Genomic DNA, 72089 nt, shown 5'->3' with positions numbered 1-72089 from the left:
ATACCAACATGTTACAGTCACTAACAGTTAACCCTGTGTTGATACCAACATGTTACAGTCACTAACAGTTAACCCTGTGTTGATACCAACATGTTACAGTCACTAACAGTTAACCCTGTGTTGATACCAACATGTTACAGTCACTAACAGTTAACCCTGTGTTGATACCAACATGTTACAGTCACTAACCATTAATCCTGTGTTTCTACCAACATGGTACAGTCACTAACAGTTAACCCTGTGTTGATACCAACATGTTACAGTCACTAACAGTTAACCCTGTGTTGATACCAACATGTTACAGTCACTAACAGTTAACCCTGTGTTGATACCAACATGTTACAGTCACTAACAGTTAACCCTGTGTTGATACCAACATGTTACAGTCACTAACAGTTAACCCTGTGTTGATACCAACATGTTACAGTCACTAACAGTTAACCCTGTGTTGATACCAACATGTTACAGTCACTAACAGTTAACCCTGTGTTGATACCAACATGTTACAGTCACTAACAGTTAACCCTGTGTTGATACCAACATGTTACAGTCACTAACAGTTAACCCTGTGTTGATACCAACATGTTACAGTCACTAACAGTTAACCCTGTGTTGATACCAACATGTTACAGTCACTAACAGTTAACCCTGTGTTGATACCAACATGTTACAGTCACTAACCATTAATCCTGTGTTGCTACCAACATGTTACAGTCACTAACAGTTAACCCTGTGTTGATACCAACATGTTACAGTCACTAACAGTTAACCCTGTGTTTCTACCAACATGTTACAGTCACTAACCATTAACCCTGTGTTGATACCAACATGCTAGTCAGTAACCCTGTGTTGCTACCAACATGCTAGTCAGTAAACCTGTGTTTCTACCAACATGCTAGTCAGTAAACCTGTGTTGCTACCAACATGCTACAGTCACTAACCATTAACCCTGTGTTTCTACCAACATGTTACAGTCACTAACCATTAACCCTGTGTTGATAGCAACATGCTAGTCAGTAACCCTGTGTTGCTACCAACATGCTAGTCAGTAAACCTGTGTTTCTACCAACATGCTAGTCAGTAAACCTGTGTTGCTACCAACATGCTAAAGTCACTAACCATTAACCTTCTGTTGCTACCAACATGCTACAGTCACTAACCATTAACCTTGTGTTGCTACCAACATGCTAGTCAGTAACACTGTGTTGCTACCAACATGCTAGTCAGTAACCCTGTGTTGCTACCAACATGCTTGTCAGTAACCCTGTGTTGCTACCAACATGCTAGTCAGTAAACCTGTGTTGCTACCAACATGCTAGTCACTAACCATTAACCCTGTGTTGCTACCAACATGCTCGTCACTAACCATTAACCCTGTGTTGCTACCAACATGCTAGTCAGGAACCATTAACCCTGTGTTGCTACCAACATGCTAGTCAGGAATCATTAACCCTGTGTTGATACCAACATGTTACAGTCACTAACCATTAACCCTGTGTTGATACCAACATGTTAGTCACTAAACATTAACCCTGTGTTGATACCAACATGCTAGTCAGTAACCCTGTGTTGATACCAACATGCTAGTCAGTAACCCTGTGTTTCTACCAACATGCTAGTCAGCAAACCTGTGTTGCTACCAACATGCTACAGTCACTAACCATTAACCTTCTGTTGCTACCAAAATGCTACAGTCACTAACCATTAACCTTGTGTTGCTACCAACATGCTAGTCAGTAACCCTGTGTTGATACCAACATGCTAGTCAGTATCCCTGTGTTGATACCAACATGCTAGTCAGTAACCCTGTGTTGCTATGTTACGTTAATAGTGTGTAAGAGGGTAAAGACTCCTTTAAAGGTGTTCTGTTTTCATACAGGAGTCATTTTTTATATTTATCTTGGCAAGTCAACTGAGAGCAAATTCTTATTTACAATGACAGCCTGCCCCAGACAACACTAGGCCAATTGTGCGTCGCCCTATGGGACTGCCAATAACGGCCAGATGTGATGCAGCCTGGATGTGAACCAGGGACTGTAGTGACCCGTCTTACACTGAAATGCAGAGCCTTTGACAACTGTGCCACTTGGAAGCCCAGATGACTTATGTACCCCCTTTAAAAAAGATATATATATATGTTATTAACCTTTATTTAACTAGGCAAGTTGGTTCAGAACAAATTCTTATTTTCAATGACGGCCTAGGAACAGTAGGTTAACTGCCTGTTCAGGGGCAGAACGACAGATTGTACCTTGTCAGCTCAGGGATTTGAATTTGCAACCTTCCAGTTACTAGTCCAACACTGTAACCACTAGGCTTCCTGCTATCCCAAATGAATGACTTATGACTGACTAATGTACACCCTTCAAGTAAATAGTTAACGAATCAACCTGGCATGTTGGCCATGGAGAAAGATAACACACAAAATATTATCTTCTGAATGTTAAATAAAGCAGACGTCACACATTTTGACCAGATTCTGTATTTTTTGTCCAGCTCTCATCTCCCTCATCATCAACTTGTCTTTCAGAAGCTGGACTCCTGCTACCAGTTTCTCTATAGAACAATGTGTGAGATGATTAATGAAGTCCGGTGTGGTGCTTGGTTGGAACTATACCCTGCAATACCTATTCACTCCAGGACAAGAGTTAAAAGTCCCTGAACGGACAGAATGTGTTCTTATATAACAATATAGAGTCTGTAGACAGTCTGTAGACTCACAATCAACCATATAAATATAGTTAGGAGAACATGAATAGTTTTAAGGACTATAAATTACACAGCTACATGTGTGTTGAGATCTCCTTCGGTTATTGTCATGTCATTGTCACGACTTCAGCCAAAGTCGGTACCTTCTACTTGTTTGGGCGACGTTCGTCGGTCGACGTCACCAGTCTTCTAGCCATCGCCGATCCACCTTTCATTTTCCATTTGTTTTGTCTTGTTTTCCCACACACCCGGTGAACATTTCCCTCATTACTCGTTGTGTACTTAACCTTCTGCCCCCCCCCATGTTTGTGTGTGAAATTGTTTATTGTTTCGTGCATGCGCACGTTAGTCTGGTTGCTCTGGGTTATGTCAACCCGTATTGTGTTTAGTGTTCTTAGTGCCGTGCGTTTTGTTCGCCTAAATAAAGGGCTCCGTTTGCTACCCAAATTCTGCTCTCCTGCGCCTGACTCCCTTACAGCCAGTTACGCTAACAGTCATAACGCATTGGGGAAGTTAGTGTGTTGATATCTCCTTTGGTTATTGTCATCATGTCATAACGCATCGCAGAAGTTAGCGTAGCAGTGATCAAGTGGATTACCCCTGCGCATGACGCAGAAGTATGTTGATAGAATTTAAGTAGTCTTGTTCTCACATTTGCTTTGTTAAAATCCCCAACTACAATAAATGCAGCCTCAGGATATATGGTTTCCAGTTTACATAGAGTCCAGTGAAGTTCCTTAACTTGTTTGGGATAGGGGGCATTTTCACTTTTGGATGAATTGCGTAGCCAAACTGAACTGCCTCCTACTCTGTCCCAGAGTAGCCGTCTTGGTGTCTGCTCGAGAGGAAATGGACACCGCTGAGAGGATGACTGACCAGAACTCTTGGGAAAACCTAGTGCATGTTCATTAGGGTGTGTGTTTGTTTATGTTAAGGACTACATAATACACACCTCCATGTGTGTTGAAATCTCTTATTGTCATAATGTCATGTGTTTGTATCTGTGGGTCCAAATCTTAACTCTATCAGTCTCACCACATTTCAAGTGTTTTCAACAACATTTACAAGACTGTTTATAGTCCTCTACGTTCAACCTTTTTGTTCTCAGAAGATGCAGGGAAACAGGAAGGACATGGTCTTTCTGTCATGCAGTGTTTATGTCACTGTAATAAAACCTAAGACAGAAATACAAACAGTAAAGATGGAGACAGTAGTGTTGCTGCTATGATGAACTTTAATGAACTGTGTAGAGAGAGAAGAAGACAGAGAGGGGGGATGGACAGAGAGAGAGATGGACAGAGAGAGAGGGACAGAGAGAGAGAGAGGGGATGGACAGAGAGAGAGGGGGATGGACAGAGAGAGAGAGGGATGGACACAGAGAGAGAGGGGATGGACACAGAGAGAGAGGGGATGGACACAGAGAGAGAGGGGATGGACACAGAGAGAGAGGGGATGGACACAGAGAGAGGGGATGGACAGAGAGAGAGAGGGGATGGACAGAGCGAGAGAGGGGATGGACAGAGGGAAAGAAAGAAAATATACATTTCTATATTTCCACCATTGAGACAGTGTACACTAGTAGGATCCATACAGACAGTGTACACTATTAGTATCCATACAGACAGTGTACACTATTAGTATCCATACAGACAGTCATTGGTCTCAGGATTTGTGTTGGCAGTGACACAACGGTAACATGCGTTTTGTCCCTGGAATCTGACACAACGATATAAAGGGAGGTATCTTTCTATTCTCCTGAAGGAGTCCAGCACCAGCTGCTTAGTGGGTTTGGTCACTCCTGTATGGTGCCTTGTGGGGTCCCAAACCGAGGAGAAGACAAAGGCCATCTGGTTGGCGTTCCTACCATTGAAGACGGTCATGAAGGGGAGAATGCTGGTTGCTCCATTAGGGAAGTTGCATCTCTCCAGGCAGGGAGAGTAGTTGGAGAAGAAGACAATGCAGTCATTAGGCTTTGCTGCTGTTAACAGAGTCTGCATTTTGCTGGGGTTGGTTTTATCATGCCCCAAGAGAAGGTACTCAGAATGGTAGGTGTCAGGTATGGCTGCGATGAGCCGGTCTCCTGTGTAGACACTATACTCCTGTAGTATCTTCTGGACAACCTGAGGTTGCACGCCCACATCAAAGATTGCTCCATTTTGGGTGCACTGCTGTTGGGTGAGTAAGACAGCCATGGCATACTGGCGGTTCTCCAGGCCGAACCTGAACAACAACAGGAGACAGAAGAGACACAACACACAGGATCAGAAACATTATAAACAGACAGGAGACAGAACACAGAGGATCAGAAACATTACAAACAGACAGGAGACAGAACACAGAGGATCAGAAACATTACAAACAGACAGGAGACAGAAGAGACAGAACACAGAGGATCAGAAACATTATAAACAGACAGGAGACAGAAGAGACAGAACACAGAGGATCAGAAACATTACAAACAGACAGGAGACAGAAGAGACAGAACACAGAGGATCAGAAACATTACAAACAGACAGGAGACAGAAGAGACAGAACACAGAGGATCAGAAACATTACAAACAGACAGGAGACGGAACACACAGGATCAGAAACATTATAAACAGACAGGAGACAGAACACACAGGATCAGAAACATTATAAACAGACAGGAGACAGAACACAGAGGATCGGAAACATTATAAACAGACAGGAGACAGAACACAGAGGATCAGAAACATTATAAACAGACAGGACGAAGGCACTCCCGTCTATTTGACCAAAACAAAAGTTTAGAACGCTTCAACTTGCCATTTCATGCAGTGAATATGTGCACTGTTACTTTTGCATAAATTATCACCTCCATCTCATGGACAAAGTTACCCTCATAGTCAGTCATTGTATCATTTCAAATCCAAAGTTCTGGAGTACAGAGCCAAAACAACAAACAATGTGTCACTGTCCCAATAATTATGGAGGGAACTATCTCAGACCTCTCTTAAAGTAGTCAAATATTTAGTATTTGGTCCCATGTTCCTAGCACTCAATGACTACATCAAGCTTGTGACTTTTTATTAAACTTGTTGGATGCATATTCTGTTTATTTAGGTTGTGCTTCAGATTATTTTGTGCCCAATAGAAATCATTTTGGAGTCACTTTAATTGTATAAAAGTTGAGAATATTTCTCTAAACACTTCTACATCCATGTGGATGATTCCATGATTACGGATAATCCTGAATTAATCGTGAATAATGATGAGTGGGAAGGTTACTCATCCTTATTCATAACCCCCCCCCCCATGCTAACCTCTCACCATTACAATAACAGGGGAGGTTAGCGTTTCATATCATACCCCCAAGACATGCTAACCTCTCACCATTACAATAACAGGGGAGGTTAGCGTTTCATATCATACCCCCAAGACATGCTAACCTCTCACCATTACAATAACAGGAGAGGTTAGCATTTCATATCATACACCCAAGTCATGCTAACCTCTCACCATTACAATAACAGGGGAGGTTAGCATTTCATATCATACCCCCAAGATATGCTAACCTCTCACCATTACAATAACAGGAGAGGTTAGCATTTCATATCATACCCCCAAGACATGCTAACCTCTCACCACTACAATAACAGGGGAGGTTAGCATTTCATATCATACCCCCAAGACATGCTAACCTCTCACCATTACAATAACAGGGGAGGTTAGCATTTCATTTCATATCATACACCCAAGACATATTCTATTGTATTCTTATTTACAATAAAAGTGACTCCATAATAATTACAGAGGGCAATAAAGTCTATATTAGCATTATAGTCTAGACCCGCAATACGGTCTAGACCCGCAATACGGTCTAGACCCGCAATACAGTCTAGACCCGCAATACAGTCTAGACCCGCAATACAGTCTAGACCCGCAATACAGTCTAGACCCGCAATACAGTCTAGACCCGCAATACAGTCTAGACCCGCAATACAGTCTAGACCCGCAATAGTCTAGACCCGCAATAGTCTAGACCCGCAATAGTCTAGACTCGCAATACAGTCTAGACTCGCAATACAGTCTAGACTCGCAATACAGTCTAGACTCGCAATACAGTCTATACTAGCAATACAGTCTATACTAGCAATACAGTCTATACTAGCAATACAGTCTATACTAGCAATACAGTCTATACTAGCAATACAGTCTACACTAGCAATACAGTCTACACTAGCAATACAGTCTACACTAGCAATACAGTCTACACTAGCAATACAGTCTACATTAGCAATACAGTCTACATTAGCAATACAGTCTATACTAGCAATACAGTCTATACTAGCAATACAGTCTATACTAGCAATATAGTCTATACTAGCAATACAGTCTACATTAGCAATACAGTCTACATTAGCAATACAGTCTACATTAGCAATACAGTCTACATTAGCAATACAGTCTATATTAGCAATACAGTCTATATTAGCAATACAGTTATCCTGTGTGTGTGTGTATCCTGTGTGTGTGTTTCTTTTCTCTCCTTCTCCCCTCACAGGTGAAAATCATCACTCCCCAATCAGTCAACAATCAATCATCAATCAGAAGACACACCTCCTCCTATTTCCTAACCTATCACAGTTCCTTCCCCATGGTTTAAAAACCCCATCATTTGTTTGTTCTAAAGCTCAGCTCAATCTCTCTGTAAATGTCATGTCTGTAGGTCTCTGTGTTTCACTCTCGCTTTGTGTCTTAACCTCTCTTTTGTTTAAGCACCTCATAGCCCTTTGTCATCACCTGTGAGTAGTGTTTTTGGTTATGGTATTTGTGTTCGATTGCTGGTCGGAAAAGGGGGAAACCAAAACAAGTCGCCCATGGGCATACACTACCCGTAGGTGAACTTTGTTAAATACACTAGTTAGAACTGGGCGGACCACCCACTGTATTTTTGGTTAGTTAGTTAGCTGTTATTAAAGTAGGCTAGTCTAGCTTAGGGGTGTTTTTGTATACTTATTGTTTCTTTCCTTGGGTCCAGCTCAGCCCCTTTCCCTGCTCCCCCCATTACCGTGTGTTTATAAATAAACCTAGAGTTTGACGGTAGATTTCTGTTGTCGTGGTTATTTCGTTCACACTTTTCCTTTGTCACAATAATAATTTGCATGAGTTATGTTACGGGTCTCATTACCATCCCCCCTAGACTGTCGGGCCAAAAGGGATTCGTATACTAGCAATACAGTCTATACTCTCAATACAGTCTATACTCGCAATACAGTCTATACTCGCAATACAGTCTATACTCGCAATACAGTCTATATTAGCAATACAGTCTATATTAGCAATACAGTCTATACTAGCAATACGGTCTATACCAGCATCTTATCTTGTATGCAGTCCAGGGGCTTCATTGAGGCTTAGCGTTTGTCTCGGGTACACGGTTTGAACCAGTGTTTTTAACGGTCGATCAAATAGTCAGGACAGAATAAAAATATCGAACAAATGTTAAGAGGAATATAAACTTCAAATGTTCCCCAAAAAATGTGTTATTTCTTATAATTGCTAATAATTATGTCTAAAAGTATTTTAGGAGTTCATAGATTATGAATGAACAGAGAAACACCCACCTTCTCATCTCTTGTACCACATTAGCCAAGACCTCTGCATTGATAGCATCCACGTTGCCTCCAGGCCAGAGAGACAGCAGAAAGAGAAGGACAATTCCCCTCATAGCTACACACACAGCTGAAACACACAGGAACACACATATATAATATACACACAGCTGAAACACACAGGAACACACATATATAATATACACACACGCATCTGAAACACACAGGAACACACATATATATACACACAGCTGAAACACACTATATATAAACACAGCTGAAACACACAGGAACACATATATATATACACACAGCTGAAACACACTATATATAAACACAGCTGAAACACACAGGAACACACTATATATACACACACACACAGGAACACACTTTATATACACACACACACACACACACACACACACACACACACACACACACAGGAACACACTGTATATACACACAGCTGAAACACACAGGAACTGTTACGGTTTTCTGTAGGCGAAGGAGAGTCGGACCAAAATGCAGCGTGTAGATTGCGATCCATGTTTAATGAAAAAACGTAAAAAACGAATCAATACAACTATACAAAAACAAAAAGAACGTAACGAAAACCGTAACAGCCTATACTAGTGTTACACTAACATAGCGATAGTAACAAAGGACAATCACCCACGAAACACACGAAGAATATGGCTGCCTAAATATGGTTCCCAATCAGAGACAACGATAATCACCTCACTCTGATTGAGAACCGCCTCAGGAAGCCATAGACTAATGCTAGACATCCCACAAAACCCCAAGACAAAAACACACCACAATAACCCATGTCACACCCTGGCCTGACCGAATAAATGAAGAATAAACATAATATATTTCGACCAGGGCGTGACAGGAACACACTATATACACACACATCTGAAACACACTATATACACACAGCTGAAACACATTAATACACACATATATATATATATATACACATATATATATACATATATATATATATATACATATATATACATATATATATACACACACAATGAGTGGACAAAAAAATATGACCACTTTCATAATAGTCTGTTATGCTCTTTCAAGGACATAGATTGACTGACCAGGTGAAAGTCATGATCCCTTATTGATAATACATCTGCTTCAATCAGTGTAGATGAAGGGGAGGAGACAGGTTAAAGAAGGATTTATAAGCCTTGATACATGGGTTGTGTATGTGTTCCATTCAGAGGGTGAAAGGGCCAAGACAAATTATTTAAGTGCCTTTGAGCGGGGTATGGTTATAGGTGCCAGGCGCACGGTTTGCGCCAAGAACTGCAACGCTGCTGGGTTTTTAACGCTCAACAGTTTGCCATGTGTATCAAGAATGGTCCACCACCCAAAGGACACCCAGCCAACTTGCCACAACTGTGGGAAGCATTGGAGTCAACATGGGCCAGCATCCCTGTGGAATGCTTTGGACACCTTGTAGAGTCAACATGGACCAGCATCCCTGTGGAATGCTTTGGACACCTTGTAGAGTCAACATGGGCCAGCATCCCTGTGGAATGCTTTGGACACCTTGTAGAGTCAACATGGGCCAGCATCCCTGTGGAATGCTTTGGACACCTTGTAGAGTCAACATGGGCCAGCATCCCTGTGGAATGCTTTGGACACCTTGTAGAGTCAACATGGGCCAACATCCCTGTGGAATGCTTTCGACACCTTGTAGAGTCAACATGGACCAGCATCCCTGTGGAACGCTTTCGACACCTTGTAGAGTCAACATGGACCAGCATCCCTGTGGAACGCTTTCGACACCTTGTAGAGTCAACATGGGCCAGCATCCCTGTGGAACGCTTTGGACACCTTGTAGAGTCAACATGGACCAGCATCCCTGTGGAACGCTTTGGACACCTTGTAGAGTCAACATGGACCAGCATCCCTGTGGAATGCTTTGGACACCTTGTAGAGTCAACATGGACCAGCATCCCTGTGGAATGCTTTGGACACCTTGTAGAGTCAACATGGGCCAGCATCCCTGTGGAATGCTTTCAACACCTTGTAGAGTCAACATGGGCCAGCATCCCTGTGGAATGCTTTGGACACCTTGTAGAGTCAACATGGGCCAGCATCCCTGTGGAACGCTTTGGACACCTTGTAGAGTCAACATGGACCAGCATCCCTGTGGAAGGCTTTCGACACCTTGTAGAGTCAACATGGACCAGCATCCCTGTGGAATGCTTTGGACACCTTGTAGAGTCAACATGGACCAGCATCCCTGTGGAATGCTTTCGACACCTTGTAGAGTCAACATGGACCAGCATCCCTGTGGAACGCTTTGGACACCTTGTAGAGTCCACATGGACCAGCATCCCTGTGGAATGCTTTGGACACCTTGTAGAGTCAACATGGGCCAGCATCCCTGTGGAATGCTTTCGACACCTTGTAGAGTCAACATGGGCCAGCATCCCTGTGGAATGCTTTGGACACCTTGTAGAGTCAACATGGACCAGCATCCCTGTGGAATGCTTTCGACACCTTGTAGAGTCAACATGGACCAGCATCCCTGTGGAATGCTTTGGACACCTTGTAGAGTCCACATGGACCAGCATCCCTGTGGAACGCTTTGGACACCTTGTAGAGTCAACATGGACCAGCATCCCTGTGGAACGCTTTGGACACCTTGTAGAGTCAACATGGACCAGCATCCCTGTGGAATGCTTTGGACACCTTGTAGAGTCAACAAGGACCAGCATCCCTGTGGAATGCTTTGGACACCTTGTAGAGTCAACATGGACCAGCATCCCTGTGGAACGCTTTGGACACCTTGTAGAGTCAACATGGGCCAGCATCCCTGTGGAATGCTTTGGACACCTTGTAGAGTCAACATGGGCCAGCATCCCTGTGGAATGCTTTGGACACCTTGTAGAGTCCATGACCTGAAGAACTGAGGTTGTTCTGAGAGAAACATGGGTAACTCAGTATTAAGAAGATCTTAATGTTTTGTATACTCAGTGTTGACTTATTCTGTTCAAGGAGCTCATGGAGAGTTACAAAGGTCCTGATTATATCAAATCAACCACGTTGATAAGCAGTAAAGATAGCATTAGATATGTCAAGTAGAATACACTTACAGAGAATGTGGATGGCAGGTTATTGTCCTGTAGATTGTAGATGGCTGGCTGATGTCCTCTAGATTGTGGATGGCTGACTGATGTCCTCAAGATTGTAGATGGCTGACTGATGTCCTCTATCCAAGACAAAAAAGATGAAGGTTTACTAAAGTTATGGAAAACTTACTTAGACATTTTCTTTATTAAAAACAGCGGAACAACAGTTATCACATTTAGTTCAGAGAGAAGGTACTAATTCACCCAGGTACCTGTTGAAGGGATGTTGCTGTGTCCATGTGAGCAACGCTTTATAGTGGTTTTATGCGTCAATATTTATCCAGAGAAGGGAGGGCAGAGGGAGGGGCAGAGACTGCTGGTATTATTACCATATTTATCCAGGGGAGGGGAGGGCAGAGGGAGAGACAGAGACTGCTGGCATCATTACCATATTTATCCAGGGGAGGGGAGGGCAGAGGGAGAGGCAGAGACTGCTGGTATCATTACCATATTTATCCAGGGAGGGCAGAGGGAGGGGCAGAGACTGCTGGCATCGTTACCATATTTATCCAGGAAGGGCAGAGGGAGGGGCATAGGCTGCTGGCATCGTTACCATATTTATCCAGGGAGGGCAGAGGGAGAGACAGGTGATGCAATAACTTTACTGGAAATAAGCAGGTATTATTGACCCTGGTTCAATTCCAAGCTCTATCACAATCGGCCGTGATTGGGAGTCCCATAGGGCGGCGCACAATTGGCCCAGCATCGTCCTGGTTTGGGCCGTCATTGTAAATAATAATTTGTTCTTAACTGACTTGTCTAGTTCAATAAAGGGTAAATAAATCAAATAAATGAATTAACCATGTCACATCGTTGCTGTTAATATCTTGCTAATTTCTTTTGATTTATGTTTTGTTCATATATTATCTCGTTCATACATCTGCAAAACATGTTGAATGTAAAGCCTTTTGTCTCTGTCAATCGCAGTAGTTTTATGTTTAATGACATTTTTAATATAAACATGACTGCTTTATGTACCTCCAAATAAAATGCAATTTAGAGAAAAAGAATATACTGTACCAGTCAAAAGTTTGGACACTCCTACTCATTCAAGGGTTTTTCTTCATTTTTACTATTTTCTACATTGTAACGACCCTCGTCCACCTCTTCTGAGGAGGAGTAGCGAGAAGGATCGGAGGACCAAAACGCAGCGTGGTAAGTGACCATAATGTTTATTTTAATACATTAACTGAACACTACGAAATACAAAAACAATAAACGTGAAATGAACGAAACAGTCCCGTGTGGCGACAAACACTGACACAAAGACAAAACCCTAAACAGGAAATAAACACCCACCAAACCCATGTGGAAAAAGGCTGCCTAAGTATCATTCTCAATCAGAGACAACTAACGACACCTGCCTCTGATTGAGAACCATACTAGGCCGAACACAAACCCCAACATAGAAAAACAAACAGACTGCCCACCCCAACTCACGCCCTGACCATACTAAATAAAGACAAAACAAAGGATCTAAGGTCAGAACGTGACAGTATAGAAATCGTGAAGACATCACAACTATGAAATAACACATATGGAATCATGTAATAAATCTTGTTAGGCTCAACAACATCCGCAGAAAAGGCAGAGCGCGAAATTCAAAAATGTGTTTTAGAAATATTTAACTTTCAAACATTCACAAGTGCAATACACCAAATTAAAGCTTGACTTCAAAAATGCTTTACAGCAAAAGCACACCATATGATTATGTTAGGTCTAGCCTAGTCACAAAAACCCATACAGCCATTTTCCAGCCAAAGAGAGTCGTCACAAAAACGCAGAAATAGAGATAAAATTAATCACTAACCATTGATGATCTTCGTCAGATGACACTCATAGGACTTCATGTTACACAATAGATGTATGTTTTGTTCGATAAATTTCATATTTATATCCAAAAATCTCAGTTTACATTGACGCTTTATGGTCTGTAATGTTGTGCCTCGAAAACATCCGGCGAATTTTCAGAGAGCCACATCAATTTACAGAAATACTCATAATAAACATTGATAAGAGATACAAGTATTATGCACAGAATTATGGATATACTTCTCCTTAATGCAACCGCTGTGTCAGATTTCAAGAAAACTTTACGGAAACAGCACACCATGCAATAATCTGAGTACAGTGCTCAGACAACAAGACAAGCCAAACAGATATCCGCCATGTTGTGGAGTCAACAGAAGTCAGAAATAGCGTTATAAATATTCACTTACCTTTGATGATCTTCATCAGAATGCACTCCCAGGAATCCCAGTTCCACAATAAATGTTTAATTTGTTCAACAAAGTCCATAATTTATGTCCAAATACCTCCTTTTTGTTTGCGCATTTAGTACACAATCCAAACTCACGACGCGCGGGCAAGTCCAGGCGAAGGTTCGGGCGAAAAGTCATATTACAGTTTGTAGAAAAATGTTAAACGAAGCATAGAATCAATCTTTTGGATGTTTTCATCATAAATCTTCAATAACGTTTCAACCGGATAATTCCTTTGTCTGTAGAAATGCGATGGAACGCAGGTTGCTGTCACGTGAGCGCGCGTGACCAGCTCATGTCACTCTGGCAGACCTCTGACTCATTCAGCTCCCATTCCCCCCTCCTTCACAGTAAAAGCATCAAACAAGGTTCGAAAGACGGTTGACATCTAGTGGAAGCCTTAGGAAGTGCAATATGACCCCATAGACACTGTGTATTCGAGTTGAAAAAAATACAAATCTCAGATTTCCCACTTCCTGGTTGGATTTACATTTACATTTACATTTAAGTCATTTAGCAGACGCTCTTATCCAGAGCGACTTACAAATTGGTGAATTCACCTTCTGACATCATTTCTCAGGTTTTCGCTGCCATATGAGTTCTGTTATACTCACAGACATCATTCAAACAGTTGTAGAAACGTCAGAGTGTTTTCTATCCAATACTAATAATAATATGCATATATTAGCATCTGGGCATGAGTCGCAGGCAGTTTACTCTGGGCATGCTTTTCATCCGAACGTGAAAATGCTGCCCCCTATCCCAAACAGGATAACCAAAAAAGTGATTTTATATTTGAGATTCTTCAAAGTAGCCACCCTTAGACTTGGTGACAGCTTTGCACACTCTTGGCATTCTCTCAACCAGCTTCACCTGGAATGCTTTTCCAACAGCCTTGAAGGAGGTGCAGTTAACTCTAATGAACTTATCGTCTGCAGCAGAGGTAACTCTGGGTGTCTCACCCTGATCTGTTTCACCTGTCCTTGTGATTGTCTCCACCCCCTCCAGGTGTCACTTATTTTCCCCAGTGTATTTATCCCTGTGTTTCCTGTCTCTCTGTGCCAGTGTATTTATCCCTGTGTTTCCTGTCTCTCTGTGCCATTTTGTCTTATATGTTTCCAAGTCAAACAGTGATTTTCCTGTTCTCCTGCTTTATGCATTCTCCCTTTCTAGTCCTCACAGTTTGGACCCTTGCCTGTTTCTGGACTCTGTACCCGCCTGCCTGACCATTCTGCCTGCCTTGACCACGAGCCTGTCTGCCACTCTGTACCTCCTGGACTCTGATCTGTTTTTTTTTTTTACTTTTTTGCCTGTCCATGAACATTCTCTTACCTACCCCTTTGGATTAATAAACATTGCAAGACATCAACCATCTGCCTCCTGTGTCTACATTTGGATCCCGCCTTGTGGCTTAACACTGGGTCTTCCTTTCCTATTGTGGTCCTCATGAGAGTCAGTTTCATCATAGCACTTGATGGTTTTTGCGACTGCACTTTGAAAGTTCTTGACATTTTCTATTTTGACTGACCTTCATATCTTAAAGTAATGATGGACTGTCATTTCTCTTTGCTTATTTGAGCTGTTCTTGCCATAATATGGACTTTTACCAAATAGGGCTATCTTCTGTATACCACCACTACCTTGTTACAACACAACTGATTGGCTCAAACGCATTAAGAAGGAAAGAAATTACATTTACATTACATTTAAGTCATTTAGCAGACGCTCTTATCCAGAGCGACTTACAAATTGGTGAATTCACCTTCTGACATCAGTGGAACAGCCACTTTACAATAGTGCATCTAAATCATTTAAGGGGGGTGAGAAGGATTGCTTTATCCTATCCTAGGTATTCCTTGAAGAGGTGGGGTTTCAGGTGTCTCCGGAAGGTGGTGATTGACTCCGCTGTCCTGGCGTCGTGAGGGAGTTTGTTCCACCATTGGGGGGCCAGAGCAGCGAACAGTTTTGACTGGGCTGAGCGGGAACTGTACTTCCTCAGTGGTAGGGAGGCGAGCAGGCCAGAGGTGGATGAACGCAGTGCCCTTGTTTGGGTGTAGGGCCTGATCAGAGCCTGGAGGTACTGCGGTGCCGTTCCCCTCACAGCTCCGTAGGCAAGCACCATGGTCTTGTAGCGGATGCGAGCTTCAACTGGAAGCCAGTGGAGAGAGCGGAGGAGCGGGGTGACGTGAGAGAACTTGGGAAGGTTGAACACCAGACGGGCTGCGGCGTTCTGGATGAGTTGTAGGGGTTTAATGGCACAGGCAGGGAGCCCAGCCAACAGCGAGTTGCAGTAATCCAGACGGGAGATGACAAGTGCCTGGATTAGGACCTGCGCCGCTTCCTGTGTGAGGCAGGGGCGTACTCTGCGGATGTTGTAGAGCATGAACCTACAGGAACGGGCCACCGCCTTGATGTTAGTTGAGAACGACAGGGTGTTGTCCAGGATCACGCCAAGGTTCTTAGCGCTCTGGGAGGAGGAAACAATGGAGTTGTCAACCGTGATGGCGAGATCATGGAACGGGCAGTCCTTCCCCGGGAGGAAGAGCAGCTCCGTCTTGCCGAGGTTCAGCTTGAGGTGGTGATCCGTCATCCACACTGATATGTCTGCCAGACATGCAGAGATGCGATTCGCCACCTGGTCATCAGAAGGGGGAAAGGAGAAGATTAGACATTAACTTTTAACAAGGCACACCTGTTAATTGTATTCCAGGTGACTACTTCATGAAGCTGGTTAAGAGAATGCCAAGTGTGTGCAAAGCTGTCATCAAGGCAAAAGGTATTTTGAAGAAACTCAAATATAAAATATATTTTGATTTGTTTCACACTTTTTTGTTTACTACATGATTCCAAATGTGTTATTTCATAGTTTTGATGTCATCACTATTATTCTACAATGTATAAAATGGTTAAAAAAAATAAAGAAACCCCCTGTAATGAAGAAACCCCCTGTAATGAGTAGGTGTGTCCAAACTTTTGACTGGTGCTGTATTTTACCTGATAATCGCTGGAGACAAATGTGAAACTAGAAACGTCTGCGGATGCTGTCCATTACGCCAGTGAGTGAGGCAGATAACAAAACTCTTCTGCGGTAGGATACACTTGTGCTTGATCGCCCAAAGGAGGCTATCGAGGAGGGGAGGACTGTCTTCTTTTTGCCTACTAACGAATTGACGACCACAGACTTTTTCCCAAATGAGAAAATGCCTCGTCTCTGGTCTGAGTTGACAGACTGTGCGTATGGTCTTGAACTCTCACTGCAAATGTATTTGCAATGGTGAAAAGTGATTATATTAGTTTTGGAACCAGGCTGCCTCCCAGGAGTGTAAAGTTATTTTTGGACTTTACAATATATTTCTGTTTTCATTTAAAGGTGCAAAATGTAAAAATTGGTCCACTATTTTCTGGTAAATGAAATTCTAATAGTTTAACAAATGTAGTCGGGAGAAGGAGAAGAGGACCAACGTGCAGCGTGGTATTCATAATGTGTTTAATAAAGAACACTTGAACAAAAAAACAACAAACGAACAGTTCTGCAAGGTGCAAATACACTAAAACAGAAAACAGCTACCCACAAAACACACGTGGGCAAGAGCTACCTAAATATGGTTCTCAATCAGAGACAACGATGGACAGCTGTCCCTGATTGAGAACCATAACTGGTCAAAAACAACGAGATACAATAACATAGAAAGAATAACATAGAATGCCCACCCTAGTCACACCCTGGCCTAACCAAAATAGAGAATAAAAAGCCTCTCTATGGCCAGGGCATGACAAATAGTTTGACTACGTTCAGTTTATGCGACAAAACAAGCAGTCATAGTGTAGAGAATCATTGTGCCATGTAAACCACTGTGTATTATATGTTCCAGAACCAACGATATTGTATTTTCTACTGTTTGAAGCTCACATGGAACAAATCTACCACATCTTAGACTAGTTTTCAATGAGAATGACAGATCTATAACGCACATTCTATGTGAATTTGGTTGGTAGCCCAAAAAGTTACATATTAAATAAAGCATTACATTTTTTTTTATGTTTACAATTCTTTTAGAATCAAATGCGATGCAATAGCAGAAGCATAGACGGAGAGTTAGGCTGAAGTTACTTGAGGGGCATCCACTGATAAGGACTGTTTTGCGAGACTAGAATATGTTCCATGATTCATCCAAACTGTGGAGTAAACCATCTCAGTCACCGTCTTCATCAATAAATGCATCGATGACGTCGTCTCCACAGTGACCGTACGTACATATCCCAACCAGAAGCCATGGGTTACAGGCAACATTCGCACAGAGCTAAAGGTTCGAGCTTCCGCATTCAAGGAGCGGGACACTAATCTGGACACTCTAAGAAATCCTGCTATGCCCTCAGACTAACCATCAAACAGGCAAAGTGTCAATACAGGACTAAGATTGAATTCTACGATGCTCATCGTATGTGTCAGGGCTTGCAAACTATTACGGAATACAAAGGGAAACCCAGCCGCGAGCTGCCCAGTGACGCGAGCCTACCAGATTAGCTATGCCTATTATGTTCATTTTGAGAGCATTTGCTGTTCCGGACGACTGTGTGATCACGCTCTCAGTAGCCAATGTGAGCAAGACCTTTAAACAGGTCAACATTCACAAGGCCGCTGTGCCTGATATGGATTACCAGGGTGTGTACTCAGAGCATGGGCAGACCAACTGGCAAGTGTCTTCACTGACATTTTCAACCTCTCCCTGACCGAGTCTGTAATACCTACATGTTTCAAGCAGTCCCTGTGCCCAAGAATGCCAAGGCAACATGTCTAAATGACTACCGCCCCGTAGCACTCATGTCAGTAGCCATGAAGTGCTTTGAAAGGCTGGTTATGGCTCACATCAACACCATCATCCCGGAAACCCTAGACCCATTCCAATTCACATACCGCCCCAACAGATCCAAAGATCACGCAATCCCAATCGCACTCCACACTGCCCATTCCCACCCGGACAAAAGGAACACCTACAGTGCCTTCGGAAGGTATTCAGACCCCTTGACTTTTTCCCACATTTTGTTAGGTTAAATCCTTATTCTAAAATGTACTAAGTACATAAAAAACGTCAGCAATCTACACACGATACCCCAGAATGACAAAGCGAAAAAAGGTTATTAAAAATGTTTGCAAAAGTATTAAAAATAAAAAAACAGAAATACCTAACGTAAGTATTCAGACCCTTTGCTATGAGACTCGAAATTGAGCTCAGGTGCATCTCATCCTTGATGTTTCTACAAATTGATTGGAGTTCACCTGTGTTAATTCAATTGATTGGACATAATTTGGAAAGGCACACACATGTCTATATAAGGTCCCACAGTTGACAGTGCATGTCAGAGGAAAAACCAAGCTATGGGGTGGAAGGAATTGTCCGTAGTGCTCCGAGACAGGATTGTGTCGAGGCACAGATCTGGGGAAGGATACCAAAACATTTCTGCAGCATTGAAGGTCCCCAAGAACACAGTGGCCTCCATCATTCTTAAATGGAAGAAGTTTGGAACCACCAAGACTCTTCCAAGAGCTGGCAGCCCGGCCAAACTGAGCAATCGGGGGTGAAGGGCATTGGTCAGGGAGGTGAACAAGAAACCAATGGTCACTCTGACAGAGTTCTAGAGTTCCTCTGTGGAGATGAGAGAACCTTCCAGGATAACCATCTCTGCAGCACTCCACCAATCAAGCCTTTATGGTAGAGGGGCCAGACGGAAGCCACTCCTCAGTAAAAGGCACATGACAGCCCGCTTGGTTTGCCAAAAGGCATCTAAAGACTCTCAGGCCATGAGAAAAAATATTCTCTGGTCTGATGAAACCAAGATTGAGATCTTTGGCCAAAATGCCAAGCGCCACTACGGTGAAGCATGGTGGTGGCAGCACCATGCAGTGGGGATGTTTTTCAGTGCAGGGACTGGGAGACTAGTCATGATTGAGGGAAAGATGAATGGAGCCAAGTACAGAGAGAAGAAGGGGAGAAAGTACCCAAATACAGGTGTGCCAAGCTTGTAGCGTCATACCCAACAAGACTCGAGGCTGTAATCGCTGCCAAATGTGCTTCAACAAAGTACTGAGTAAAGGGTCTGAGTACTTTGTAAATGTGATATTTGAGTTATTTATTTTTTATAAATGAGCAAAAAGTTGTAAAAACCTGTTTTTGCCTTGTATATATGGGGTACTGTGTGTAGATTAATGAGGGAAAAAAACAATGAAATACATTTTTGAATAAGGCTGTAACGTAACAAAATATGGAAAAAGTCAAGATGTGTGAACACTTTCAGAAGGTACTGTATGAAAATTCATTGACTACAGTTCAGAGTTCAACACCATAGTGCCCTCTAAGCTCATCACTAAGCTTATGACCCTGGGACTAAACACCTCCCTCTGCAACTGGATGCTGGACTTCCTGATGGTTACAACACATCTGCAACGCTAATCCTCAACACAGGGGCCCATCAGGTTTGCGTGCTTAGTTCCCTCCTGTACTCCCTGTTCACCCACGACTGCGTAGCCAAGCACGACTCCAACACCATCATTAAGTTTGCTGATGACACAACAGTGGTAGGCCTGATGACCGACAACAATGAGACGGCCTATAGGGAGGAGGTCAGAGAACTAGCAGTGTGGTGCCAGGGCAACAACCTCTCCCTCAATGTGAGCAAGACAAAGGAGATGATCGTGGACTACAGGAAAAGAAGGGCCTGTTCGGCCCCCTTTAACATCAACGAGGGCTGTAATGGAGCTGGTCGAAAGTTTCACATCTATTGAGGATCTACCCCCAATCCATAAGACCACTGACCATCTAATCAAATGGCCAGCGGACTATTACATTGTTTTTAACACTGCTACAACTCGCTGTTTATTATCTATGCATAGTCACTTTATGCCTACTGACATGTACAATTTACCTCGACTAACCAGTACCCCACACATTGACTCGGTACCGGTACCTCCACGTATTCAGCCTCGTTATTGTTATGTAATTTTATTGTGTTACTTTTAATTACATTTTTTACTTTAGTTTATTTAGTAAATATTTTCTTAACTCTATTTCTTGAACTGCATTGTTGGTTAAGGGCTTGTCAGTAAGCATTTCACGGTAATACCTGTTGTAATTTGGCATATGTGACAAAAATTATTTGATTGGCTTTGTATAAACGCGTAATTGGATTAGGAGGAGCAGCGCATATGTTGCATAGGCAGTCAAAGGAAAACAACTTCATCTCCTGTGATTCTTAAAAACGGTTTCCATGCTGCTCCTCTATCAGTAACCTATAACATTATATTACGAATATCCGAATTTCCAGTCCTAGTTGCTCTCATCTATCAGGAGCAACAACAAAAATACTCCTGACCAGTGATGCCCCTTGTGGTCAAACATAGTATCAGGTAAATACAGATATGTATTTTTTTATTTTTTATTTTTTACAAATGATGCCACTGAATGATCTCTGTAACCGGCAGAGGATAGGATATATACTGTATTAGGACTTATTTGTGCGCACAATTAGCTTAAACTTTAAATTAGTATTACAAAGAGGCTAATGAAAAAAAATACATTTTATTTTTTCTTTTAAAAAAAGTCAACGTTTGTTGGCCCCTGTAGTGTGTGGATGTGATAATTGCAACAGTACAAAGTTAGCTGACTACATTTTAAAAACTACAAGCCCCAAGATCCGGAAGTAGTTTAGAATGACTCTGACGTCACGCTCCAGGAAATTGCTGTATGTACACAATGGACCTTCGAGGAAGTTAGTAAGAGGTTGTAGTTGTTTTTCTAAACGACAACTTAAGTTGATACTTATGTAGCCTTTGCATTTCATCAAACGTATTGACGTAATTTACTATTTGTTTTCTCCTAAATACTGAACGCTAGATAGTTGAGCTATATGTAACGTTAGCTAGCTAGGTAACGTTAGAGGATTAGCTTCCATCTGCCCAATGTCTCTCCTATAGCTCAATGTGTTTTAATAGAGTTACCTAGCTGATGATGTTCTCGGTTTGACTAACGATTTAGAATGGCAAACTAAGCCAGCCAGTTCCCCGCACATATTTAGCTAGCTAACTCGTGTGTTTGATCGATGGCACTGATACTTCTGCTTTTGTCCGTTGGAGGAAGAGGAAGATGACAGAGTAAGGGGATTGACGTGCTGACTGAGACACCAGACCAGACCACAGCGGGAACAGCGACTGGCTGACGGACAGGACAGCGAGGCAGACAAAGAAGAGGAAGAATGCCGAGGAGAAAACAGTCGAACCCACAGCCCGTGAAATGTAAGTCAAGTGTAGTAGCCTAGCTAGCTACTAGTCATACTATCGACTGGGGAGTGAAGGAGTTATCCCAAAGCTAACTAGCTGGATGTCCTTTGAGTCTTGGTTACATCTTTCAATGCCAGAGATATGTTGCTATGTGTACATACTACAGGACTGATCCCTGGCTCATGGATGGTAACTAGATCAACTGTAACCTTAATAAATCAAATCTGTCTTTCGTACTATTTGAAGTCTTGGGTTTGGATAGTAACATTATATTTATATCTAACTTTGATACAGGATTAGGTCATTTAGTGAGCGAGTTGAGGTGTACACAGTTGCTAAAACCAGTTTACACAACTGAGCAGACTTATTTTTTTGTTGCTCTCCTGTGTGTGTCATGTGTGTGTGTCATGTGTGTGTGTCATGCGTGTGTGTCATGCGTGTGTGTCATGCTCGTGTGTCATGCGTGTGTGTCATGCGTGTGTGTGATTTATATGTTGGGTCACCCGGTGTCGTCATCCTCTTTCCTCTCACGGATGTGTGTTTCTCATCCTGTTTTTCTGTGTTTCATCTCATCCTGGACTTCCTCTCTTCCTTCTCAAATACTTCTTGTCTCCACTTCCTCTACAGGCTCACCCCTACCTGACCTCCTTTCCCTCTCTGTCACTCTCTCCCTCCACTCCCAATCCCTCCCCCTCCACTCCCAATCCCTCCCCCTCCACTCCCAATCCCTCCCCCGCCTCCTTTCCTCCCTCCTCTGTCTCCCTCTTCACTCTCCTGCTGTCCTTCCCTACCTCTCTCTCTCCATCTCTTTCTCCTCCCCCTCTGTCCTCTCCTGTGTGTGTGTGTATTGCAGTGGACAGTGTAGTGTAACTAGTGGTGTTACGGACTGTAGTTGTTCCGTGATCCATATGGATCACCCCCCACGGTTCGGCACGCATGTGAACCGCTGACCAATTGCAAAGTTTAACCATTATAGTTTCACTGGCGCTGTTACTTTTTAAAGTCATAATTGCAGAGTTGCAGTGATATGATAAAGACGATACAAACGTGTGCTCTATTTTACTCTGAAGCCTGAAGGTTGATTTGATGTATTTTTTTAAAACAGTTGTTTGTACTGTTCACGTGAACGGGGCATGTTGAATCCCAACTAATCAATCCTGGAGGCTCACGTTGCAAAGAAGAAAAATAGCAGTGACAGACATGGCTAGTGGGAGGAGCTGAAGACCTGGAAAAGCCTCCCTCTTCATTTAATTATTATTATTACCTTTATTTAACCAGGCAAGTCAGTTAAGAACAGATTCTTATTTTCAATGACGGCCTGGGAACAATGGGTTAACTGCCTGTTCAGGGGCAGAACGACAGATTTGTACCTTGTCAGCTCGGGGGTTTGAACTCGCAACCTTCCGGTTACTAGTCCAACGCTCTAACCACTAGGCTACCCTGCTCATGTATGGGAGCATTTTGGTTTCCCTGTCAAATATGATGATGGAAGAAGGGTGGTGGACAACACCATTTACGGCATGTCGGTGCCACTAGAAAGCCGTATGATCATGGAAATACATGGAACATGGCCACACATTTTAAAGCGCCATCACCCTGGTGTGTCGGTGGCGGGAGCCAACTCAGCCAAGAGACAACAACTTCTCACCGCGGCATTTAAGCAGCCCTTTGCTGCAGAATCAGACTGGGCTAAAGCCATCACCAAATCTATTGGGATGTTTTAACGCTGCAGACATGAGGCCATACTCTGTGGTGGAAAACAAAGGGTTTAAAAATATGGTGAAAGTGCTTGAGTCGTGCTACGAAATCCCCTGGCGCATCCACTTCAGTATGAAGACCGTGCCAGGTCTTTATGAACAGGAAAAATATCCAAATTGTCAACGAATTATCCAAGGCATCCTCTGTTGCCCTCACCTCAGACGGGTGGACCTCCAGGGTAACAGAAAGCTATGTGACTGATCACTACACCACAGAGGAGTGGACCTCCAGGGTAACAGAAAGCTATGTGACTGATCACTACACCACAGAGGAGTGGACCTCCAGGGTAACAGAAAGCGACTTGACTGTGACTGATCACTACACCACAGAAGAGTGGACCTCCAGGGTAACAGAAAGATATGTGACTGATCACTACACCACAGAGGAGTGGACCTCCAGGGTAACAGAAAGCTACGTGACTGATCACTACACCACAGAGGAGTGGACCTCCAGGGTAACAGAAAGCTACGTGACTGTGACTGATCACTACACCACAGAGGAGTGGACCTCCAGGGTAACAGAAAGCTACGTGACTGATCACTACACCACAGAGGAGTGGACCTCCAGGGTAACAGAAAGCTACGTGACTGTTCACTACACCACAGAGGAGTGGACCTCCAGGGTAACAGAAAGCTATGTGACTGATCACTACACCACAGAGGAGTGGACCTCCAGGGTAACAGAAAGCTACGTGACTGATCACTACACCACAGAGGAGTGGACCTCCAGGGTAACAGAAAGCTACGTGACTGATCACTACACCACAGCGGAGTGGACCTCCAGGGTAACAGAAAGCTACGTGACTGATCACTACACCACAGAGGAGTGGACCTCCAGGGTAACAGAAAGCTACGTGACTGATCACTACACCACAGAGGAGTGGACCTCCAGGGTAACAGAAAGCTACGTGACTGTGACTGTTCACTAAACCACAGAGGAGTGGACCTCCAGGGTAACAGAAAGCTACGTGACTGTTCACTACACCACAGAGGAGTGGACCTCCAGGGTAACAGAAAGCTACGTGACTGTTCACTACACCACAGAGGAGTGGACCTCCAGGGTAACAGAAAGCTACGTGACTGATCACTACACCACAGAGGAGTGGACCTCCAGGGTAACAGAAAGCGACGTGACTGATCACTACACCACAGAGGAGTGGACCTCCAGGGTAACAGAAAGCGACTTGACTGTGACTGATCACTACACCACATAGTGAGAGATGTGAAGTCCGGTGCTACAGACACGCCCCCTCTATGAGAGTCACATGGGCACAACTCTGGCGCAGGTACTGCTTGGAGCAGTAGCAGAGTGGAAGCTAGAGAAGCCCAATAGAAAATCACCACAGATAATACCAAGAACCAAGTAAATGCAGTGATAGAGGCTGGACTGGGGCCACAGATAGCTTGCTTTTGCACATGTAATCAATTTAGGATCCCAAAGGGGAATCTCAGGTAACCAGATGGACCGCCTCGTTGTGAGGGTCATGAAGGTGGTTTCCTTTTTCCATCGAAGAACAACAGCCGCTCATGTGCTTAAGACCAAGCAGGAAATGTTCCAGCTACCGACCCACAAGCTCATACACTGTGTCACAACAACATGGAACTCCACTAATGACATGTTGGAGCTCTATCTTGAGCAGCAGACAGCTGTATACTCTGCACTGACAGACAAGACCCTGGAAAAATATAAAGACATCGTCACCTTGTCTGAAGATGACGTGAAAGTGGCAGAGGAGGTCCTCCAGGTGTTCAAACCCCTCAAAACAGTTACAAACCTACTGAGCACTGAAACTGCACCGTTTGTGTCCATGATCCTACCTCTGAAAACAAGGTTTCTGCAATCCATGGCCCCAAGTGAGGAGGACAGCACCATCATTAGAGATGTCACGGCTGCCATGAGAGAGGAACTGAACCCCAGATACCCCCCTAATGTACAGGACTACCTGCACTGGATCCAAGGTTCAAGTCCCTGTCTCACCTAGAGCCTGCCTTACACCCGGAGGGCATACAGTGATCTCACCACTGAGATTGTGGCCACTGAAGAGGTAAACATTTTTAAAATAAGAGTGAATGACTTACATAATAAATATACTGCAGTCTAATCTTAGTCTATTGCTATTAGAATAATACTTTTTGGATTTGGATTAATAATGGCTTATCAAATGTTATTGCCACATTTATAGTATAATAAATAATTAGTTAGTTTAATAGATCAAGTCATTTTTTTCTGCAGGGTCAAGCCACAGAGCAACAGGAGCAGACTCCGAGGCATCTCCTCCACAAAATAATTCAGCCATGAAGGAGTTTTTCGGGGAGACCTTTGCGAGCAAGGACACAGACAAGACGTTTGCCAACACCATCAAAGAGGAGGTGACATCCTACAAGACAGCGAGCGGCGTTCCACTGGATGGTGATCCACAAACATGGTGGAAAAGCACGGAGTGTAAATACCCTCACATTACCATGACGACAAGGTGCTACCTGGCTGTGACTGGCACTTCAGTTCCTAGCGAGAGGGTGTTCTCCACGGCAGGGGACTTCCAAGAGGTCTACCCTTTCCCCAGACAATGTAGACAACCTCATCTTTTTTTTTTTTTTTTTTTACAAGAATTTGAAGTTTCAAGCTCAGTTCTGCTTTGCTTTCTTTACATGACTTGTTTTGTTTAATGACGTAGACACAAAACACTTTTTTTTTTTTATTCACTAATTGAATTTTTTTTGTTTTAAGATTTTATTTCAACATTGAAAAGTTCCTTGCTTTAATTGTTCTTTAAGTAATAAATGGAAAGCAAAATTATTTGTCTCCCTTTTTTTATTTTGCTGATCCGAAAATGATCCGATCCGCGACTCAAAATTGTGATCCGAATCGTGAGTTTTGTGATCCGTTGCACCACTAAGTGTAATGATGATGATGTGTATTATAGTAGACAGTGTAGTGTGATGACGATGATGTGTATTATAGTAGACATTGTAGTGTGATGATGATGGGTGTGGAGTGTAAGGATGCTGTGTGTTGTAGTAGACGGTGTGTAGTGTAATGATGCTGTGTTTGTGTGTGTGTGATATAGTAGACGGTGTGGATTGTAATCCAGGATGCCTGGTTCTGGACAGTGACTTCCTGCTTAGTGGAGAGCTCTGTGAGTTTGGAGACACGGAGATCATGGGGCTGGACAGAGACACAGGTTAGAGACACACACACACACACACACACACATGGATTTCCGAGTCCTTGACTAAATGCTGTTGTATCTCCTCTCCCAGCTATGACGGTGTTCTCTCTGAGTGATGAAAGCTCCAGCCTTCCAGCTCCCGATGACTCCACCTTCCCAGCATTCCTCTCCTGTAAGGGGTGTGGTCAACTGATTGGGGCCGACCTTGACCTAGGAGCGGGACTACACTTGGGGGTGGGACTCTACTGCACGACCTGTGAGGAGGACGTCCAATCAGAATCTCACACAGCCTTGGAGGACACCTCACAAGGGGAGGAGTCAACCCCAGCCGTCCAATCCCATGCGGTGCAAGACAGGAAGAGGAAGAGAAGTAAGGCGGGTGATGAAGAAGCCTGTATGAAGGTGTACACATGCTCTCTGTGTAGTTTCTCCTCTCGCTACTCCAACCATCTCAAACGCCACATGAGAACCCATGATGGAGAGAAGCCCTACCGCTGTCCCCACTGCCCCTACGCTTCTACACAGAGGGTCAACCTGCAGAGACACACGCGCACACACACCGGGGAGAAGCCCTACCTCTGCAACGCCTGCAACTATGCCTGTAGTTCCCTGGGGAACCTGCGGAGGCACCAGCGCTCGCACAGCCAGGAACCACGGGCACAACGCGCGCACACACTGAAGAGACGCAGCAGACGAAAACACACACACCGAGGAAACGCTGAAGTTAAGAGCACACAATCAGGCATGTACAAACACACACGGGTCCCGTATGACTCAGTTGGTAGAGCAAGGCACTTGCAGCACCAGGGTTGTGGGTTCGATTCCCAGGTCCACCCATATGTGAAATGTATACACGCACGACTGTAAGTTGCTTTGACCAAAAGTATGTGGACACTTGCTCATTCTAAAATCCTAGGCAATAATATGGAGTTGGTCCCCCCTTTGCTGCTATAACAGCCTCCACTCTTCTGGGAAGGCTTTCCACTAAATGTTGGAACGTTGCTGCTATAACAGCCTCCACTCTTCTGGGAAGGCTTTCCACTTGATGTTGGAACATTGCTGCTATAACAGCCTCCACTCTTCTGGGAATGCTTTCCACTAGATGTTGGAACATTGCTGCTATAACAGCCTCCACTCTTCTGGGAAGGTTTTCCACTAGATGTTGGATCGTTGCTGCTATAACAGCCTCCACTCTTCTGGGAAGGTTTTCCACTAGATGTTGGAACGTTGCTGCTATAACAGCCTCCACTCTTCTGGGAAGGCTTTCCACTAGATGTTGGAACATTGCTGCTATAACAGCCTCCACTCTTCTGGGAAGGTTTTCCACTAGATGTTGGAACGTTGCTGCTATAACAGCCTCCACTCTTCTGGGAAGGTTTTCCACTAGATGTTGGAACGTTGCTGCTATAACAGCCTCCACTCTTCTGGGAAGGTTTTCCACTAGATGTTGGAACATTGCTGCTATAACAGCCTCCACTCTTCTGGGAAGGCTTTCCACTAGATGTTGGAACATTGCTGCTATAACAGCCTCCACTCTTCTGGGAAGGCTTTCCACTAGATGTTGGAACATTGCTGCTATAACAGCCTCCACTCTTCTCAGAACGTTGCTGCAGGGTCTTGCTTCCATTCAGCCACAAGATCATTAGTGAGGTTGGCACGATTAGGCCTGGCTCGCAGTCAGTGATCCAATTCATCCCAAAGGTGTTCGATGCGGTTGAGGTCAGGGCTCTGCAGATCAGTTAAGTTCTTCCACACTGATATCGACAAACCATTTCTGTATGGAACTTACTTTGTGTACAGGTGCATTGTCTTGTTGAAACATGAGGCTTTCCCCAAGCTTTTGCCACAAAGTTGGAAGCACAGATTAGTCTAGAATGTCATTGTATACTGTAGCGTTAATATGTAACAGCACTTACAGTTGACCGGGGCAGCACTAGCAGGGCAGAAATTTGAGGAACTGACTGGTTGGAAAGGTGGCATCCTATGACGGTGCCACATTTTAAAGTTACTGAGCTCTTCAGTAAGGCCATTCTACTGACAATGGAGATTGCATGGCTGTGTGTTTGATTTTATACACCTGTCAGTATCGAGTGTGGCTGAAATCGCTGAATAGACTCATTTGAAGAGGTGTCCTAGTCTATGGATTTCACCTGATTGGGCAGGGGAGCTGCCTTGGGTTGGCCTGGGAGGCCACAGGGGAGCCCGGCTCAGCCAATCACAATTTTTTTCTCCCAACAAAGTGGCTTAATTCCAGACAGAAATACTCCTCAGTTTCATCAGCTGTCCGGGTGGCTGGTCTCAGACGATATAAACACATACGTTGTACTACGTTGTTGAGAAATAAGCCTTTTTGTGCATATGGAAAATGTCTGTGATCTTTTATTTCAGATCATGAAACATGGGACCAACACTTTACATGTTGTGTTTATATTTTTCTTCAGTTTGTAGTGCATGCATATATATATATATCTCTAGCGCTATCTATATATGTACATGTCACCTTTACAACAAGTCAAACATTTGGACACACCTACTCATTCAAGGGTTTTTCTTTATTTTCACTATTAGAATAATAGTGAAGACATCAAAAGTATGAAATAACACATGGAATTATGTAGTAAACAAAGAAGTGTTAAACACATCCTAATATATTTTAGATTCTTCAAAGCCAGCCACCCTTTGCCTTGATGACAGCTTTGCACACTCTTGGCATTCTCTCAACCAGCTTCACCGGGAATGCTTTTCCAACAGTCTTGAAGGAGTTCCCACATATCCTGAGCACTTGTTGGCTGCTTTTCCTTCACTCTGAGGTCCAACTCATCCCAAACCATCTCAATCGGGTTGAAGTTGGGTGATTGTGGAGGTCAGGTCATCTGATGTACCACTCTTATCGCTCTCCTTCTTGGTCAAATAGCCCTTCCACAGCCTGGAGGTGTGTTGGGTCATTGTCCTGTGGAAAAATAAATGATAGTCCCACTAAGCGCAAAACAGATGGGATGGCGTATCGCTGCAGAATACTGTGGTAGCCATGTTGGTTAAAGTGTGCCTTAAATTCTAAATAAATTACCAACAGTGTCACCAGCAAAGCACCATCACACCTCTTCCTCCATGCTTCACGGTGGGAACTACACATGCGGAGATCATCCGTTCACCCACACCGCGTCTCACAAAGACATGGCGGTTGGAACCAAAAATCTCAAATTTGGACTCATCAGACCAAAGAACAGATTTTCACCAGTCTAATGTCCATTGCTCGTGTTTCTTGACCCAAGCAAGTCTTCTTCTTCTCTGTGTCCTTTAGTAGTGGTTTCTTTGCAGAAATTCCACCATGAAGGCCTGATTCACGCAGTCTTCTCTGAACAGTTGATGTTGAGATGTGTCTGTTACTCTGTGAATCATTTATTTGGGCTGAAATTTCTGAGGCTGGTAACTCTAATGAACTTATCATCTGCAGCAGAGGTAACTCTGGGTCTTCCTTTCCTGTGGAGGTCCTCCTGAGAGCCAATCTCATCATAGCGCTTGATGGTTTTTGCGACTGCACTTGAAGAAACTCTAAAAGTTTTTGACATTTTCCGAATTGACTGACCTTCATGTCTTTACGTAATAATGGACTGTCATTTCCCTTTGCTTAATTGAGCTGTTCTTGCCATAATATGGACTTGGTCTTTTACCAAATAGGGCCATCTTCTGTATACCACCCCTACCTTGTCACAACACAAATGATTGGCTCAAACACATTAAGAAGGAAATAAATTCCCCCAATTAACTTTTAACAAGGCACACTTGTTAATTGAAATGTATTCCAGGTGACTACCTAATGAAGCTGGTTAAGATAATTCCAAGAGTGTGCAAAGCAGTCTTCAGGGCAAAGGGTGGCTCGTTGAAGAATCTCAAATAATATATTTTGATTTGTTTAACACTTTTTTTGGTTACGACATGATTCCATATGTGTTATTTCATAGTTTTGACAACTTCACTATTATTCTGCAATGTAAAAAATAAAGAAAAACCCTTGAATGAGTAGGTGTCAACTTTTGATTTGCACAATATATATATACACCATATATATATATGCATTACACACACCTGTTCAACATATTTACCCAACCAGCACCAATGATCCTCACTCAAACTGGGAGTTATATGTTAGAGGATAGTTTTACTGAGAACATGATGTCCTGTAGCACACAGCTCAGAGTGAAAGGAGAAGTGTTGGTTGACTTCCTGAAGCTGATAGAAAAGAGGAAGAAGCTCTGTTTGGTTGGCTGGTTATTGAACTTAAGATCTCTGGGTTGTGTGTCGGGCTGCAACGCCTAATTCAAATTAAATATATATATATTTTTTAAGCACTTGAACGAACATGCTCACGCTGGAAATAGAATGCAAATGAGAGAACAGACGGGCCTTAAGCGTCTATGGAGTCATAAGCAAGTCTATATTTTACACGTCTGCGCGGATCACTGCTTTTAAATCGGGTATCAAACTCATTCCACGGAGGGCCGAGTGTTTGCAGATGTTTTTTTGTTTGTTCTCCCTCTCAATTAAGACCAAGACAATCAGGCGAAGACTCACTAATTAGTGTCCTCCATGTATCAATCAAGGTCAAGGGAGGAGCGAAACCCCACATACACCCGGCCCTCCGTGGGAATGAATTTGACTCCTGCTTTAAAAATAAGTGGATAATTTGTGTGGTTTGATTTAGAAAATACATTTTTATGATCTTCCCTATACCAAGTAGACTAAATGTAGTTGACCTGTAAAGTTACGGTTTATCAATCAAATAGGCTAGATATTTGAAAACAATTGCAGTTTAGCTGTGTTTAACTTTCATCATAGGCATATAGTCTAGGCAGGCTACGGCTGGAAGAGTAGAGGAGTCCGATGTCAAGAGAGAATAACGTTACTCTTGTCGATGAAGAGGGCTAGCAAAGCAACAACAGTTTAGCACAGGTACATTTAAGGTGAGTCAAAGGGAACTCACAACAACTCCCAGGGACTACATATCAAACAAATACAACTGTTTATTATGGATTGTCATGACGACGTTGGCATACGCTTCGGAGTGCATTGACTCCGGCTACGCACCAACATTTCCCGCTGTTGACGGGTGTCTCTCCGGTTCACCAAACCCACGGTCCGTATGTGTTGCAGTTTTGGAGTTACGATTCGGTTTTGAAACGCCATTCCAAAAATGTTCTTGGCGTTGTCTGTTGTGACAGGATTCTTATGTCGTGCCTCAAGTTTACACCCTGATGCTGTGTTTGTAACCATGTAGAAGGTGGGAATATACCTGTTGTGAGGGTTTTAAATACTGATTGGATGCAATCATGTGATTTTTGTTTTAACTCGTTGAGAAACACAGATTGGCTAATGGCCAGCAAGCTGTGTACAGCCATCATGCTTGTAAACAAATTATAGTGTTCAAAAACCATATTAATATATTGCTTTTTATAAATAATGTTTTTTGTTACATTTAACTGCCTAAAATGCTGTCATAGAGGCCATTTCCTTGGTCCCCCTACTGAAGGTCTGTCACACCCCCAGTTGTGTGTTAATGTGTGTGTGTGTACTGTTCTCTCCTTCAGATGCCATGGTGTCAGACCTGACAGTGTGTATGATGGAGGACTCTGATTTCCTCCAGAACCAAGAGGGGGTAGCCTCTCCCTCCTCCCCCCGTCTCCCCCACTCCGCTCCCCTCCCTGACCTCCTCTTCCCCCTCTGCTGTCGCTCCTGTGGCCTCACCCTGGAGGGAGAAGGAGGAGAGACTGAGGGGGATTGTGGAGGGCAGGTGTGTAATAAATGTTCTGAGTCTCTCATCTCCAAGAAACCAGGGTCCCCCAGCCCCACTGACACACTCCAGTCAGGGGCCAGCAAGCTGTACCACTGCCCTCTCTGCCCCTTCCTCTCCCTCTACCCCAACCACCTGGCCCGACACGCCCACACCCACAGCGGGGAGAAGCCCCACCGCTGTCCCCAGTGCCCTTACGCCTCGGCCCACCTGGACAACCTGAAACGCCACCTCCGGGTCCACACGGGGGAGAAGCCCTACCGCTGTCCCCAGTGCTCGTACGCCTGCGGGAACCTGGCCAACCTGAGGCGCCATGAGAGGATTCACTCTGGAGCCAAGCCGTTCCACTGCTCTGTGTGTGGCTACAGCTGTAACCAGAGTATGAACCTGAAGAGACACATGTTGAGACACACGGGGGAGAAGCCCTATGGCTGTGCTGAGTGTGACTACACTACGGGACACTGGGACAACTACAAACGCCATCAGCGGAAACACGGACACAACACACACAGCTGGGACAAACACACACACCAGGACACTACAGCAGCAGACAGCGAGGGCTGGAACACACAGGAGAAAACGGAGAAACACACACCACCACATACCACAGGCCAACACTGGGTTCAAGAGACGGGGAACCATAGCAAGGGAGAGGTGTAGTCGGGGGGAGGGGGTGTGTGTTTATTACACTAGTGACCCCCTTCCTCTGTGCTCAGGCCTCAGAAGGGTGGGGCTTATCTCAGGTGCCTCTAGAGGCGGAGCTACATGGGCCGCCGTACTGCATGTGAATGCTGCACTGACCTTTACCTTGGGCATTAAAGGGCATGTGGGCGTGCCATTAGAGATTGATCTTGTTTTTGAATGGTAACGTTCAGTGGATTCAATGTTTAAAAATTGTTTTGATTGGATTGCAGCCCATTTCACAATCAGGTTTTGTGTGACTAATATTTGTTTTATTATAAACTGCAATGAACCCGAATTGTGAAAGTACAAATGTAATGATTTATATATGAGTTATTTTCTTAATCATTATTTCAACAATGTTTCACAGCTGAGTGCAAGGCTACTCAGAGAATGGACAGGACCACTGTAAAGGTCTGTCTGCACACGTTGCCTTATACAGCTCTCCGATCCCGAAATAAAGACGGTCAACTGTGAACCCTTTGAGAGTTTATGCTTGTAATGGGAGTGGTTTCGGCGTAATGCTTGTAATCCATCTGATATCTTTCTCAATATTTGAGGGTGTTGTGTCAACAGGTGTTTCCTGACTGAAGAGGGTCATATTATCACGGTCCCTTATGCAAAACATGACTGAGATATTGTTAAGATAGTAGAGACTCTCTCAGATCATCTATGCATTTGTCAGTGTCTCTCTAAAGTGTGTGTCTGTGACTGGAGTTTCAAAGCACACAGAAGAGAAACACCAACACCCATGGGGCTGGTAGGATTATACTTAATCATATTGCTATATTATCTTGTCATTGTTATAGTATCTTGTCATTACTACCTGGTAGGATTATACTTAATCACATTGTTATAGTATCTTGTCATTAGTCACTGGTACTTTTATACTTAATCATATATGATTAGACATTATTCGGGGTTTCACAGCAAATCTATTGTTATTCTTTGATAATTTTTTTTCTTCCTTGACATGGTCAAATAACTCAAGCATAGATTGGTAACTTTATTTTCTAATTTGGCACGCAGAAACTGGAAGCCATGAGCAACCTGGTCTAAAATAATGGCACTGGTTGGCCTGTAGGTGGCGCTGAAACATATTCAGGTGTCTTTCCTCAGGCTGAACAAATTTGCCTCAATGACTCATAATGTCCGTCAGGATAGATTTTTCCTTTATATTGTACATATTGGAAAACCTCTAAAAACAAAAACAAAAAATGTCATGAACCATAAACCCCCAAAAATATCAAATTAAATATGTAGGCCAATTGTACATCTTAACTTAGTTTGAGCAAGGCTGAGGGATTGGTTAAGAGATGTCTTGAGTTATTTGTAAATCCACTCCCAAGTTTGGCATTGATATCTTAAAAGGAATAGCTGTTAACAATTCACTTGTTGATTATGTTAAGCTAATGCTTAAAATAATTCCCCAAATTATTCTCATGGACTTAAAGTCAGATTCACAGCAAATTTGGTCTTTCGACTCATCACAATAGTCCCTAAAGAGTTTGAGAAAAAAACGTTGATGCATTCAAAGATGGGCACACTATACCAGTAGATGCTAGCAAATACGTTATTATGCAGACAGAAATACTGGAAATGTTCTCATGAACCAAATGACTCATTGGTCTCAAGATGGCAGAGTTATTGACAAATCACAAATGAGATTTTACAAGTCCATTTAAACCACTGGCCTATGAACTTGAAACATGTCATCGCCATCATGGACGTCCCTTAGCAGAACCTCACTGAATATGGTATTCAAAAGGAAACTATTAGCAACTCATTATTAGCATATGCAACTTTTAATGCTCATCTGCAATAATTTTCTCATTATGAACCATAGATGTACTTTTGCCAATATGGTAATGCTAAAAACACTTTTTTAGATATAGTTTTCTCATGAACCGGGAATCAGATTGACTCGATTTGAGAATGATTGTTGTTGCATTCAAAGTGGGCCACGCTACACCAAAGTGGCCAAGCCCTCGTCACACCTATAATATATTTATCAAAACACAGCCCTTTCGTGACATCTCCAGCTATTGCGCTGATAATGCCCACAGTGAAAATAGCAAAACAATATTTCGAACACACACCCGGACCTATAGCCCTAGCTCCAGCGGTACGATTTACCATTGTGTTAGGTTTGTTAAAATGGAGCCCTAAGAATGATTACCTGCTGTATCCAAAGACCAAACTTCGTCCTTGTGTTACTGAGAGATAAACATGATCATGCTTTCACTGATTGCACATAAAGGAAGATAGTTACTACAGGACAGTCCTTGCTTTGTTATCCAACTGCTCTCGTGTCCTTTCTGTCATCCTGTGAACCCCGTTCATTGCTGCTTGCAGCTACATTATTGGTTATTGAGCTGGGATTGTTATGTGATGAGACACTATTGTAGTGTTTGTTATCATGACTAATATATTTTAGACTGGTCTTTCCTCTAAAGTCATTATAGAACCAATCTGTAGCAACTAGCACTTTATATCAACACAGGAACTGTAGTGGGGTTTTGGTTCTGAGTTTAGGGAAGTGTGTGTGTGTGTGTGTGTGTGTGTGTGTGTGTGTGTGTGTGTGTGTGTGTGTGTGTGTGTGTGTGTGTGTGTGTGTGTGTGTGTGTGTGTGTGTAATCATGTCTCAGTTCCAGTCTCTCTCTGCCTTGTAGGGGAGTTCCCATCCGAAGCCGTTCCCAGGAGACATCCTGGAGTTTCCTCTGAATAAATACTTCTCCCATTTTGGAATTTATTACGGAGAGAGGGATGGAGTGCCCTACGTAGCACATCTTACATGCAGAGGTCTGTGTCCACACACACACACACACACACACACACACACACACACACACAGGGTTTGAGGGTTTGAGTAACCAGGGTTTTAGTTTTAGTGAGCCCCTCCCAGCCGTTATCTCTTTGGTTGTTGTAGCTTCATTCACTGATCTACAAACACAGATTAGCCACGACACATCAACTCGTCACCGGGATCAAAAATTATTAAATACATACAGAGGGATCTGTTATATATTTTGTTAACAAAGGTAAACAAAACAGTTTGCTTTACAGAACTTGTTTTGTTGTTGACGTTTTACAGCTAATTTTCTGCAATTCTACACATTTTGACATTGGTTGGGGAAAAGTTGTGCATGTTTAAAGCTATTTTCGTGCAATTCTACACATTTTGACATTGCTTGGGGAAAAGTTGTGCAGGTTTAAAGCTATTTTCGTGCAATTCTACAAATGTTGCAATGACTCCCATGTTCAAATCAAAATGTATTAGTCACATGCACTGAATAGAACAGGTACAGTGAACCTTACAGTGAACCTTACAGTGAAACTTACAAACCCTTAAACAGCAATGCAGTTAAAAAATCTCTATATATGGATGAGAATAAGAAATAAAAGTAACAAGTCATTAAAAAGCAGCAGTAAAATATCAATAGGGAGACTATATACAGGGTGGTACCAGTGCAGAGTCAATGTGTGGGGGCACCGGTTATTTACATGTAGGTAGAATTATTAAAGTGACTATGCATAGATGATAACAGAGAGTAGCAGTGGTGTAAAAGGGGGGGGGACAATACAAATAGTCTGGGTAGCCTTTTGATTAGATGATCATGAGCCTTATGGCTTGGGGGTAGAAGCTGTTTAGAAGCCTCTCGGACCTAGACTTGGCGCTCCGGTACCGCTTGCCGTGCGGTAGCAGAGAGAACAGTCTATGACTAGGGTGGCTGGAGTCTTTGACAATTTCTAGGGCCTTCCTCTGACACCGCCTGTTATAGAGTTCCTGGATGGCAGGAAGCTTGGCTCCAGTGATGTCTTGGGCTGTTTGCACTACCCTCTGTAGTGCCTTGTGGTCGGAGACCGAGCTGTTGCCATACCAGGCAGTGATGCAACCAGTCAGGATGCTGCAGCTGTAGAATCTTTTGAGGATCTGAGGACCCATGCCAAATCTTTTCAGTGACCTGAGGGGGAATAGGTTTTGTCGATCCCTCTTCACGACTGTCTTGGTATGCTTGGACCATGTTAGTTTGTTGGTGATGTGGACAGCAAGGAACTTGAAGCTCTCAACCTGCTCCACTGCAGCCCTGTCGATGAGAATGGGGTTGTGCTTGGTCCTCTTTTTCCTGTAGTCCACAATCATCTCCTTTGTCTTGATCACGTTGAGGTAGAGGTTGTTGCCCTGGCAGCACACGGCCAGGTCTCTGGCTTCCTCCCTATAGGCTGTCTCATCATTGTCGGTGATTACGCCGATCACTGTTGTGTCATCGGCAAACTTAATGATGGTGCTGGAGTCGCGCCTGGCCGTGCAGTCATGAGTGAAAAGGGTGTACAGGAGAGGCCTGAACACACACCCCTGAGGGGCCCCTGTGTTGAAGATCAGCGTGGCGGATGTGTTGTTACCTACCCTTACCATCTGGGGGCAGGCCGTCAGGAAGTCCAGGGAGGTGTTTAGTCTCAGAGTGCTTAGCTTATTGATGAGCTTTGAGGGCACACTAGTGTTGAATGCTCAGCTGTAGTCAATGAATAGCATTCTCACATAGGTGTTCCTTTTGTCCAGGTGGGAAAGGGCAGTGTGGAGTGCAAGAGATTGCATGATCCGTTGGGACGGTATGCAAATTGGAGTGGGTCTAGGGTTTCTGGTATAATGGTGTTGATGTGAGCTATGACCAGCCTTTCAAACGTGAGTGCTACGGGTCGGTAGTCATTTAGGCAGGTTACCTTAGTGTTCTTGGGCATGCTTAAAGCATGTTGGTATTACAGACTCGGTCAGGGACAGGTTGAAAATGTTGGTGAAGACACTTGCCAGTTGAACAGTGCATGCTCGGAGTACACGTCCTGGTAATCCGTCTGGCCCTGCGGCCTTGTGAATGTTGACCTGTTTAAATGTCTTAATCACATCGGCTGCGGAGAGCGTGATCACACAGTTTTCAGGAACAGCTGGTGCTCTCGTGCATGTTTCAGTGTTGCCTCGAAGCGAGCATAGAAGTAGTTTAGCTCGTCTGGTAGGCTTGTGCCACTGGGCAGCTCTCGGCTGTGCTTCCCTTTGTATTCTGTAATGGTTTGCAAGCCTTGCCACATCCGACGAGCGTCGGAGTCGGTGTAGTACGATTTGATCTTAGTCCTGTATTGACACTTTGCCTGTTTGATGGTTCATCGGAGGGCATAGCAGGATTTCTTATAAGTTTCCAGGTTAGCGTCCCGCTCCTTGAAACCGACAGCTCTAGCCTTTAGCTCAGTGCGGATGTTGCCTGTTATCCATGGCTTCTGGTTGGGGTATGTACGTACAGTCACTGTGGGGATGACATCATCGATGCACTTGATGAAGCCAATGACAGATGTGGTGTACTCCTCAATGCCATCGGAGGAATCCCGGAACATATTCCAGTCTGTGCTGCAAAACAGTCTTGTAGCTTAGGCTCTGCTTCATCTGACCACTTTTTTTATTGATCTAGTCACTGGTGCTTCCTGCTTTTGCTTGTAAGTAGGAATCAGGAGGATAGAGTTATGGTCAGATTCCACAAATGGAGGGTGAGGGAGAGCTTCGTACACGTCTGCGTGTGGAGTAAAGGTGGTCTAAAATAATTCCTCTGGTTGCACATTTAACATGCTGATAGAAATGATGTGAAACTGATTTTAGTTTCCCTGCATTAAAGTCCCCGGCCACTAGGAGTGCCGCCTCTGGGTGAGTGTTTTCTTGTTTGCTTATGACAGAATACAGCTCATTCAATGCTGTCTTAGTGCCAGACTCTGACTGTGGTGGTATGTAAACAGCTACGAAAAATACAGATGAAAACTCTCTAGGTAGATAGTGTGGTCTACAGCTTATCATGAGATACATCTGCCTTCCTCTCCAGGCGCCATTTTTGTTAATATGATATCTGAGTGAGAGTGACTAACAAAATCATTAGGGGGCCCCCTGAAGAACAGGGGCCTCATTTATAACCGCTGTGTACATTTTACACTAAATATCTGCATGCGCCATTTCTGAAAACAATTTGTACAAAAGATTTTTTAAACTTGTCGCACGCAATACATGCACATTTTTCCCAATATAAATCTGACCTGTCTTGAAACTGCACGTGTGAACGAGTATTAAAACTCTGCCTGAAAAAATGCCCTTTGTGGTGACAATTTTACACCCTTATCTGCTGTATTCTGTGGAAGTATTGGAATTAGACCAGGGAAGTTACTAAAAGTATTGGAGTTAGACAAGTTAATAAGGAGCAATGGCAATCTTGATTAAATGTCTGTCAGAATGTTTACATTTTTTACAAATACATTTGCATTATTTGCAGTAAAAAATAATAATAATGTATTGTGTACCTGTAAACTGATCATTTGATTTCAATCATTTTTTGCATTTACTTTTTCCCAAACCTAAATGTGCTACGCTGCCCGCAAATTCTGAAACATTGTCTAGAAGCCTACTGTCTACTCAGTAGACTGAACTTTTAGCAATAGCCTACACACTTCAAAGCAAAATATCAACTGTCCATGTTTTAAATTCGACTGAGTATTACCCTATAACCCGCGTTCCCTTTCAGATGTATAGAGCAAAATACGGATAGGCTCAATTAAATGAGAGATGTAATATGGTCATTTGTTCTTCAAACTCTGTCAGAATTAGACTTTCATTCATGTTTCTCAAATGCCAAATGTAGAAGTTGTTCCAAATATCACATTTTTTATATTTAAGTTAAGACATTTACTCCGAATTCTTAAGGTTGGGCATTAACTCTGAATGGTTAAGGCATTAAGGCAAAGGTCGAAACAACTTTCTATCACTGGATTCAAACACGCAACCTTTAGATTCAGAGGCAGATGTTTATCGCCGTCCACAACGTTGAAACCTACGTGAAGTAACAGCGTCCCCGAGTGGCCGGTGTCCACGTCATCTCCCGACATCCTCACACATGGATGGAATACTGACTTGTGTCATGGGTGACCCGTCTGAATTTGTTTTGGGCTAAAGCCTATTCTGGAATATGAACCGTCATGGCCAGAAAATGTGTTAAAGAACTATGTATCATAAATAAAATGTTCACCTTGAGACATTTCAACGTACAGTAAGCTATTCAGACATAGCATAAAAAAACGTAAACTTTACATAATTTGCACGACATACTTACTTTCCAGCAACGCGATAGAATATTTCAACTGCTACCAGATGTGCGTACGCATGTATCGCAGGTTTGTGGGGTGGCAAGCACATTCTCACGTCAAGTAACGGTTTATAAATGAGGACCCTAAATATGCTACAATGCCCACGAATTCATAAACATCGTCTAATCTGAAAGACAACTACAGTGGTGAATCTGCGGGCAGTGTTTAGGTTAGGGGAAAGTAGACGCAAAACTTCATTGAATTCAGACAACCTGTTTCCATGTCCACAACAATTTGCATTTGTTTTCGTTTTTGTGTTACTATACTTGTGAGGACTTTTTGGGGACCAACATTTGATACATTTACATTTAAGTCATTTAGCAGACGCTCTTATCCAGAGCGACTTACAAATTGGTGAATTCACCTTCTGACATCCAGTGGAACAGCCACTTTACAATAGTGCATCTAAATCATTGATACCATAACCCCGAAGCCGAAAATTGGTCTTTTTACAAGTGAGAACCGTCAAAATGTCCTCACTTCTCTGAATTTTATTTGGTTAACTATTCTTGTGAGGACTTCAAGTCCAAGCATTAGGCTACCTGGGCGGCAGGTAGCCTAGTGGTTGGAGCATTTGGCCAGTAACCGAAAGGTTGCTCCATCGAATCCCCAAGCCGACAAGGTAAATACCTGTTGTTCTGCCGCTGACCAAGGCAGTTAACCCACTGTTCCTAGCCTGTCATTGTAAATAATAATTTGTTCTTAACTGACTTGCCTAGCTAAATAAAGGTTAAATATATATATATTTTTAAGTAATCACAAGTATCGTAAAACGTGTGTAGACTCGGAGACGAAGCTGCTGTTATTTGGTCGAGCCCTGAAGTCAGAGGTCAAACTGGACCCAGTGGAGCTAGTGGGAAGGAAATACAAGGTAACACACTCACTCAGATGCAAACTATAGTATTTATAATATAATATTTACTGTGTATGTAGGTGAGGTTATAGCTCCTCTGTGTGAATGTATGCAGGTGAGGAACTTGCTGGATGAGGTCCATCCTCCCAGGGACTTCTACTCTCTGGTGAAACCTGCTATAGACGACATGATAGGTAGAGACGTCACCTTCGACATCCTGTTTCATAACTCAGAACACCAGGCCACGCTCTTCAGATACGGACTCAAGAAGTCCACCCAGGTAAGGGTAGGGATGGTGACTGCGTGTGTGTGTGTGTCTTTTGAGGGGGAAGGGGGATATGATGTGCAACAATGTCTGATGTGATTGGTTGTAGAATGAGAAGATCTGTTGTCATTGGTTACAGATTGAAAAGGTCTACGCCCAGATCCTGCCCACCTGGAAGAAGCCGTTTGAGAAGAAGAAGTTGTAACCATGACGACGACCGTGGCTGTGTTCTAGATTGGAACACGGTCTACAGTTTAATTCCCTCTAGATATCTACTAACGAGGTACAACAAGGAGAATCATAACAGTACATATTTTAAATGTAACTCATCAGTGTAGGATGATGATGATATAGGGTCAATTATATTTCTGAGTTTTTACATTCAGGGTTACATTGAACACATATACACACACACATCAATAAAATACAGTAAAACACTTCCCCATTATTCTGTGTGTCTCAGAGAGAGCGAGAGAGAAGGGGGGGGTTGAGGGTTTTACTTCAGTGTAAGGGACGTGGGCACCATTCAACCTGTACTGCCAAAGCGTTACAGAAATATAAAGGTCATTTGTGAATGTGCTGACATATGCAGCGTTTACAGTGAATGCAGTCTCCACTACCGCGGGAACATTGCCTTCACGTTTCAATCACGCTGTACTTCCACGATGCGGATTGAGTAGAGCCCTGAATTCGATCTCATATTGTTGTTAAGGTGATATGGGACATGAATCGATGGAGAAAATAGGAATCTGCTCTTTGTGCTTGTGTTCTGGGGAATGAAAAAGCGCAGTACATTGAAGGAAAGCATTTACTTTGAAAAGTAATTTAATCTCCGAAGCGCTTTCTCCTATAGTGTGAATGTGTGCACAGCATTACAGAGGGAAGCTGTTTGATGATAACACACACTCTCCTCTTCCTCCACTCTCTCCTCTTCCTCCACCCTCTCCTCTTCCTCCACCCTCTCCTCCACCCTCTCCACCACTCTCGCAGTTCTTGACACAAACCGTTGCGCCTGGAACCTACTACCATACCCAGTTTAAAAGGCACTTGAATCTCATGTCTTGTCCATTCACCATCTGAATGACACACATACACAATCCATGTCTCAATTGTCTCAAGGCTTAAACATCCTTCTTTAACCCTATTCGTACTTGACTAGTGTTACTATAGAAAGTCAGGTGTGTCATTATTACCACAGCTTGTCTGTTTTCTTCCAGTGGACGATTCAGACGGGATGAGTGTTTACCAAACTGCCCCTGTAATTGTTTTTGTTTCCCCCTAATTGACCGTTACGACGGAAGCCTGGAGGCTCTTCTAGGTCGTGAAGATATATTAAATGTCTAGAGATTGCCTAATATTGGGCTAATGGCCTTCAGTTCAGAGAAAGACTAAATAATAATAATAAGAACCATGAACTGTAAACTACGCAGACATTTAATTACCTGACGGATTTGGCAAATGATCAATTCCTTGGCACAATATCATCCACTTCATCTATTGAAAGAGAAGTGTGGCACTAGAAAAGTTGCTATTTAACAAAACAAATCATTCATCTGTAGGGTACCTGTATAGCACAATTTGTTCTGATGTTCTTACCCAAACTGGGTGCAGCACTGTTAAACTCGGTACTACTGTGAGACAGAGCTGGTTGATCCCGAGACATTTGAAATATCTTCACGACCTAGAAGAGCCTCCAGGCTTCCGTCGTAACGGCCAATCGGGGGTGAAACAAAAACAATTACAGGGGCAGTTTGGTAAAAACTCATCCCGTCTGAATCGTCCACTGGAAGAAAACAGACAAGCTGTGGTAATAATGACACACCTGACATTCTATAGTAACACTAGTCAAATCAAATTCAAATCAAATGTATTTATAAAGCCCTACATCAGCTGATGTCTCAAAGTGCTGTACAGAAACCCAGCCTAAAACCCCAAAACAGCAAGCAATGCAGGTGTAGAATAGGGCCTAAGTCATGGAAAGAGCAGGTGTCCTTTATATTTTGTACACGCAACGTATAGGTCAGTCGCACTTTCTCATGAAATGTCTCAAAAAGGGCTGTTTTGAGACATCATGCTGGAGGTGTCGTGGATGTTGATACAGTCTACTTGTGCAGCGTGTGCGTCTTTAGAAGAGAAAAATGTTTCACGTTTAAAAAAAAAAGGGCATCGTACAGTTGTAGAAATAATTCTGAATTAACAGATGATTCCAACAGTGCACTACAAAGGAATATGTTGTCCTGGTAACTGATCACAGCTTGGGTGTCATGGCAACCCCAGTGTTGTTGTGAGTGTCTTTCAGCCAGGAGATCAGAATGGTGTTCAGCTCAGACGGCCTAAAAAGAACACACACACACACACAAAAAAATACAGTATGTCAGCCAATATACACAACTCTTTCAACCAGTACACTTTACACAGTTTATACCACACAAAACAACACACCAACTTATTTAGACTGCAGAGCAGAAGTGAAGCTATGACCTTTAACCTCTACCTGACCCGTCTCGCTCAGCAGGGCTTTAGATCAGAGGTTATTCTGGGGACTAACGGGAACTGACTGTAGAGTTCACAGTCAGCCCCCCCTCCATTGGTCTGTGCAAGGACACACACACACACACACACACACACATATACAGTATACACACACACACACACACTGGGACCGACCTTTCCATCTGGGTCCAGTGTCCACATTCTTCGATATGTCCTCTTGTTAGGTTCGGGATCTGACACGCAGAGATGTCACAGTCACACGTGGCATCTACATGTATACATGTGTGTATAAATATGTGTGTGTGTGTGTCTCACCATGTTTTCCATTCCCTTGGAGAAGACAGGCAGCAGGGCAGGATCTTTACCAGCTGTCACCATGAGAGCTGGCATCAAGAGCTATACAAACACAGGAAACCACCATCATTCCTCAACTTGTACTGTAACTGTGTTAAGATATCACACACACACACACCCACCCCTACCTTAGCCTTGGGTCGGGAACATAGCCATTTCCAGTTGCTCACAACATTTCGGTACCAGTTCAACGGCCCTCTGGAAAAACAGAACACTCTGTCACTCTCCTCCTGCTACTGCCATTGTGCGTGTGTGTGTGTGTGTGTGTGTATATACCTGAATCCCTTGTCTTTGAACTGAGTGATGTAGAACTGCAGAGCAGTCTCACTGAGGATAGAACTCCTAGGTATCTCGTCTGGCAGTCCTACGAACAGACCACCTACACACACACACACACACACACACACACACAGTGTAGTCTGCAGTGTGAAGATTTATTGACAGCAATGTACTATGTTGCACAAGTTTTACAGCACAGTATTGTCCATCCAGTCAGTTGGTTAGTTGAATACCATAGGTCAACCCTTCAGCCCCAAGCCTCCAATCAGAACGTTGGTTTGTCTTCTAGACTCACCTCTGGCACAAACTCCAGCAGTGTTGATCTCAGGAACATTATCCTGGAGAACAACACAACAGAGATCATTCACGAGAGAGAGAGATCATTCACGAGAGAGAGAGAGAGAGAGAGACAGAGAGATCATTCACGAGAGAGAGAGAGAGAGAGAGAGAGACAGAGATCATTCACGAGAGAGAGAGATCATTCACGAGAGAGAGAGAGATCATTCACGAGAGAGAGAGAGAGATCATTCATGAGAGAGAGAGAGAGAGACAGAGAGATCATTCACGAGAGAGAGAGAGATCATTCACGAGAGAGAGAGATCATTCACGAGAGAGAGAGAGAGAGAGAGAGATCATTCACGAGAGAGAGAGAGATCATTCACGAGAGAGAGAGAGAGATCATTCACGAGAGAGAGAGAGAGAGACAGAGAGATCATTCACGAGAGAGAGAGAGAGAGAGAGACAGAGAGATCATTCACGAGAGAGAGAGAGAGAGATCATTCACGAGAGAGAGAGAGAGATCATTCACGAGAGAGAGAGAGAGAGATCATTCACGAGAGAGAGAGATCATTCACGAGAGAGTGTGTGTGTGTGTGTGTCACCTTATCTCCACTGCCATGGAAGAAGATCTTGAAGGTCCTTGCCAGGTCTTTCTCCATCTCAGTCTCAGCTACACCCTGTAGAGGAGTTTCATAAGGACAGGTCTCTGTTATACCCTGTAGTGGAGTTTCATATGGACAGGTCTCTGTTACACCCTGTAGAGGAGTTTCATAAGGACAGGTCTCTGTTACACCATGTAGAGGAGTTTCATAAGGACAGGTCTCTGTTACACCCTGTAGAGGACCTGTCCAATGGCAGCGTCCAAGCTCAAGAATCACAGAGGTTCAATTCTAGATGGCTGTGTGTCGGGTGTTAATTCTATCTTGTGAATTGAAATTATGAGAAATAAAAGTTGATTTTGGTTGCATATGGCCTCCACTAGACACACCACTGGTTATTGTACTAAGATGTATAAAGTCAAGAAGCTACTAGCTAGCACAAACTCTCGCTAGCTAGCTACATTGACTATGTTCACAATGTAAACAAAAGCAACTTGAGTAATTAGAGGATCATTTAGCACTAGCAACAATTAATTGAGTACTTACGAAAAACTGGAACCAAGACCCAACTAGCTTCCACAGTCTCAGGTCAAAATGAGACGTTCTTCCATGTTTCTCAAACGTCAAATTTCGAAGTTGTTCAATCATCACATTTTTAAGTGTTTAAAGATAGACATTAACTCCAAATTGTTAAGGTTAGTTATCTCAAAATGGTTTGGGACCTTAAGGTTAGTCATCATCTCTAAATGTTTAAGGTAAGGGTTAAGGTTTGGGACCTTAATAAGGTTAGTCATCATCTCTAAATGGTTAAGGTAAGAGTTAATGTTTGGGACCTTTTGAGTCAGTCAGATGCTTACACCCATCCACCATCCCCTTCTCCAACTGAAACCTATTTAAAGGTAACAGCGCTCACTGTCGCCCTCTAGTGGTGGGTTTCCTCGTCATCTCCCGACATCCTCAGACATGGATGGAAGTCGAACACTGACTTGTATCACGAGTGACCTGGCTGCCAAAGCTGTTGTACTGAGGCATAATGGATGAATACGATACCGTACAGTAGGGAGACAATAGAGTAAAGTTCCTCTCCCCTCCTCCGTTCTACACACACACTTACGGGGTCCTGGAAGTAGAGCTGGTAGTCAAAGATTGGCACAGTCTTCAGGAAGTCCATAGGATCCTTGGAGGGGTCCACAGGGAACAGAGGCGTGTTCAGAGAAGCTACCGCTCTACAAACACACACACACACAAGGTATTGGTTACATGTTTTACCGTCTCAGGGAGTGTGTGTGTGTGTGTGTGTGTGTGTGTGTTAAGGTTTCCACATACTTAACGTGCGTAGATCTACCTACACGCGTGTGTGCTCTTGGGTGGAGTCAGATGTTGGGTGGGGGGGGGGGGGGGGGGGGGGCAGCGTATTCCTTTTGTAATATAATAGCCTTGCCGATTCATGTGTTCCTAAACCCACCAATAGCAACATACACAAGGGGGCAATAGCAGAGATTTTCTTGATGTAATTTTTTAACAGGTTTTTATTAGGATCCCCATTAGCTAACGCTAGCTAATCTTCCTGATGTCGTCCCACTTTTTATTTATTTGACCTTTATTTAACCAGGCAAGTCAGTTAATTAAGAACAAATTCTTATTTTCAATGACGGCCTAGGAACAGTGGGTTAACTGCCTTGTTCAGGGGCAGAACAACAAATATGTACCTTGTCAGCTCAGGGATTTGATCTAGCAACCTTTACGGTTACTAGTCCAACGCTCTAACCACTAGGCTACCCTGCCGGCCGCACTTGTGGTAAAACCAAATACGAATCACGTCAAAAACATCACCACTGTTAGCTAATTTCAATGAAAACCAACTGCATATTGAATAATAGCTACAAGTTTAAGTTTGCTTTACATTACCTCGTTTGGTGCCTGGCTGTTGTCTGTAGGCTGTTCCGCTAGCAGCCTGCTAGCTAGCAGGCTAAAAACAGCAAGCAAACTAGCCTTTTAGTTTACCACCTCTCCCCCGTGTGAAATTTACATTTACATTTACATTTAAGTCATTTGGCAGACGCTCTTATCCAGAGCGACTTACAAATTGGAATAATCCCATTTATAAATGTAAGAATATGCCCTGGTAAATATTGTTATACTTGCTAGTGTAACCTACAACATTATCGCAGTTTAACATGCTGCTTGAATGTATTCGTCTCCCAATATTAGCAAAAAATAGAATTAAATCTTTTTTTTTGCTCACAGAGAAAAATCACATGGCTTGAGGCTGTTTTTTAGGCAGTTAATAATACACAACAACAAAAAATACCTTCGTTTAGAAGTTCCATTTTCAACCAAAGTGAGTTTGGTGATAAAATACAAAGCGTCATACTACTCAACGCGGCCCCCACCGCCGCGGAAGGAATTGTGTAGTCCGTAAAAATATTTGAGCAGGACTACGCCCATTTTATGCCGTAAAACGACATTCACATAACCGTTTGCGTAAGGTGTGTAGACCCCTTTAGTCTACCTGACTCTCTCTGGATGACACCGGGCCATGTTCCAGACCACAGCTCCACCCCAATCATGACCAACCAGAGTCACCTGGGGAATACCCTGAGAGAGAGAGAGACAGAGCGAGAGAGACAGAGAGAGAAAGACAGAGCGAGAGAAACAGAGCGAGAGAGACAGAGCGAGAGAGACAGAATGAGAGAGCGAGAGAGAGACAGAATGAGAGAGCGAGAGAGAGACAGAATGAGAGAGACAGAGCGAGAGAGACAGAGCGAGAGAGACAGAGCGAGAGAGACAGAATGAGAGAGCGAGAGAGAGACAGAACGAGAGAGCGAGAGAGAAACAGAACGAGAGAGTGAGAGAGAGACAGAGCGAGAGAGAGACAGAGCGAGAGAGAGACAGAGCGAGAGAGAGACAGAGCGAGAGAGAGACAGAGCGAGAGAGAGACAGAGCGAGAGACAGAACGAGAGAGCGAGAGAGAGACAGAACGAGAGAGACAGAGCGAGAGACAGAACGAGAGAGCGAGAGAGAGACAGAACGAGAGAGACAGAGCGAGAGACAGAACGAGAGAGCGAGAGAGAGACAGAACGAGAGAGACAGAGCGAGAGAGAGAGAGAGAGACAGAACGAGAGAGAAACAGAACGAGAGAGCGAGAGAGACAGGACGAGAGAGCGAGAGAGAAACAGAACGAGAGAGCGAGAGAGAGACAGAACGAGAGAGAGAGACAGAACGAGAGAGCGAGAGAGAGAGACAGAACGAGAGAGCGAGAGAGAGACAGAACGAGAGAGCGAGAGAGCGAGACAGAGCGAGAGAGAGACAGAACGAGAGAGCGAGAGAGAGAGACAGAACGAGAGAGCGAGAGAGAGAGACAGAGCGAGAGAGAGACAGAGCGAGAGAGCGAGAGAGAGACAGAACGAGAGAGCGAGAGAGAGAGACAGAGCGAGAGAGAGACAGAACGAGAGAGCGAGAGAGAGACAGAACGAGAGAGGGGGCATTAAAGGAAGCGTTGAGCTCTTCCTGTGGCACCACACCGCCCATGTGGCGACTAATACTTCACCCTGATAGTTTAACATACAGGGCTGGTTATTGGGAGTGGACTCACCATTTTATCCATGAAAGTCACAAGATCCTACAACAGAGATAAGAACATACAGAAAACCATTACAATCATGTCTAGGATAGACAGAGGATGTTTTGTTCGTATGTAAGTGTCCTTTACCTGACAGATCTGTTCCTGTGAGTACTCCTCTATGTCTAGAGAGAGAACGTGTGGGAGAGGAAAGAGGAAGCGAGAGTGTTATTGAACTTGGAAAAATCAATCTTGATCTGTAATAATGATGGTGTTCCTATTGTGTTTGACACTACAGTCCCTCAACAGCAGGGAGACGGAGAAACCAGGCTTTAAACTGTTCAACTAACAGCAGGGAGACGGAGAAACCAGGCTTTAAACTGTTCAACTAACAGCAGGGAGACGGAGAAACCAGGCTTTAAACTGTTCAACTAACAGCAGGGAGATGGAGAAACCAGGCTTTAAACTGTTCAACTAACAGCAGGGAGATGGAGAAACCAGGCTTTAAACTGTTCAACTAACAGCAGGGAGACGGAGAAACCAGGCTTTAAACTGTTCAACTAACAGCAGGGAGACGGAGAAACCAGGCTTTAAACTGTTCAACTAACAGCAGGGAGATGGAGAAACCAGGCTTTAAACTGTTCAACTAACAGCAGGGAGATGGAGAAACCAGGCTTTAAACTGTTCAACTAACAGCAGGGAGACGGGGAAACCAGGCTTTAAACTGTTCAACATACAGCAGGGAGACGGAGAAACCAGGCTTAAAACTGTTCAACTAACAGCAGGGAGACGGAGAAACCAGGCTTTAAACTGTTCAACTAACAGCAGGGAGACGGAGAAACCAGGCTTTAAACTGTTCAACATACAGCAGGGAGACGGAGAAACCAGGCTTAAAACTGTTCAACTAACAGCAGGGAGACGGAGAAACCAGGCTTTAAACTGTTCAACTAACAGCAGGGAGACGGAGAAACCAGGCTTTAAACTGTTCAACTAACAGCAGGGAGACGGAGAAACCAGGCTTTAAACTGTTCAACTAACAGCAGGGAGACGGAGAAACCAGGCTTTAAACTGTTCAACTAACAGCAGGGAGACGGAGAAACCAGGCTTTAAACTGTTCAACTAACAGCAGGGAAATGGAGAAACCAGGCTTTAAACTGTTCAACATACAGCAGGGAGACGGGGAAACCAGGCTTTAAACTGTTCAACTAACAGCAGGGAGACGGAGAAACCAGGCTTTAAACTGTTCAACTAACAGCAGGGAGACGGAGAAACCAGGCTTTAAACTGTTCAACTAACAGCAGGGAGACGGAGAAACCAGGCTTTAAACTGTTCAACTAACAGCAGGGAGACGGAGAAACCAGGCTTTAAACTGTTCAACTAACAGCAGGGAGACGGAGAAACCAGGCTTCAAACTGTTCAACTAACAGCAGGGAGACGGAGAAACCAGGCTTTAAACTGTTCAACTAACAGCAGGGAGACGGAGAAACCAGGCTTTAAACTGTTCAACTAACAGCAGGGAGACGGAGAAACCAGGCTTTAAACTGTTCAACTAACAGCAGGGAGACGGAGAAACCAGGCTTTAAACTGTTCAACATACAGCAGGGAGACGGAGAAACCAGGCTTTAAACTGTTCAACTAACAGCAGGGAGACGGAGAAACCAGGCTTTAAACTGTTCAACTAACAGCAGGGAGACGGAGAAACCCGGCTTTAAACTGTTCAACATACAGCAGGGAGACGGAGAAACCAGGCTTTAAACTGTTCAACTAACAGCAGGGAGATCGAGAAACCAGGCTTTAAACTGTTCAACTAACAGCAGGGAGACGGAGAAACCAGGCTTTAAACTGTTCAACTAACAGCAGGGAGACGGAGAAACCAGGCTTTAAACTGTTCAACTAACAGCAGGGAGACGGAGAAACCAGGCTTTAAACTGTTCAACTAACAGCAGGGAAATGGAGAAACCAGGCTTTAAACTGTTCAACTAACAGCAGGGAGACGGGGAAACCAGGCTTTAAACTGTTCAACTAACAGCAGGGAGATTTAAACTGTTCAACTAACAGAGAAACCAGGCTTTAAACTGTTCAACTAACAGCAGGGAGGGGAAACCAGGCTTTAAACTGTTCAACTAACAGCAGGGAGACTGCTTTAAACTGTTCAACTAACAGCAGGGAAATGGAGAAACCAGGCTTTAAACTGTTCAACTAACAGCAGGGAAATGGAGAAACCAGGCTTTAAACTGTTCAACTAACAGCAGGGAAATGGAGAAGCCAGGCGTTAAACTGTCCAACTAACAGCAGGGAAATGGAGAAACCAGGCTTTAAACTGTTCAACTAACAGCAGGGAGACGGAGAAACCAGGCTTTAAACTGTTCAACTAACAGCAGGGAGACGGAGAAACCAGGCTTTAAACTGTTCAACTAACAGCAGGGAGACGGAGAAACCAGGCTTTAAACTGTTCAACTAACAGCAGGGAGACGGGGAAACCAGGCTTTAAACTGTTCAACTAACAGCAGGGAGACGGGCAAACCAGGCTTTAAACTGTTCAACTAACAGCAGGGAGACGGGGAAACCAGGCTTTAAACTGTTCAACTAACAGCAGGGAGACGGAGAAACCATGCTTTAAACTGTTCAACTAACAGCAGGGAAATGGAGAAACCAGGCTTTAAACTGTTCAACTAACAGCAGGGAAATGGAGAAACCAGGCTTTAAACTGTTCAACTAACAGCAGGGAAATGGAGAAGCCAGGCGTTAAACTGTCCAACTAACAGCAGGGAAATGGAGAAACCAGGCTTTAAACTGTTCAACTAACAGCAGGGAGACGGAGAAACCAGGCTTTAAACTGTTCAACTAACAGCAGGGAGACGGAGAAACCAGGCTTTAAACTGTTCAACTAACAGCAGGGAGACGGGAAACCAGGCTTTAAACTGTTCAACTAACAGCAGGAGACGGGGAAACCAGGCTTTAAACTGTTCAACTAACAGCAGGGAGACTTTAAACTGTTCAACTAACAGCAGGGAGACGGGGAAACCAGGCTTTAAACTGTTCAACTAACAGCAGGGAGACGGAGAAACCATGCTTTAAACTGTTCAACTAACAGCAGGGAAATGGAGAAACCAGGCTTTAAACTGTTCAACTAACAGCAGGGAAATGGAGAAACCAGGCTTTAAACTGTTCAACTAACAGCAGGGAAATGGAGAAGCCAGGCGTTAAACTGTCCAACTAACAGCAGGGAAATGGAGAAACCAGGCTTTAAACTGTTCAACTAACAGCAGGGAGACGGGGAAACCAGGCTCTAAACTGTTCAACTAACAGCAGGGATACGGAGAAACCATGCTTTAAACTGTTCAACTAACAGCAGGGAAACGGAGAAACCAGGCTTTAAACTGTTCAACTAACAGCAGGGAGACGGGAAACCAGGCTTTAAACTGTTCAACTAACAGCAGGGAGACGGGCAAACCAGGCTTTAAACTGTTCAACTAACAGCAGGGAGAGGGGAAACCAGGCTTTAAACTGTTCAACTAACAGCAGGGAGACGGAGAAACCATGCTTTAAACTGTTCAACTAACAGCAGGGAAATGGAGAAACCAGGCTTTAAACTGTTCAACTAACAGCAAAATGGAGAAACCAGGCTTTAAACTGTTCAACTAACAGCAGGGAAATGGAGAAACCAGGCTTTAAACTGTTCAACTAACAGCAGGGAAATGGAGAAACCAGGCTTTAAACTGTTCAACTAACAGCAGGGAACGGAGAAACCAGGCTTTAAACTGTTCAACTAACAGCAGGGAGACGGAGAAACCAGGCTTTAAACTGTTCAACTAACAGCAGGGAGATGGAGAAACCATGCTTTAAACTGTTCAACTAACAGCAGGGAGACGGGGAAACCAGGCTTTAAACTGTTCAACTAACAGCAGGGAGATGGAGAAACCAGGCTTTAAACTGTTCAACTAACAGCTTTAAACTGTTCAACTAACAGCAGGGAGACGGAGAAACCAGGCTTTAAACTGTTCAACTAACAGCAGGGAGATGGAGAAACCAGGCTTTAAACTGTTCAACTAACAGCAGGGAGATGGAGAAACCAGGCTTTAAACTGTTCAACTAACAGCAGGGGAGACGGAGAAACCAGGCTTTAAACTGTTCAACTAACAGCAGGGAAATGGAGAAACCAGGCTTTAAACTGTTCAACTAACAGCAGGGAGATGGAGAAACCAGGCTTTAAACTGTTCAACTAACAGCAGGGAGATGGAGAAACCAGGCTTTAAACTGTTCAACTAACAGCAGGGAACGGAGAAACCAGGCTTTAAACTGTTCAACTAACAGCAGGGAAATGGAGAAACCAGGCTTTAAACTGTTCAACTAACAGCAGGGAAAAACCAGGCTTTAAACTGTTCAACTAACAGCAGAAAAACCAGGCTTTAAACTGTTCAACTAACAGCAGGGAGACGGAGAAACCAGGCTTTAAACTGTTCAACTAACAGCAGGGAGACGGAGAAACCAGGCTTTAAACTGTTCAACTAACAGCAGGGAGACGGAGAAACCAGGCTTTAAACTGTTCAACTAACAGCAGGGAGACGGAGAAACCAGGCTTTAAACTGTTCAACTAACAGCAGGGAGAAACGGAGAAACCAGGCTTTAAACTGTTCAACTAACAGCAGGGAGACGGAGAAACCAGGCTTTAAACTGTTCAACTAACAGCAGGGAGACGGGGAAACCAGGCTTTAAACTTAAACTGTTCAACTAACAGCAGGGAGACGGGCAAACCAGGCTTTAAACTGTTCAACTAACAGCAGGGAGACGGAGAAACCAGGCTTTAAACTGTTCAACTAACAGCAGGGAAATGGAGAAACCAGGCTTTAAACTGTTCAACTAACAGCAGGGAAATGGAGAAACCAGGCTTTAAACTGTTCAACTAACAGCAGGGAAATGGAGAAACCAGGCTTTAAACTGTTCAACTAACAGCAGGGAGACGGAGAAACCAGGCTTTAAACTGTTCAACTAACAGCAGGGAGACGGAGAAACCAGGCTTTAAACTGTTCAACTAACAGCAGGGAGACGGAGAAACCAGGCGTTAAACTGTTCAACTAACAGCAGGGAGACGGAGAAACCAGGCTTTAAACTGTTCAACTAACAGCAGGGAGACGGAGAAAACCAGGCTTTAAACTGTTCAACTAACAGCAGGGAAATGGAGAAACCATGCATTAAACTGTTCAACTAACAGCAGGGAGACGGAGAAACCAGGCTTTAAACTGTTCAACTAACAGCAGGGAAATGGAGAAACCAGGCTTTAAACTGTTCAACTAACAGCAGGGAGACGGAGAAACCAGGCTTTAAACTGTTCAACTAACAGCAGGGAGACGGAGAAACCAGGCTTTAAACTGTTCAACTAACAGCAGGGAGACGGAGAAACCAGGCTTTAAACTGTTCAACTAACAGCAGGGAAATGGAGAAACCATGCATTAAACTGTTCAACTAACAGCAGGGAGACGGAGAAACCAGGCTTTAAACTGTTCAACTAACAGCAGGGAAATGGAGAAACCAGGCTTTAAACTGTTCAACTAACAGCAGGGAGACGGAGAAACCAGGCTTTAAACTGTTCAACTAACAGCAGGGAGACGGAGAAACCAGGCGTTAAACTGTTCAACTAACAGCAGGGAGACGGGGAAACCAGGCGTTAAACTGTTCAACTAACAGCAGGGAGACGGAGAAACCAGGCTTTAAACTGTTCAACTAACAGCAGGGAGACGGAGAAACCAGGCTTTAAACTGTTCAACTAACAGCAGGGAAATGGAGAAACCAGGCGTAAAGGGGGCGTAAAGCCGCAAGCTCCGGCTCCGAGGGTCCCAGAACCAGGCACTCATTATATATTGTTCAGATTCAACCCTATACCTTACCTTAACCCTTAGGAATTAATGCCCAAATGTAACCGTCATAATTCAATTCACGATATACATATAGACAATGTTCACATACACACTAACCTGGTGGAGCTGTAGACTCTCCATAGCCCTTCATGTCCAGAGATAAGACTCTGAACCCTGCATCAGCTAGAGCTGGAATCTGAGACAGAGAGAGAGAGAGAGAGAGAGAGAGGTGTGTGAGTGAGTAGTATTAGTAGTGGTGTGTGTGTGTGTGTACCTGGTATCTCCATGAGTACCAACTCTCAGGGAAGCCATGACACAGCAAGACTGGAGGCCCTGTCCCCATCTCCACATAGTGCAGCTTTACTCTGGGCTAGAGACAGAGAGAGACAGAGAGAGACAGATAGAGAGAGAGACAGAGAGAGAGACAGAGAGAGAGACAGAGAGAGAGAGACAGAGAGAACAAGACAGGGAGAGAGACAGAGAGAACAAGAGAGAGACAGACAGAGAGAGAGAGACAGACAGAGAGAGACAGACAGAGAGAGAGAGACAGAGAGAGAAAGAGAGAGACAGAGAGAACACAGAGAGAGAGACAGAGAGAACAAGACAGAGAGAGAGAGACAGAGAGAACGAGACAGAGAGAACGAGACGGAGAGAAACAGAGAGGTGAGTGAGATCTTCAATAAAGTAATACCATTGTGTCATCACGTATACACTTTCTGCTACACACAGCATTGTGTTGTTACCTTGATGGTGATATATCCATGAGACACCTCCTCTGGGTTGCAAGAGGCTGGGTAGCTTTCCCCTGTTACGACCTGGAACACACACACACACACACACACACCTCCTCCATAACAAAACCAACATTGAATAATAGGCTACTCGATTGATTCCCAGAGGAAATGTAAATTATAGACATAAACAGAGATATTATCTATCTGCTAATCAGCCCTCAGAACGGAGATTCCTGAAATCACCATAACATTTGAAATACAAGACTTAATAAAAAACAATAAAAAAGGGTTTGGAATCCTGCAGCTGGCTAATGTATCAGGGAAGTCAGTGATGACACGTTTACTTTACACCTGAAAAAATAACCAGCACATTCTCACAGACATTGTGACGGACAAGAACAGTTGCATATCATTGTGTGTGTGTGTTACCTGTACGCCAGTGAAGGTCTCTACTTGTTTCAGAGCTTCCGGCAGGTCCTTCACCAGAACAGCTGTCATCCCTACTGCCTCTGCTGCTCCCACCCCCTCCTCGTCATCACCCAACCACAGAGCCTGAAAAACAGACTGACAGGTCAGCTGTCCACTCACAACACCTGGAACACGGATGAGAGACCAGGGCCGGCTCCAGGCATAAGCGACATAAGTGACATTTCATAGGGCGCCAGGCCACTAGGGGGCCCCTGAAACCCCCCTCCAAAAAAATAGTTGTTTTTTTTGTTTTAGAATTGAGAGTTAAAGTTCGACATTTGGTTGTGCATCAGCTATTTTTTTTATCCTGTTGTGTCAGTCACTGACAGTAACTCAATTAGCCATGTCAGCTAACAGGTTTTAGACTAGCAAGTTAGCCAATCTAAAAACTTTTGTTAATCATGGCCAAATACCGACCGGACATGAGCCCTGACCTCCAGGGGGCGCCCATTGATTTTGTTCGTCACCCTCACTCAGATATCATTCAAATTACATATGGGTGGCTTTATGTGCCTGTGGGAAACTGGGAATTCATAAGTCCGACATGATTGTGTTCACGTGCTTTTGAAGTCAGAACAATTCTTCAACCAATACGATTTTAGCTAGCTTGATTTTTTATTTAACAAGGCAAGTCATTTTAGAACAAATTGTTATTTACAATGATGGCCTACTCCGGCCAAACCTGGACGACACTGGGCCAATTGTGCACCACCCTATGGGACTACCAATCACAGCCGGATGTGTTACAGCCTGGATTCGAACCAGGGACTGTAGTAACGCATTTTACAGTGAGATGAGGTGGCTACTACTATAAACTGGCTACTATTGCTAAGCTGGCTACTATTGCTAAACTGGCTACTATTGCTAAGCTGGCTACTATTGCTAAGCTGGCTACTATTGCTAAGCTGGCTACTATTGCTAAGCTGGCTACTATTGCTAAGCTGGCTACTATTGCTAAACTGGCTACTATTGCTAAGCTGGCTACTATTGTTAAGCTGGCTACTATTGCTAAGCTGGCTACTATTGCTAAGCTGGCTACTATTGCTAAGCTGGCTACTATTGCTAAGCTGGCTACTATTGCTAAACTGGCTACTATTGCTAAACTGGCTACTATTGCTAAGCTGGCTACTATTGCTAGCTTGCTTACCATAAAGGCACATTCTCCATATTGATACAATTATAATTGTCAATCTTTTGGATGAAGGTGAAACGTCACCCAGAATTCAGAGTTGTAACAACAATGGAGACGAGGAGCTGCCAATAACTCTGACAGCACGAGAACGTGGCATCGGTCCCGGCAAAATGTGTAGAATCACAGGAAATGTGTTAGTTATAATGAGAGAAGGAAGTATGAGAACTGTCGCCAATGTCTGACCACACTGTAAATGGCCCTGCCTCCATCAACCCGCCTCTGACTGGGCTTGAGCCAAGGTCCTCTACCTCGCCAACACAGGTGACCACCCGCTTGACAACGTACAAACACAGGTGACCACCCACTTGACAACGTACAAACACAGGTGACCACCCGCTTGACAAATTACAAACACACAGGTGACCACCCACTTGACAACACACAAACACACAGCTGACCACCCGCTTGACAACGTACAAACACAGGTGACCACCCGCTTGATAATGTACAAACACACAGGTGACCACCCACTTGACAACGCACAAACACACAGGTGACCACCCGCTTGACAACGCACAAACACACAGGTGACCACCCGCTTGACAACGTACAAACCAGTTGAGCTATAGAAAAGGATTTAAATTCGATAGCACCATTGGCAACATTTCAAGTTAGCTGTGGAGTGAGCTTACAACACATTCTGAACTCTGTTACACAGATAACTTCCTGTTGGTAATGACACAATAGCTGAGAGCAACCGCTACACAGGGAGGTCAGATAAGGATTTCTCGTGGCATGTGTAAACTGATATGTATAAGTGGAGGTTTTAGGAATGCAACAACTTCTTCAAGGGAGGTAGAAGCTGTGACTCCCAAGACATTTTATTTCACCTTTATTTAACCAGGTAGGCTAGTCGAGAACAAGTTCTCATTTACAACTGCGACCTAGCCAAGATAAAGCAAAGCAGTTCGACACATACAACGACACAGAGTTACACATGGAGTAAAACAAAACATACAGTCAATAATACAGTAGAAAAATAAGTCTATATACGATGTGAGCAAATGAGGTGAGATAAGGGAGGTAAAGGCAAAAAAAGGCCATGGTGGCAAAGTAAATACAATATAGCAAGTAAAACACTGGAATGGTAGATTTGCAGTGGAAGAATGTGCAAAGTAGAGATATAAATAATGGGTTGCAAAGGAGCAAAATAAATAAATAAATACAGTAGGGGGAGAGGCAGTTGTTTGGGCTAAATTATAGATGGGCTATGTACAGGTGCAGTAATCTGTGAGTTGCTCTGACAGTTGGTGCTTAAAGCTTGACAGTTGGTGCTTAAAGCTAGTGAGGGAGATAAGTGTTTCCAGTTTCAGAGATTTCTGTAGGTCGTTCCAGTCATTGGCAGCAGAACTGGAAGGAGAGGCGGCCAAAGAAAGAATTGGTTTTGGGGGTGACTAGAGAGATATACCTGTTGGAGCGTGTGCTACAGGTGGGTGCTGCTATGGTGACAAAGTGAGATAAGGGGGGACTTTACCTAGCAGGGTCTTGTAGATGACCTGGAGCCAGTGGGTTTGGCGACGAGTATGAAGCGAGGGCCAGCCAACGAGAGCGCACAGGTCGCAATGGTGGGTAGTATATGGGGCTTTGGTGTCAAAACGGATTGCACTGTGATAGACTGCATCCAATTTGTTGAGTAGGGTATTGGAGGCTATTTTGTAAATGACATCGCCCGAAGTCGAGGATCGGTAGGATGGTCAGTTTTACAAGGGTATGTTTGGCAGCATGAGTGAAGGATGCTTTGTTGCAAAATAGGAAGCCGATTCTAGATGTAATTCTGGATTGGAGATGTTTGATGTGAGTCTGGAAGGAGAGTTTACAGTCTAACCTTGGTATTTGTAGTTGTCCACATATTCTAAGTCAGAACCGTCCAGAGTAGTGATGCCAGTCGGGCGGGCAGGTGTGGACAGTGATCAGTTGAATAGCATGCATTTAGTTTTACTTGTATTTAAGAACAATTGGAAGTCACGGAAGGAGAGCTGTGTGGCATTGAAGCTCGTCTGGAGGTTAGGGTTAGTTAACACAGTGTCCAAAGAAGGGCCAGAAGTATACAGAATGGTGTCGTCTGCATAGAGGTGGATCAGAGACTCACCAGCAGCAAGAGCGACATCATAGATGTATACAGAGAAGAGAGTCAGTCCTAGAATTGAACCCTGTGGCCCCCATAGAGACTGCCAGAGGCCCGGACAACAGGCTCTCCGATTTGACACACTGAGCTCTATCAGAGAAGTAGTTGGTGAACCAGGCGAGGCAGTCATTTGAGAAACCAAGGCTATCGAGTCTGCCGATGAGGATGTGGTGATTGACAGCGTCGAAAGCCTTGGCCAGGTCGATGAATACGGCTGCACACTAATGTTTCTTATCGATGGCGGTTAAGATATCGTTTAGGACCTTGAGCGTGGCTGGCTGATATCGGGATGTCGTTGCAAATAGGATCAAATGTTATTGATGCCATTTTAATTTGACTCTTAATAAAAGTTATCATACGTGCTGAGATCAACAGAACAGACATACAGGTCACCTCTACCTCTCTGGGAGAACTGCTGTTAGGCCTTGGTGTGTGTGTGTGTGTGTGTGTGTGTGTGTGTGTGTGTGTGTGTGTGTGTGTGTGTGTGTGTGTGTGTGTGTGTGTGTGTGTGTGTGTGTGTGTGTGTGTGTGTGTGTGTGTGTGTGAAAGGACATGCCAGTGTGTGTGTAAGGACATGCCAGTGTGTGTGTAAGGACATGCCAGTGTGTGTGTGCGCTGTAGTGTGTGTGTGTAAGGACATGCCAGTGTGTGTGTGTGAAAGGACATGCCAGTGTGTGTGTGTGTGTAAGGACATGCCAGTGTGTGTGCGCTGTAGTGTGTGTGTGTGCAAGCGTGCCAGTGTGTGTGTATACCTGTTTCGGAGGCACTCCCAGCTGTGTGAGAGCGGAGGTGAACAGGTCGGTCTCTGGGACCCTGAGGCCTGTACGACAGGACTGTAGCACCACATCAAAATGGCCGCCCAGCAGAGAGAGGAGCCGGCCAGAGCTATCTCCACTCCCACTGTCATCCACCCACTGGTTGGCCAATACGCATGTCAATAACCCTGACAGACAACACAAGGAAGCGGGACATGACATGTGACCTTAGACTGTACAATATGAACTCTGTGTCAGGTGTGTGTGTGTGTGTGTGTTACCTTGTCTGCGGAGCGTAGCTACGGTCTGCAGAATGTGTTTGTTGACGGTGGTTGAGTCTCTGAGTTCCTCCAACAGGCTCTTAACAGAGAACCCAGCAGGAAGACTGACCTTCTGATCTGATGCTGCACTCACACACTCTGCATCAAGCTCTGGGATCATCTACACAGGGGTAGACACACACACACACACACAATGACTTGTTGTCACATGTCATGTAAGGTGATGCAAGAATTTCCATGGAAGGCCCATTTCAATCGAAGGAAGAGATTTCAATAGAAGGCCCATTTCAATTGAAGGAAGAGATTTTAATAGAGGGAACACATTTCAATAGAGGGAACACATTTCAATAGAAGGCCCATTTCCATGGATTATAATATACATAGACTAAACTATTTCTGCTGTGTCATGTTTGTACCAGTTCCATGGGTCATTGAGGAACCAATGAGGTGGCAGGTAGCCTAGTGGTTAGCGCGTTGGGTCTGTAGCTGAGCGATTGCTAGGTCAAATCCCAGAGCTGACAAGATAACAATCTGTTGTTCTTCCCCTGAACAAGGCAGTTAACCCACTGTTGCTAGACCAGTTAACCCACTGTTCCTAGGCCGACATTGTAAATAAGAATTTGTTCTTAACTGACTTGCCTAGTTAAATAAAATCAAGATCTCGAACTTTTAGAGTTAACAGCTTGCCAACGGAGTTCTGACCATGTTGGTCGTTTGAATTTGACGTTATTTGTCTGTGTAGGCTGCCTGTGTAAAAGGAAATGCTTGATCTGCAAATGTGGTTGGATACGTCATATGGATGGTGTGATGCAATTACGGGTCATGCAGAGGCCAAACCGAACTCCATACTGCATCACCGATCGCCTCGACTTTTGTAACAATGTGGAGGGCTCCTTATAGCTCTGCATTGACATGATTGGTTGATGGTAGGTGAGGGCGGGAGGTTCTGTATCAACACAAACTTACTTCCTGAACAAGGGCCTTGACAACAGCTCTGCGCTGCTCTGCAAAGCGAAGGAAGTACGGATGCCCTGACTTCTACAGAGGCCGAATCACCGTAAATGCTGCACGGCCCCTCGGATTGACCATGCAGCGCCTTTAACCTCTCTTGGGTAGGGGGCAGTATTTTCACATCCGGATGAAAAACGTGCCCAAGTTAACTGCCTGTTGCTCAGGCCCAGAAGCTAAAATATGCATTAGTAGATCTGTATAGCCTAGTGGTTAGAGCGTTGGACTAGTAACCGGAAGGTTGCGAACCCCCGAGCTGACAAGGTACAAATCTGTCGTTCTGCTCCTGAACAGGCAATTAACCCATTGTTCCCAGGCTGTCATTGAAGATAAGACTATGTTCTTAACTGACTTGCCTGGTTAAATAAAGGTAAAATTAAAAATAAATAAAAAATAGAAAACACTCTAAAACAATTATGTCTGTGGGTATAACAGAACTGATATGACAGGTGAAACCCTGAGGACAAACCATCCCCCAAAAATATATTTTCAGCCTTCCACTGTTGGCTGTCACATCCTCCCAGATTGCAGTTCCGAGGGCTTCCACTAGATGTCAACAGTCTTTAGAAAGAGTTCCATCCTGGTTTTTGGAAAAATGAGCCAGAAATTGTAGCTTTTCTAGGTGGCTCCCTGTTTGGCTGTAGTGTTTCCAAGTGCGTGGATGAGAGTGCGCTCTTTGGTATATTTCTCCGGTAAAGACAATAACGATACGTCTTCAATTTTATTGTTGATTTACGTATTAGGGTACCTAAGGTTTTATTATAAACGTTGTTTGACTTGTTTGGAAAAGTTTATTAGTAACGTTTAGGATTCATTTTGTATGCATTTTGATGGAGAGAAACTGGGTGGATTATTGACTGAAGCACGCCGGTTTTTATGGATATAAAAAAGGACATTATCGAACAAAAGGACCATTTGTGATGAATCTGGTACCTTTTGGAGTGCCAACAGAAGACGATCAAAGTTAAGGCATATATAATATTACTATTACTGACTTCCGTGGCGCACCTGCTTGGTTGAAATATGTTTTTTATGCTTTTGTATGTGGGGCGCTGTCCTCAGATAGTTGCATGGTGTGCTTTCGCTGTAAAGCCTTTTTGAAATCTGACACAGTGGCTGGATTAACAAGAAGTTAAGCTTTATTTTGACGTATTACACTTGTGATGTTATGAAAGTGAAATATTTATAATTCTGTAGTTTGAATTTCGCGCACTGCAATTTCACCGGATGTTGGCCAGGTGGGACGCTACCGTCCCACCTGCCCATAAGAAGTTAACTCACCTGAGAGAGTGTGAGTTTGCCCCGCTCTGCGCGTTCCATGGCGCTGTGCTTGTCAATCACCACCTTCTTCAGAAAACCACTAAAACAGAACAGAACCATTTAACCATTAAATTACACACCACACATATTACATACACCACACTACTGTATTGAGGCTTTGACTTATCAGTGGTTAAGTTGAATATTACATTTTACAATCGAAGGTATCAACGTATACAACGTCTCATACCACACACACAATCTATCTGTCTGGGAGTTTAGAGCCTTTTCAGATGGATTTGTTTTTAAATACTCCACATTCTCTTCCATTCAGTCCATGTAATAGGAGGCTACTGGTGACGTAGGGTAGTAGGGGGTAACTAGCCCCCTGGAGTAACTTCCCCTGCCCCTGTAATTCAGGTGGCAGGGTAGCCTAGTGGTTAAAGCATTGGACTAGTAAGCATTGGACTTTTTGGTAAGTTGATCTCCTTGTTGAATTTTTTTTTTAAAGTTGTAGATATTAAAAAAAAATGTTTTGTAGATATAGTCTAACAATGAAGATATATACAGCTCTGGAAAAAATTAAGAGACAACTGCAAAATTATCAGTTTCTCTGGTTTTACTATTTATAGGTATGTGTTTGGGTAAAATGAACATTTTTGTTTTATTCTATAAACTACTTACAACATTTCTCCCAAATTCCAAATAAAAATGCTGTCATTTAGAGCATTTATTAGCAGAAAATGACAACTGGTCAAATATGCAGTGTTGTCAGACCTCGAATAATGCAGAGAAAATAAGTTCATATTTATTTTTAAACACTACTAATGTTTTAACTTAGGAAGAGATCAAAAATCTATATTTGGTGGAATAACCCCGATTTTTAATCCCAGCTTTCCTGCGTCTTGGCATGCTCTCCACCAGTCTTTCACATTGATGTCAGGTGACTTTATGCCACTCCTGGCTCAACAATGCAAGCAGCTCGGCTTTGTTTGATGGCTTGTGACCATCCATCTTGATCACATTCCAGAGGTTTTCAATGGGGTGCAGGTCTGGAGATTGGGCTGGCCATGACAGGGTCTTGATCTGGTGATCCTCCATCCACACCTTGACTAAACTGGCTGTTTGGCATGGAGCATTGTCCTGCTGGATAAACCAATCCTCAGAGTTGGGGAACATTGTCCTGCTGGAGAAACCAATCCTCAGAGTTGGGGAACATTGTCCTGCTGGAGAAACCAATCCTCAGAGTTTGGGAACATTGTCAGAGCAGAAGGAAGCTAGTTTTCTTCCAGGACAACCTTGTACGTGGCTTGATTCATATCCTTCACAAAGACAAATCTGCCCGATTCCAGCCTTGCTGAAGCAACCTCCAGCATACCAAAATCCCTTTCATCAGTTTAATTTAGAAATTCTAAATAAAAGATCATCACCAATCCTCCACCAAATTTCACAGTGGGTGCGAGACACTGTGGCTTGTTGGGCCTCTCCAGGTCTCGCACCTACTGTGAAATTTTGTGGATGATCGGTGATGATCTTTTACTTAGAATTTCGAAATAAAACTGATTAAATTGATATTAACAGTTACCCTGGGCACTTTAAAAAAAATGCCCCTTTTGTCTAAAAACAACATTTCGTGAAATAACAAAAAAAAAAAGTGAAAACCATTTATTTCCCTTTATAGTTTATTCACCTAAGCATGACCTTCATCCATCCACATTCATCCATGTTTTTTTCCAAACATTTTTTTTGAGTCAGCAATTAAACATTCTTAGGCAAGTTACCCCCTTGTCTCTACCCGTTGGGGGGGGGGGGGGAGTTGAATCAACACGTCATAAGAAATGTTATGCCGTTGAATCAACGTGGAAAACTGATTGGATTTCCAAAAAGTAATCAATATTAAGAGTTGTCTTTTCTTCACGAAATGTAGTCTAAATCCAATGACATGCTGTTTGGGGGAGGCATGTATCCTAGTGGTTAAGGGTGTTGCGCCAGTAAGTGAAAGGTTGCTAGATCGAATCTCTATGCTGACAAAGTTAAATTATTTCATTCTGCCCCTGAACAAGGCTGTTAACCCACAGTTCATAGGCCGTCATTGAAAATAAGAATGTGTTATTAACGGACTTGCCTGGTGAAATATCAAATGTATTGGTCACATACACATGGTTAGCAAATTGTATTGCGAGTGTAACAATATATTAACGCGTGTTCTTCTAGTTCCAACAGTGCAGCAATATCTAACGAGTAATGTCTAACAATTCTATGGTCAAACTGTAACTTCAGTAACAAAATCACCGTTATGTTGTTGTGTAGCCAAATGTTTATTATTCCGAACATGCTCATAACTAACTGATGTTTCAGTGTCCGTCAGTACGCGCTGAACAATGCATGAGATTTAGTTTGCACTATATCTCACCGCTGAAAAAATATTTGATTCTTACCTGGGGAGTTTGAGGGTTTTTTCGAATTTGAGGAAAACTTCTGCAGGTCTGGGAGAAACAACGACCCCCCACAGGTTGAACAAAACCGCCTTCTTGGTCGCCATTACATCGATCTCTCTGTCCGAGGGAGTCTCTACTGAGGACAGGGGAGGTGGATGACTAGGTGAAACTCTGACCTACTGAAAACAATTTATGTAATAGTGGGCTATCGCTACACAACTCCTCCCCTAAATGAGTCGACGCGTTCTCGGTCGTCATTAATAATGTACTCGCGCCGCTGCGCACATGATAAACTGCTACTGTAAAAGTGTAAATCAATTGGGTTAAATTCCTGCATAAAATGGGTAATACGACACCTCCTGTCAGATCGGTGTGTTTACGTTGTATAATGCACTCAGTGGTAAAATTATGGAATTCTGGGTAATCCACAGCAAATCTATGGAGAATTGTTGTGGGAGTGCTGCTAATATTGAGGACTGAACAAACATCTATACTGTGTCCCATGATTGCAGCGTTGGTAATAAACACACTATCCTCCCACTAATCCTTTGTGTGCTGACTCACTGACTCGTGGGACAGGATGGGACGGTGTTTGTGGTTCCTTAGATAGACGTTGTGATCTCATATGTATATACTGTACTCTACACCATCTACTGCATCTTGCCAGCTCTATGTAATACATGTATCACTAGCCACTTTAAACTATGCCACTGTATGTTTACATACCCTACATTACTCATCTCATATGTATATACTGTACTCTATACCATCTACTGCATCTTGCCTATGCCGCTCTGTACCATCACTCATTCATATATCTTCATGTACATATTCTTTATCCCTTTACACTTGTGTGTATAAGGTAGTGTGGTGGAAAATCGTCCTACAAATACAACACGTACAAGAACTTGTGAATTCAATAAAGGCTTTTAATACAAAATATCAAAAGCCGAGCTGGTCCGCGGAACCACCACAGACTCTAAGCTCTGGCTCCGTTCTTATACACATACAACATGAGTCCATCCCACATGCAAATGAAGTTCCTTCCCTCAGTTCATCTGCCACCATTATCTTTCAGTCTAAGCGTCCTGCTTGTTTACGCCCATATCTGCTTTCAGTTAATGGTGGCAGGACCCCTTCATGCCCTAAAAAGAATATATGTCCATCTATCCTATGGGCCTATGTCTTTGGTCTTCGTACTTATGTTTAGCTTGGTGTGCTTCTTTAGTATGTCTGAACCTTATTAGGACTAGTAGACTATGTGTCCCTCTAACATGAGTATGTTCAGCTGTCCTATGTACTTAAGTGTCGCCTTCTCCTCCTGTGGTCTGATGTACACCTGTCCTTTGCTCTATAGCAGTATATCTGTCCCTATATGTACCATTTACTCCCACAGTAGTAGTAGTGGAAATGTTATGTTAGATTACTCGTTGGTTATTACTGCATTGTCGGAACTGGAAGCACAAGCATTTCTCTACACTCGCATTAACATCTGCTACCCATGTGTATGGGACAAATAAAATTTGATTTGATTTTTAATTTGAGATCTGACGATCAGCGCAGCGCGACTGTTGCTGTAAAACGCTCTTGAAGGCAACCGGTTAAAAGATCAAATGCTTTTTTATGGAAAATGATTAACTCAAAGCTCGAGATCACCAGCTCGCTGATTGTGCGGTTATGGATGTGTGTTGAAATATGAATTATCTGCCGGGATCTATGGTAATACATAGAGAAGTGTGCTATTCTAAATTATTGATCAACTAGTTAGGCGTTTGTCTCTAGTAGGTCAAAGGCTGTTGTTGTCGGTGAGAAGTGAGGAGGAGAGGCAGGCTGTTCACACTCACCTGGTTCAATTCTTTCAGGTTATAAGGTTATTATATATATTATATATATATACTATAGGTTATTTAGTAAACTAAAACTGAGACTAAAATTAACCATGAAAACACGATTTAGTAAACGGAAACAAAATAATTAACAAACTCGTTTGGAAAAACTTAAAACAATATATTGAAACTATTATCTTTAACTCCAAAACGAATTAAAATATAAAACTAATGAATAATGTTTGAAAGGGTTTTCAAATGGAGTTTTGACGGTTTTTTTTCTTCTTCTAATGGGGTTATCAAGCTTCTGAATTTGGCGGGTCACATTAAGATTGACATAAAGGTAGACTTAGTGAGATGATGTTGCCATGAGCAACACCACGGGTATTGGATCCGTTTGAGTGGTACGGCTAAAGCAACCAACTGTAGACGAAAGAGACGTGAAGTCTGAAGAGTTGCATCTGCGACAGCCGAAAGTTGGACACTAATTTGGTTTTCCAACAGCAAGGCTCAGATCAACATGGCAGTGTTGACATTGTTTATATCAATACCTCCAGGCTCTGATCAGGCCCTACACCCAAACAAGGACACTGCGTTCATCCACCTCTGGCCTGCTCGCCTCCCTACCACTGAGGAAGTACAGTTCCCGCTCAGCCCAGTCAAAACTGTTCGCTGCTCTGGCCCCCCAATGGTGGAACAAACTCCCTCACGACGCCAGGACAGCGGAGTCAATCACCACCTTCCGGAGACACCTGAAACCCCACCTCTTCAAGGAATACCTAGGATAGGATAAAGCAATCCTTCTCACCCCCCCCCCCTTAAATGATTTAGATGCACTATTGTAAAGTGGCTGTTCCACTGATGTCAGAAGGTGAATTCACCAATTTGTAAGTCGCTCTGGATAAGAGCGTCTGCTAAATGACTTAAATGTAATGTAATGTAATGTAATGTTTTTCTTTATAATGTACACAGAGTATACCAAGCATTATGAACACCTTCCTAATGTTTAGTTTCCCCCTCCCTTTGTCCTCAGAACAGCTTCAATTCGTCAGGACATGGACTCTACAAGGTGTTCCACAGGGATGCTGGCCCATGTTGACTCCAATGCTTCCCACAGTTGTGTCAAGTTGGCTGGGTGTCCTTTGGGTGGTGGACCATTCTTGATACACACAGGAAACGGTTTAGCTTGAAAAACCCAGCTGCGTTGCAGTTCTTGACACAAACTTGTGCACCTATTACCTACTACCAAACCCAATTCATAGACACAAATATTTTGTCATGCCAATTCACCCTCTGAATGACGCACATACACAATCCATGTTTTAATAGTCTCAATAGTCTAACCTGTCTCCTCTCCTTCATCTACTCTGATCGAAGTGGATTCAACAAGTGACATCAATAAGGGATCACAGCTTTCACCTGGATTCACCTGGTCAGTCAATGTCACGGAAAGAACAGGTGTTCCTTATGTTTTGTATGGTCACTAAAAAAATCAGTCCTGCTCCTCTCCTCTCTACCTAACTTCCTCTCACAGTCCCTTTAGTTTCCATGAAGTCCCGTTAGTTTGGCTGCTCAGCCTACCTAAGTTAACCCTCACCCATCCTTTCCCTGCCATTCCCAACCAATCAGGGCGCTTGGAAATGCGCATCTGTACGCTGCACCGGCCCACTCAGGTCACAGTGTTATCGTCCTACGAATGACTTTTTATTGTTGAGTAACACGAATGTCTGAACAACAGTGTGTGTTGTCCCAGGGTTCCAGGGTTTTTGTTATTGGGGATTTTACATTATGTGTAATAATAGGTAATTACCACTAATTACTTCCTGTTACTCTGATAGCTTTCAGCCATATGTCCTACTGTATGGCTGTTACTATTTTTTAATGTCAAGAGTTGCCAATACTGCTTTGCCTATTGTTTATCGTATGCAGTATTATTTTGAATTGCCCTAAGTGTTATTACATTGGTTGCACAACTACTTTTGCAGAAGTGGTTTAATTGTTGTATTGGTAAACATAGTATTTTGCATGCACACGCTACCACAGGGTATTTCATTTCTCTGGGATTTAGCAACCAGCAGGTTGTTTTTACATGGTCCGTCATTTCTCTGGATTTAGCGTCCAGATATCACATTTATTGTGGTATTTGTATATGTTTATATCCACATTAATCGCAGCAAATCGGTTCCTGTTTTAGTCTTTGGTCACGTTCACGTAGGTCAAATAAAAACAACAGAGCCTCCCACAACGATGTCTTCAGGATGAAGTTGGTGAAGAGTGAAAACTTCGTGACCTTTGATGACACGATTTTTGTCAAGTTAATGCAGTTGACATGAGGCGCAAAACGGACAACTTTTATCCGCAGACTGCAACACACCTTGAAAGACTGGTGATGATCGACTTGACAAAAGTGATCTGCGCATGTGCACGGGTGCGCTTCAGCTGCCACAACGTGGTAGCTCCAGGACCAATCTAGAGGCGAAATAAACGCACACTTATTTAGACGAGGTGCTGGCGAGCGGAGTAGAACACTTTTAAAACATAAAGGAGAGCCGCACACTCTAGAAGCTCAGATGCAAAAAATATTTATGTCCAACGTTTCGACAGATAAGCTGTCTTCATCAGGGTAGGAACAAAACAGCGGAGAACTTTAGCCTCATGCTTCAACGCTCCTGGTTGTTGTGGAGACTGACCCACTACTACTGTTTACTTGGTGCATCTGTCATTTCGCCGAGTCTACATTTAAAGCTAACCTGACCCATCACCTTATGCATTACTGCCACCCAGTGGCAAGAAGTGACATCTCCAAAAACACAACAACTATACAAGACGGCTGCTGAGGGGAGGACGGCTCATAATAACGGCCGAAACTGAGAAAATAGAATGGCATCAAACACATGGAAACCATGCGTTTGAGATATTTGATTAAATTCCACTTATTCCAGCCATTCCACTTATTCGAGCCTGTCCTCCGCAATTAAGGTGCCACCAACCTCCTATGAAACAACCCATACTGTACATGGGGTTGTGACTAGATGTGAAAAATGAGCAAAGATCTGATCCGGGAGGACCATGTAGAACCGGCACTAGTAGAGAGCTATAGGAGCCACTGGATAAGGTTCAGCCACCACGGGTCTGTCCAGCAAGAACAAGTCTAAGATATCTTCAAAACAGGTTTATGCAGATAATGGATTAAACACAAGTAAGAGTTTATAAAAGTGTTTCTACGGAGGAACATAAATAAATTGTATGTAATGAAATAGTCATCTAGGTTAGATATACTATACACTGACATTGAATGCTAGGACTAGCATATACAGGATACAGTAATAACATAATATGCTATGCATTGCCATACACTATAATGACCAGAACCTCTTTAGAAGTAAGGGCATTCATACTTTATTTATTTATTTATTTTTATTTCACCTTTATTTAACCAGGTAGGCTAGTTGAGAACAAGTTCTCATTTGCAACTGCGACCTGGCCAAGATAAAGCACAGTAGTGTGAACAGACAACACAGAGTTACACATGGAGTAAACAATTAACAAGTCAATAACACAGTAGAAAAAAAGGGTCTATATACATTGTGTGCAAAAGGCATGAGGAGGTAGGCGAATAATTACAATTTTGCAGATTAACACTGGAGTGATAAATGATCAGATGGTCATGTACAGGTAGAGATATTGATGTGCAAAAGAGCAGAAAAGTAAATAAATAAAAACAAATAAATAAAAACAGTATGGAGATGAGGTAGGTATAATTGGGTGTGCTATTTACCGATAAGAGTTTATGAGTTTATGAGCTTTGCGGAGCAGTTAGTTTGTGTTTATACAGGACTTCCTGCCCTCACCTACCAACAGGGTTGGGAAGTAACAGATTACAACAACAAAAATATTTTGAAAAACGAGATGATTTCTTAGAGGATTACTTTTAAATTCAGAAAGGTAGTTTGCTGGAAAAAAAATCTTTGACGCTTCTCTGTTTTCTCAATGACATTCAAATCAGATTTGAAAAAAGGCGCAAATTTAAATTTGTTCCACCTGAGCGAGTCTGACCACAAGTCAGAGATCACTATGATGACACAACAAATGTGTTTGATGGATCGCGGGGAAAATAGCAGGGATAGTCTTTTGTGGGCTACAGTCCAAGCTATGTCTTCCAATGGTGAGACTGCTGTCGGCATCCAATGATGATCCAACTTGAATAAACGCTTGGAGGTAAAGGATAAACAGTAGTGGTGTTGTCTACGGCAATACGGATATCACTTTGATGTGAATCACACGGGGGTCGTGTTAACGCATAATTATGTGTTTTTCACGTAGAAAATATATATATAAAACACATAAGAAATATCTTGCTGCGTTTTGTAAACACAGATCTAAAATGGTTCTTATTGTAACTTCTAAACACGAATGAGAATTCACGAATGGGCATTCTATCAGCAGACAGCACTCTGTGTAGATTATTTTGTCCTGTACGTTTATCAGTGTAGACAGCCTATTTTAGTCAGATAAAATGAGAGATGAACTTTAAGCATAACAACAGGAAATGTATCAGGAATTGTTTCAACAGTATTGAAAAAAAAACCCCGTGTCCCCCCCCCCCCCCCAGATACCCCGGTATACTGTCCAAGCCTAGCTGCCGTTTTAGTTTCTGCCATAGCACTACAAACATGATTCCACTAATCTAAGGATTAATGATGAGTTCATTAGTGGATTCCTCGGGACCAGGATATAAACAAATACTGCTATGGAGAGGAGAGGCTTCATTGTTTTCAGCAACACTCATCCACACCTTGTCTGTTGTTTACACTTTACTCCGTCCTGTTTAAGATTGATTTAATGGAAAGTAGTGGGCTGCTCCAACCACAGATAACATTTACATTCCATATAAAAAAAATAAAAAAAATGACTGAAG

At 43.5% G+C, this 72089-nt stretch overlaps 4 protein-coding genes across 5 annotated transcripts; 2 read left to right on the top strand and 2 right to left on the bottom strand.

Annotated features, from left to right (window-relative positions):
• Positions 1-4080: 4080 nt before the first annotated feature.
• Positions 4081-11691, bottom strand: LOC135525510 (uncharacterized). The gene is made up of 4 exons (XM_064953182.1): positions 11662-11691; positions 11414-11529; positions 8298-8415; positions 4081-4929 (listed from the first exon to the last, which is right to left on the bottom strand). The coding sequence occupies exons 3-4, from the start codon at positions 8399-8401 to the stop codon at positions 4344-4346; spliced, it is 690 nt and encodes a 229-aa protein (XP_064809254.1). The 5' UTR covers positions 8402-8415; positions 11414-11529; positions 11662-11691; the 3' UTR covers positions 4081-4343.
• A 9744-nt stretch (positions 11692-21435) lies between these two features.
• LOC135525508 (zinc finger protein 513-like) lies at positions 21436-33856 on the top strand. 2 transcript variants are annotated; one of them, XM_064953180.1, is made up of 5 exons: positions 21436-21485; positions 21839-21997; positions 26811-26921; positions 27001-27651; positions 32495-33856. In XM_064953180.1, the coding sequence occupies exons 2-5, from the start codon at positions 21958-21960 to the stop codon at positions 33355-33357; spliced, it is 1665 nt and encodes a 554-aa protein (XP_064809252.1). In that variant the 5' UTR covers positions 21436-21485; positions 21839-21957; the 3' UTR covers positions 33358-33856. The 2 variants fall into 2 exon arrangements, with proteins under 2 accessions (XP_064809252.1, XP_064809251.1); XM_064953179.1 differs by having other exon boundaries at positions 26808-26921.
• Positions 33857-33947: 91 nt separating this feature from the next.
• On the top strand, positions 33948-42102 carry LOC135525509 (phospholipase A and acyltransferase 1-like). The gene is made up of 5 exons (XM_064953181.1): positions 33948-34138; positions 36051-36180; positions 41328-41416; positions 41514-41678; positions 41803-42102. The coding sequence occupies exons 1-5, from the start codon at positions 34130-34132 to the stop codon at positions 41866-41868; spliced, it is 459 nt and encodes a 152-aa protein (XP_064809253.1). The 5' UTR covers positions 33948-34129; the 3' UTR covers positions 41869-42102.
• Positions 42103-43832: 1730 nt separating this feature from the next.
• Positions 43833-65548, bottom strand: LOC135525507 (bifunctional epoxide hydrolase 2-like). The gene is made up of 19 exons (XM_064953178.1): positions 65346-65548; positions 62929-63007; positions 60640-60799; positions 60356-60546; positions 56248-56370; positions 55828-55899; positions 55359-55454; positions 55202-55280; positions 49380-49414; positions 49263-49289; positions 48180-48265; positions 46782-46893; positions 45671-45745; positions 45085-45127; positions 44787-44889; positions 44639-44708; positions 44472-44552; positions 44331-44389; positions 43833-43996 (listed from the first exon to the last, which is right to left on the bottom strand). The coding sequence occupies exons 1-19, from the start codon at positions 65447-65449 to the stop codon at positions 43912-43914; spliced, it is 1680 nt and encodes a 559-aa protein (XP_064809250.1). The 5' UTR covers positions 65450-65548; the 3' UTR covers positions 43833-43911.
• Between the last annotated feature and the right edge of the window lie 6541 nt (positions 65549-72089).

The sequence above is a fragment of the Oncorhynchus masou genome, chromosome 32 (genome assembly GCF_036934945.1).
Source record: "Oncorhynchus masou masou isolate Uvic2021 chromosome 32, UVic_Omas_1.1, whole genome shotgun sequence".
Taxonomy (NCBI): Eukaryota; Metazoa; Chordata; class Actinopteri; order Salmoniformes; family Salmonidae; genus Oncorhynchus; species Oncorhynchus masou.
The sequence above is the reverse complement of the archived record's forward strand: the minus strand, read 5'-3'. Positions and strand labels throughout refer to the sequence as shown.

Bases quoted from the DNA above. Each gene is read 5' to 3' on its own strand.
- LOC135525510 (XM_064953182.1), bottom strand. From the start codon at position 8,401: ATGAGGGGAATTGTCCTTCTCTTTCTGCTGTCTCTCTGGCCTGGAGGC. The intron at 4,930-8,297 runs GTGGGTGTTTCT...GTTGTTGTTCAG, and splicing joins GTGGTACAAGAGATGAGAAG to GTTCGGCCTGGAGAACCGCC.
- LOC135525509 (XM_064953181.1), top strand. The intron at 36,181-41,327 runs GTCTGTGTCCAC...AAACGTGTGTAG, and splicing joins AGCACATCTTACATGCAGAG to ACTCGGAGACGAAGCTGCTG. The intron at 41,679-41,802 runs GTAAGGGTAGGG...CATTGGTTACAG, and splicing joins GACTCAAGAAGTCCACCCAG to ATTGAAAAGGTCTACGCCCA.
- LOC135525508 (XM_064953179.1), top strand. From the start codon at position 21,958: ATGCCGAGGAGAAAACAGTCGAACCCACAGCCCGTGAAAT. The intron at 21,998-26,807 runs GTAAGTCAAGTG...TGTGTGATATAG, and splicing joins GAACCCACAGCCCGTGAAAT to TAGACGGTGTGGATTGTAAT. The intron at 27,652-32,494 runs GCATGTACAAAC...TCTCTCCTTCAG, and splicing joins AGTTAAGAGCACACAATCAG to ATGCCATGGTGTCAGACCTG.
- LOC135525507 (XM_064953178.1), bottom strand. From the start codon at position 65,449: ATGGCGACCAAGAAGGCGGTTTTGTTCAACCTGTGGGGGGTCGTTGTT. The intron at 49,290-49,379 runs GTAAAGGACACT...TCTCTGTTGTAG, and splicing joins CACAGGAACAGATCTGTCAG to GATCTTGTGACTTTCATGGA. The intron at 46,894-48,179 runs GTAGACTAAAGG...GTGTGTTTGTAG, and splicing joins TGTCATCCAGAGAGAGTCAG to AGCGGTAGCTTCTCTGAACA.